Consider the following 72,089-nt stretch of genomic DNA (forward strand, 5'->3'; position numbering starts at 1 on the left):
ATCGGATAAAGATATATATGAGAGCTATATCTTAATCTGAACCAATTCGATAAAATTTGTCAGAGGTATTTTCGAGCAGTATCTGATGTTCGGTACCAAATATCATCCTTGTGGAATGCATATTACGCACATGAGGGACTTAAAACCTCAATTCGGATGATACATGTACATGGGAGCTACAGCTATATCTGAACCGATTTTTCTAAATTGTATGTCTTTGCTTTTAAATTGCATTTGGTTGGATGTGCCAAAATATGGATCATTTGAACTGGTTTTGGCCATTTGGTGCAAAATTAACCCGACGTCGGTTGAAGATATCTAAATTTGAACCGATTATCACCAATTTCAATAGGGTTCGTCCTTGGGCCAAACAAATACTGTTTCATCTCAATCGGATAATAAATGCGACCCGCATTTTGTTCACAAGAATATATGGACAGACGACGGATGGACATCCATTAATCGACTTAGAGTGTGATTTTATGAAGATCCTCAAAAGTATTTATAGGTCTATTTCGCTTCCTTCTCCATGTCACACACAAATGTTCAAAGACATAATACCCCTACCACTATGTGGTGTAGGGTATAAAAACTTATAAAAAGGATCCTGCCTTTCATAATATAGTGGAGAGCATGAAAATTATATACCACCATTGGCTCATGACCAATTGCATGACAAGGATGATCAATGCTGAGCAAATGTATTACACATGCGCCCATGCTGCTGCCTCAATCATACAGTTATGCTGATGACAATTGAGATTTTTCCTCCTCTGGTTTAGTCCACTGAGATTTCGTAAGGCCAACATTAAGCGTTAGGTAAATATGTGAATAGCATTGTGCGTGTCACTATGCGTTTTTTTTTTTTTTTTCGTATTGTCCAATATTTATTTATTTTTATTTTAGATTGAAAAATAAAAATTATCGATTTAGCTTCATGTCTATTTTGGTAATAAAGACACGCAATTTGGTGTACATCGATGTCTGGTCATGTGTTTGGTTGGTTTGCTAGCTGGAGGTATCTATCAGCTGCCCATTACTGACAAACTTTGATGACTGAATGAATGAAATCCAAGTTATTTTTTATTTTCTTTTTCCATAAGATGTTTGTACGAATACAACAAAAACGGCTAATAAAACGATTTAAAAAAAGGAAAAAAAAACACTACAAGATTTACTGTATATGTTGCCAATGTGTTTGTCGACATGATGTTATAACATGACAGTTAAAAATTGTTAATAAATAATTATTTATTTATACGAAATTCATTACTTTGTGCAAACAAAATTTTAGAATAAAGACATGTTTTTTATGTTCGTACAAAGCATATGTGTTATGTTAAATGATATATTTGATTGATAAAAGGTCACAAAAAAATGGAGTATTTATAAGGAAGTTTGCAAAGAGATACGCGTATGATACATTACTCTAAGATAAAACTAGAATGGAAAGCAAAAATTTATGATACTCTATACTATTGTGCATATTTGGTAGAAATTCCAGTGACCTTTCACACCAAACATCATTGCTATAAAATCGATTAAATAATTGAATGAAATCTATATCTATATGCAAATTAATCTGGTCCAAACTTGACAAAAATTAGAACTTTATCGTATAATCCAAAATTACGCAAACCATCAATCGAAACCACAGACCAATCTTTTCTAGTTTTTCTTTTATAAATAAAAGCATTCCTCCATAGTGAGGTGTATCGTATAATATCGTATATAGGCCGGGCCGAACTTTTAATACCTTCCACCATTTTGAAGGAACTTTAAAAGTTTCTAAATAATTATATGGGAGCTACACGAAGACATGGTTTTGCATAATTAATTTTTTGTCGTCGGATGTACTACCCATTACGAACTTTAAATAGGAAATTTGAAACAATTGCCGTGAATAATGTCCCTAAAAACATCAAAATAACGAATAAAGGGAGATACCGTTGTATGGGGGATATACGATATCGTGGACCCATATAAACAGAAAATTACTCAAAAGGAATTCCATGAGTTAATTTTCAGACAATTATGGCTAAAATCAACAAACTATGGGATATCCGGAGGTTTCTTTTCAATGGTGGCAATACGAAAGCTCGGACCGAGAAACCCCTTTTTCGATCCCATCCAAATTTCGGACACAGCATGCCCATCGATGTCGATGCCATTTTTAACATAGATAGAAAGAAATATGTATAATCTGTCACTGTTTCTGACAGTCCATATCAGTTCAAGCAAGGGGCAAGGAATAATTTGGGAGTATATATATATATATATATATATATATATATATATATATGTATGTATTTATACATATATATATAAATATATATATATATATATATATATATATATATATATATATATATATATATATATATATATATATATATATATATATATATATATATATATATATATTTAAATTTGGCACTTGAAGTTCCTACAGCCCCTGTATAACGGTACAAGCCGATATTCGGTATTTTGATGATTTTAGCGACATTATTTAACGGAATCGTTCCAAATTTGGTATTTGAAGTTCGTAATAGATACTGCAGCATAAAACAGAAAATGGGCCATGTAGGTCTACGTCTTCGTATAGCCCCCATATACCATACCCCCGATATTCGGTATTTTGGTGATTTTAGCGACATTATTTACCGGAATCGTTTCAAATTTGGCATTTGAAGTTCTTAATAGATACCACAGCCTAAAACAGAAAATTGTCTGTGCAGGTCCACGTCTTCGTATAGCCCCCATATAATGGTACCTCCCTATATTCGGTATTTTAGTTATTTTAGCGACATTATTTACCGGGATTATTTCAAATTTCGCATGTGAAGTTCGTAATGGATACTTCAGCCCATGCCAGAAAATTGTCTGTGCAGGTCCACGTCGTCGTATTTAATTTTTAACAGATTTTATTTTTTTATATATTTTTTTTTTTTTGGAAATTGCCAAATTTGTACTAAATGGTGGAGGGTATTTAAAGTTCGGCCCGGCCGAACTTAGCTGCTTTTTTACTTGTTGTAAGTAGCAAAGTTGCAGTTCTTTAAAGAAAATGTCTTAGTCAATCATATCGTTCATAACAGTTTTTATTATACAAGGCATTTGAGATCACACAAATGATGTCGGTAAAACTGACACTTCCTTCTTGAAGTTTGAAAACTGTTGCATGCTTTTGTCAGTCAGTCATAGATTTTGAGAACTTAATTTGTCGAAGTATTTTATTTATTACTGTAATTCTGATGACTATGATACGTTATGCAGTTCCAGCTTAAAATACGGGCTAGCTTATTAAACAAACATGGAATAACACATTTGGTTATGGTACAGATTTTTCATACCATAATATTGTTAGACTTATATCAGATGGGAAAACGGAACATATCTGTCAACTCCCTTTCGTAGCATCCGATAATGGCTTAACATTTTTAACTGATTTTTAAAATATTTATATACTTACATCCCACTTGGACTTCAGTGAACTTTCTAAAGCAAATCAAAAATGAATATGACCACGTGGACCTGCATAGGTAACTTTCGTTCTAAGCCATTACAAGACAAATAGCTAAAATCATCAAAATACCGAATAGAGGGAGGTACCATTATACGGAGGCTATTTAAAAACCTGGACCTGCACAGACAATTTTTTGTCATAGACTATATTTGAAATAATTCCGGTGAATAATACCGCTAAAATCATCAAAAAAAAATACCGTTATATGGCAGCAAAGAAAATTTTGTGTCGTAGGCTGTAGTATCCATTTCGAACTTCAAATACCAAATTTGAAACAATTCTGATGAATAATGTCGCTAAAATCATCAAAGTACCGAATATCGGGAGGTACAATTACTTGGGGGTTGTACCAAAACGTGTATACATGGCACATTTTCAATACCAAAATCCCTGCAGATAACATACATTTGAATAAAATCTTATCAACCTACTTCATTTTTATTTATACCAAATCGTGGACCTACACATGCAATGTTTCGCCAAAGGAGCTAGAAATGTGGCAAAAATAATCAATCATAATATGGGGGCTATACCAAAACGTGGACCTATACATGTCATGTTTTGCCACACGTAGAGGGACGCGTTATGACCTACAAATACAAATTTTCAAACAAATCAGTGAAAAAATGTGGCATAAATCATCAAAATACCGAATATCGGGAGGTACCGTTATATGGGGACTATACCAGAACGTGGACCGATATATCTCATTTTCAATACCTACCATCCTAGACACAATGCAAATTGCTCTGCTAAATTTTGGCGCTCTACGTCAAATAATGTGAGCTGTATCGTGATTTCAACAGACAGACGGACATCGTTAAATCGACTAAGAATTTTATGCTGATTATGAATATATATACTTTATGGAGTCCTCGACGAATATTTAAGGATGTTACAAACGGAATGACAAAGTTAATATACCCTCCTTTCCAAGGTGGAGGGTGTTAATATATATAACAAGTAAAAAAGCTGTAAGTTCGGCCGGGCCGAACTTTTAATACCCTCCACCAATCCCGATAAATAATGTCGCTAAATTCATCAAAATACAGAATATCGAGGGGTACGGTATATGGGGCTATATGAAGACGTGGACCTGCAAAGAAAATTTTCTGTCTTAGGCCGTAGTATCCATTACGAACTTCAAATACCAAATTTGGAACGATTTCGCTAAATAATGTCGCTTAAATCATGAAAATACCGAATATCGGGGGGTACCCTTATATGGGGCCTATATGAAGACGTCGACCTACATGGCTCATTTTTTGACTTAGGATGTAGTACCGTTATATGGGTACCGTTATATGGGGGCTACACGAAGACGTGGACCTGCACAGATAATTTTCTGTCTTAGGCTGTAGTAGTCATTGCGAACTTCAAATGCCAAATTTGAAACAATACCGGTGAATAATGTCGCTAAAATCATCAAAATACTGAATATCGGGAGGTACAGTTATATGGGGGCTATATGATAACTTGGACCTACATGGCCCATCTACGAACTTAACCTGCCTACTGGCAAAATATACATGTGTGCAAAATTTTAGCCTTCTATCTCAATTTGTTCGAAAGATAGCGAGATTACAACAGACATGGCTAAATCGTCTTAGAATTTTACGCTGATCAAGAATATATATACTTTGTTGGGTCTGACATCAGTATTTCGAGGAGTTACAAACGGAATGACAAAATTAATATACCCCCCATAGTATGGTGGAGGGTATAAAAATTATGGCGTTTGACTTTGCTGCAGTTATCCCTGTATATCCTGGTTTTTGGTATTTTTTGTGGATTTTTAACATAATTTCACAAGGTCTATAATTTGTGGCAATGAATATGAGTGAGGGGATATATATCGAAGACATAGACACGACAGAGTCAAAATATTGTCACCAGATAAAAATAGTTGTGTTGTTATTATATCATAACAACATAGTTTCCAATGTTAGGTTATTTAAACCTTTATGGAATACAATTTCGGAACCAAATTTCTTGGATTATTCAAACTTTTATTTGTCATTCTTTTCTATAATCGAGTTTTTATATTAACATACTTCTGTCATGAGCAAATTTCTTGGATTATTCAAACTTTTATTTGTCATTCTTTTCTATAATCGAGTTTTTATATTAACATACTTCTGTCATGAGCTGTTACTTTAAATATTTTCCCAATTATTGCCAACAATTGTCACAGTTTTAAATGTGGTATTTTGAAGATGGGCTATTTTAGGGTCTTGGTCACATGATCTGTTCGAAATGTGTAGAAAGAATTGCTCAAATGGGTGAGGTTATAAAAAGTCTGTTTCTGTCGAACTTAATGCTGCTTTTACTTGTTTACAATATTTATTCCCAAACATCACTGTGTCCACACTACAAACAGCATTACTTCTTTATTTATGACTGTCATAAGAATATTCATTGAATTCTATTTGAAGCCACGAGTTATATGGAATATTTTTGCTCAATGAAGTTATGTGAGTGGAGTGAGTATGTGCAGAAAGATCAATGAAGTGATGAATTTCAAGTATTTAACCCTTTGCATTTGTAAACAGGCGGTCATCATAAAATGCAATAACTATTTGACTTGTACAGAAATAAACAATGAAACCAGTACAACAAAAGTATTTGCCACACGTTGAAATGTAGTTACCTAGGTTTAGGAATTTGCTGGGAACATAAGTCATGTTGTAGTTGCATTAAATGCAATTGACAATATTCACAACAGCACCATCTGTTGGTGACACAAATTGTTTTCGATCATATGCTACAACAGTGCATAGACCAACAGCGCCTAAATAAACAGAGACCTCAGGCTCATTGTGACAATATTAGGAAAATCGAAAAAAGGAAGGGAAAAAGTAGTAACCCCTAAAGAGTGGGTCTTAAGATGAAAGTTTAATAGAAACGTTGGAGAGTATCCTATTTGTTTAAAGCTGTATACATTATAAAATTTATATCAAATGTAGGCAATTTTATCGAATTTAAAATATCTGCCTACTATTAATATTAAATAGCAATAGCACTGAAAGGCTGGGGCTAATTTCATTAAGAGCTGTCTTTTATACCCTGCTCAGAACCATGTGCTACCATGTGACACATCAGCCTACAAAAGGGAAAATTTAAGAGAAAAGGAGTATCCTATTTTTCTTTGTAATCCAAGATTTATTTCAATTATTTTTAAACATGAATGTTGTACAAAAAAAATAATTAAGTATATTATTAAAGAAATAAATAATATATTACCACTGATTTATATATAAATAACAAAACATTAAATTACCAAATCTCACCTTACCTATTTCCATTTTAATACCAGAGCGTTAATTCCATCAGAAATAAGAGAAAAATGAATAAGGCAGAGAGCGAAGAGAACAAGCAACGACTTTACTTTTTAAGAGAAACACGAATACAGCTAATTTGACCGAAGTAAAACAAAAGTAGGGTGCAATGCATTAATTTCGTGAAAGCTAAATACAATGTTGACAGCACTTTCAAGAACAAACATTTTAAAATTGAAATAATCTACTTGGCGAAACAAGGCACAACTTTAGACTTGACCATATTAAAACATAGATATGATATTTAAGCTTTAAATTACACTTTATACGGGAATAAACTTTATTTTACATTTCACCAAAGAGAAAGCGAGCGACAGGGACGACGACGTTAGCAATGAAGGCATTAACACGAAGCAACACGAACTAAGAAAAGAGCAATAGAATTGCTTACAAAACACTGCCATTCATGTAATTGCAAATATGATTTTCATTTTCGAATTCCCCTGTATTTATTTTCATAATAATAACACCGAAACACCACACAGACTATAAAATTATTAAATTAACTTTTCGGAAATCACGGAACACGACAAGAAAAATAAAAACTCAACTGGCACGACAAAAGCAGACAAATAAACTGACGAGCATAGCCAAGCATTGCCAGTCGCAATAAGTTGTTAACATTGCTCGTTTTGATGGCAATGCCACTCGATAAGGATCATTTACACTGTGCTATGCAATATAAAAATTAATTATAACTTATGCACCAAAGATGAGAAATGTAAAATAATTGCTACTGTTATTAAACAGAATTATCCTTCTTAAAGTCTTAGATTCTATCATAAATTTTTGCCATGACGATTTATCTAGAGATCTAGGACGTACCTTTTCAATTTGAACATGATATGTGCCTTGAAATACCATAATTGTATGGTATTTGAGGTAATCACAATAAAATTGAATATTTAAAATTTACGTTACGTAAAGATTTTGTATGTAAATGTACTATAAAGCACAGAACTGAACTTGATAGATGCATCAATGCTCGGGAACAGTCAATTCTAAAATTGACTTTTTTTATTGGGTATTATTCTACCATGGAGATCAGTAATATTTGATTTAATCCAATTATTTTTAATGGTATAATATGAGGGCAGTTCGGAAACTTCTTAGCCTAGTACAAAAAGCGCGGTACAAACAATAAATAGTTAAGTGTTTTGGAAACTTCCATCTCTATTATGAACACATGTAACATTTGTTTCGATCTGGCAAATCATTCATATAGAAACAGGTGTCCAAAAATGACGCATCCGCAATTTATTACATAAAAAGGTTTATTTGGACAAGAAATTCATAATGTTATGGTGAATGTGTTAGGTGAAAGTGCTCCTTCATATGCAACAGTTAAAAATTGGGTTGCTGAATTTAAACGTGGTCGTCCAAGCATTGAAGATGAGCCATGTAGTGGACGTTCAACAGCAACAACAATAGAAATTGTAGCCAAAATGCATGATATGGTATTAAATATTCGACGAATAAAAGTGCGTGAAATTTCTAATATCATGTGCATCTCAAATGATCGAGTCCATTTAATTTTGCATGAAGAACTGCAGATGAAGAAGCTTTCTGCAAGATGGGTGCCGCATTTGTTAACAGTCGTTCAAAAACGCCTAAGAGTGAACATTTCTCAAGCCTGTTTGGATCGTTTTAAGCGAAATAAAATGGATTTTAACTGCTGATGAGACATGGATCCACCACTATACTCCAGAGACAAAAGAACAAACCAAACAATGGACTGAAGTTGGAGGAAGTGCCCTAAAGAAGGCAAAAACAATTCAATCGGCTGGTAAGGTTATGGCAACGGTTTTTTGAGACTTCAAAGTTATTTTATTGATTGACTATCTGCAAAAGGGTAAAACAATAAATTCAGAGTACTATTGCAAACTTTTGGATCAATTAAATGTAAAAATTCGAGAAAAGAAACAAAAAATAATTTTCATCAAGACAACCCACCAGCGCATAAAAGTGTTTTAACAATGGCGAAAATTAAGGAATTAAAGTACGAGTTGTTTGACCACCCACCTTATTCTCCTGATTAAGTCCCAGTGACTTTTATTTGTTCCCAAATCTAAAAAATATTCGTTGCTGGCAAGCGTTTGACCTCAAATGAAGATGCAATTACAGTTGTGAACCACTATTTTGAAGACCTTGTGGAAAACTATTTTAATCAAGGGATAGAATTGCTAGAAAAGCGTTGGACTATGTGTTTTGAAATTTCAGGAAATTATATTGAAAAATAAAAATAGTTTTGAAAAACTAACTATTATTTTTTATTGGTAGGCTAAGAAGTTTCCGAACCGCCTTCGTATAACATTTTTTAATCTTGGCTCGAATGAGAAATTAACAAATAAATACCATCGTTCTCCACTAATATACAAACATTGTTTTTATAACCACAACAATAATGGGATTAAGCCTAACCATTTTGCAACAACTAAATTCTTAATTATGAGATTTTCGCCCTAGTAAGGCAAAAATAAAGAATTTCATTTTATTTTTTTACCTTAAACCAAAGTAAAAAATGTTTTTATACCAAATTCTTTTGCCCGAATCTTTATAAAATTGTGGTGTGTACCCCTCCGGAATGGCAACTTTTGTCATTTTTATATTTATTACTTGGAAAACTTATATTTTACAATTCGAGTCCTGCTGACCCACCAAATTTGTCCAAATATGATCTGGTAAGCCGTACCTCCAATATATATTTTATCCCATATAATCTATAGATACATGTACACAATTTGTATAAATCTCAACAGCTTCGACTTATTAAATGAAATGGGGCAAAAATCATTTCACGTTTGTCCAATATCTTGAAATTTTGAATTATAGAACGAAGTTTTATTTACCTGTTTTGAATAGATTGAGCTTTACTGTCAAACTCTGAATATATATGCACATACAGGGTGAGAAGAAAAAAACTGCAACCAACTTCAGGCTACTGTCTTTTCCAAGCCACTCGTCCGACAACTGTTAAAATTATTCCAGTGACAGCTCATTATATTGTTTACAAGCGTACAAAAACATTTTGGTGAGAATTTTCCAGAAAAGAAAATTATTTGTGATGTAATTTAAGCGTAATTGTGTAATTTCTTTATATTTGCCTTGCAAACCACAAGTGACTATCGTTAGAGCACTCCAGCATTTAAATGTGAATAAATCTTTTGTGTTTCGTACTATCACTCGTCACCGTGATACTGTTGATTTTCTACGATGAGAAAACATTGACCAATTCGAACAAATCTAAACTTATTCTAAATTTGCTATTTCCGATATTTTTCGCTTTCATTTAATAAAATTTACAAAAAATGTAAAAAGATGACGTTTGCCTTTGTTTCACTTTTTTATCTCAGCCTGTACATATATTTGTTACGGGTCTCTCCACAATATACGAAGTGGTGGTTACATAACAACAAGTTTGAGCAAAAAAAACTATTTTAAATATGAAAGAGATAATTTGTTTAAATTTAAAATTTATAACTCGATAAGAGGATTCCAATGTTTATTTTAACATACAATTATTATTATTATTTAATAATTATATTAAGTTTTATATCGCTCAGAACGGCTAGAAAATGCGGTGTAAATGATCCTTATCGAATGGCATTGCCATCAAAGGGAACAATGTTAATAAGTAATTGTGACTGGCAATGTTTGGCTATGCTCGTCAGTTTATTTCTCCACTTTTGCCGTGCCGGTTGAGTTTTACTCGCTTGTTTCTTGTTCCGTGTTTTTGTTAATGTTAATGTAATTATTTTAAAATCGTTTGGAGTTTCGGTACTAATTAATACAAGGAAATATAAAAATGATATTTGCAATAAAAATGAATTAAAGTGTTTTGTTGACAAATCTATTATCCGTTTGTAGTTCTTCAATGTGTTCGTTTCTACGTGTGTAATGTCGTCGCCGTGCTCGTTTTCTTGGGTGTTTTTTATTCCTGTTTAAAATGTAATTTAAAGAGCTAATGTGTGTTGTGAAATGTTGATGGTGATTTAATAAATCATTTATATATCAGCACTACTCAAAATAGTGTGTTAGCACATGAGTACGCGAAAAATAATATTTAAGAGAAAATTAATTTTAAATATGAAGTTGGTCCAAAAGAATTAAAGAAGCTAATAGCAGCGGTGCTCAAAACCGTGTTCTAGAAAATGAAAAGAAAAAAGAGATAATTTAGGAGAAAATTAAAATTCTGTTTTTCTTTATATTTTACGATTCTATTTAATTGTTTTTAAACACGAATGTTTGCCAAAATAATTTATAAAGCAAATGGGTAAAAAATATTTGTATAAATAATGACTTAACACTGTTTTGTTCTTGATTTAAATAAGCAAAGAGAAATTTGACTGAAAAGAGTTATTTCTTCTTGAGCACCCCTGCTAATAGTAAACAATAAAGAAATTAATAATGTTTTGACACTGATTTGTTAATGATTTCCAAAGAGAAATTGACTGGCGAGCGGGCTTTTGTTCTTGAACAGCGCTGATACATGAATATGTCCTATTCAATAGCACTATTTAGGGTTTAATCACTATTTATAAGTTTTTCTGTAATAATTCACTCTATAAATAATTTTGGACAACATTCATTTTTTAAATAATTATAATAATAATTTTTTATCTCTTAGATGATCTCTTTTAATAAATAATATTGATTTTACTGAGGAGTTACAAAACATTGAACTATTATTGTGCATTACTTAATACAGATAGATTAAATGAAACCTTTTGCAATTGAAATGAAACTTTTTGCGGCGGAAATTAAACCTTTTGCAGTGGAAATGAAACCTTTTGCGGTGGAATTGAAACCTTTTGCAGCGAAAATGAAACCTTTTGCAACCGAAATGAAACTTTTTGCAAATCAAATAAATAATTATAACCCTTATAATAAGTATAACAGATTTTCAATATTTATAACTCTTATAATTCGCGAAACAAGTCCGCAATTCCTTTAAAACTTGGGAACCTAAGATCTGATAGAAATATAATATTCATCGGCTCACTCCTTCTGTTACTTCCACTACAAAAGGTTTAACGTTTGATTAATTATTAACATAAACTTGGAAATAAATGTTAGATGGTCGTCATAATTTTTTCAGTTTTAGATGAAGTGGAATTCATATATTTGATACCTCGCGCACTTTTCCTAATTTTCCAAAAATTACTACATTTATCATGTAAAGGTGAATGAATGAGATATAGGAGATCAGATACGAAATTGACAACATTGGCCCACACCTATGGAATCTCCTCCAATAGAGGGTCAATAGTTTGAATAATCTTAACGCAAGTCAAAATATATTCAAGTATACTAGGAGTGTCTGAGGGTATGCATCAGTCGCCAAAACCATAGTCTGAATTTGACACTTAAATGAACACACTAGTTATTCCCTCAGCCAATAGCTAGAGAGGGTATATATCATTTGATACAATCAAAACGTGTCTAGTCGAAATAACGGTTTTAGACCCTATGTCTCTTGGGACCAAATCCGTTTTAGGACATTTGGAGTCGATCTAGCCATGTCCGTCCGTCTGTCTGGCTGGCTAGTGCGCACGATAACTCTCGAAGGGAGTATCCGATTTGGTCCAAACTTGGTACATCGTAATATTTTTGTCAAACTTAGATCATGTTCGGAGATGGGCAATATCGGCCCACTCCTTCTAATACCTCCTCCTCAAAAGGACGAAATTGTAAAAAAATATATTTTTTGCACAGAAAGAGAAACGATAATCCGATTATGCTCCAACTTTGCAAATCCTAATAATTGCGTCAGTGCGAAAATGGACAATATCTGTCCACTGCATCAAGTACCTCCCCCACAAAGGGTCAAAATTTTGAATAATTAAAACTCTTATAAAATGTGAAGTGATAGTCTGATAGGTCAAGTGCGAAAATGGTCAATATCAGTCCACTCCATCAACTACCTCTCTCACAAAGGTTCAAAATTTTGAATAATTTCAACTCTTATAAAATGTGATGTAAGAGTCCGATTTTCTTCAAACTTCAGACATCCCAATATTTTCTGGTACCTTCCCCACAAAAGGTCGAAATTTGGAATATCCATTAAGCTCATAAAATTAGCATTCGATTCCATTTAGACTTGGCACATCTAGATATTTCTATCAATCTGTTATAAAAACGGTAGACTTCGGAGCATTCCTTCAGGTAACTACCCCACAAAGGGTCAACGTTTTGAAGAAACAAAACGTTTATAAAATCCGAAATAAGCATCAGGTTCTCTTTATGTTTCTCACATCCCATTATTTCCACTAACAAAATATATGTTGTGAAGATATACCGATATACCGATCCACTCATTCTCTTACATCCCCCACAAAGGCTCAAAATTGTGAGCATACATGAAGCTAATAAAAAGCGAAATTAACATCCGATTCCATTCAAGACTTGGTACATCTCAATATTTCCATCAACACAAGACCTGTTATGAATATGGTAGAGATCAGATCATGTCTTTTGCTATCTGCATAGAGTTCAAGATTTTGAAAAACAAAATGCTCAAATAAGGTGAAATAAGCATTTACCACTCTTCAAATTTCACACATACAAATATTTTTGCTCATATAAGATCTGTCGTGAAGATGATACATATCTGCGAACCCCTTCTGGTATCTCACTCACAACGGGTCACAATTTTCAAAAATTTTATCTGTTATAATTTGCGAAACAAATCAGCGATTTTCTACAACTTACTATATCTAAATATATCTCTCTTTGCAGAAACCTGATATGAATATGGAATTTATGATTTTCCATAAATTGGTTAAAAATGTTCGTTTTTCTTGTACTATTGCCCATACCAATATTTTTATATGTATTAGATGAAGCATGAAAATGGAATAATTCGGTCGACTTTATCTGGTACCTCACGCACATGTTGGTGAAATTTGTATATTTACAAAATAACTGAATACAGCTGATGTTACTGGATAATTCGTAAAACTTGTAAATAAGTTTTATGCAAAATCGATTTTTTCAGATTATCTTAAATGGAGGATGTGAATATGATAAATATAACAATAGCACATAAAACAGCAACCAATATGTGTGTGATATTAAAATTATTTTTTACTAAACGTTTGACGTCTATTTTCTTGAAGATCCGACAACTGACATCGTATCTATATGTGCAAATCTTTGATCACCACATGACATCTAATAATAAAAATATTGGTCAACGAAATGCAATGAATTTGCAATAAATGTCGTTGTAAACGAATTGAAACGCCAACGCTGATCTTGTAGCTGTGACACAATTATGTTTACACCAAATAAAACATTTCTAAATCGCTCTTTTAAAGCGAATGCGCCAAACTAAACAATCAACCAAAGAAAAAAAGTTGGCCGAAATACATACCTTCGAGCAATCAAATTTTACTATTTTAAGTTGCACTTGTCACGAAATAAGCACGGTGATCCGTATTAGGCACCATCCACCAGCGCGGAGCTTGTAATGTTTGTATGTTTGTGCCCATAAGCATCTGAATGTTGTCCAACTACGAACCAATTGGCTCTCAATGTACTAACGCCCACTTCCTCTATATTCCATCTAGTCTATATCGAATTGATATAATGGCAAGATTTCCCGTGGATTTTTTACGACTAGCTTGCTGCGCGGTTCCGCGATTGCTGCGTCTCAGCTGCTTGTGCCCAGGATTAGTTTAGTCTATTGACATTATTGTATGATTGTATTTATATTACTTGAATTTCAATTGACAACTCTGTTCATTTTTGTTGTTTCCGAACACAAAATAAATTAAAATTAAACAGTTGATTTTCTTGGGAAAATAACCACATCTAATTGTGACATTTATCGCATATCATGTTATGACCAATATGTACGGGCGATAGTGTTAGGATAATTAGATGTAATCATACATAAATTTGAATATATATCTTTCAATAATCTGTATTTAAATAGTGCGATGGAGATTGCCAATAATAATTATTTATGTCTTAAAAAAGGTGGACGATTCGTGATTGATTTTAGCTTAAGGTAACTTTTTCCTGGAAGTTTACCACATTTTGGAATATCTGTAATATAACGACACCTCTCGATTTCAGCTACCGAAGATTTAGACAACATTTTACAATAAGAGTAGGTAAAATTTGGAATTTGTGATTTTAGCCCAAAAATAAGTTTGTTGTAGCCCTCAGGTAGAGCTAGAGTCCGATTTAATATATTTTAAAGATTTGGCCTAAGTTTCCAACGGGATTGCTGAATTTATTTTTGTATTTATATGAAGCTCTGTCAGCGCTTCGAAAATGCGTTCCCAAATACCTTGAAATGGGTGGTAATGTTTTAAGGGGGCAATATCCAAACGTTGACATATATCCATCTATTTAACATGAGTAATCCTTAACGTCAGCCGGCTCTGTTTGAAAATTGGATTTATCGTTTAATTTCTATGTCGATGCACATTGGCTTGTCCGTCAGTGAAAATCACTTAATCTGCCAAACGAAATGAGGAATGTTAATAAGGTATGTTAGAGAACCGTAGAACTGTTGGTATTGAAAATGGGCCACCAATTGAAAATGGACCACTGTACGAGCGATTACCGGTGTTATTGTCAAATATTTGGAATTCGTAATGGATACCACATCCTATGACACAAAATTGCTTACACAGGTACACGTCTTTGTATAGCTCTCACATGAAGGTATCTTCCAATATTTGGAATCCTGATGATTTAAACGACATTCTTCAACGGAATTATTTCAAAGTTGGTATTTGGTGTCCTCCTTTGAAAGAAAATTATCTACGTAGGTCCACATTTTCGAGTGGAGCCCATACAACTTTACCGAACAATATTCGGCATTTTAATCATTTATGTCACATTTTTCGATGGCATTGTTTCAACTTTGGTTCTGATGGGTACCACTTCCACTTTTTTATATTTTATACTTTCGAAATTTGCCAGAACAATGTATTGTGTCTAGAATGGTTGGTATTGAAAATGAGATATATCGGTGCACGTTTTGGAATTGTCGCCATATAACGGTACCTCCCGTTATTCGGTATTTGGATAATTTTCGCGAGATTTTTTCACGGATTTGTCTAAAAATTGGTATTTGTTGTTCATAATGAGTTCTAGCTCAGATGGCGAAACATTGCATGTCCACCTTTTCGTATATCCCCCTCATAACGCCAATCTGCGGTGTTTTATGATTTTTGCCACATTTTTTGCACGGATTTAGCTAACAATTTGTATTTGTTGGCTATAATGGGTTCTAGCTCCGGTGGCGAAACATTATATGTATAGTTCCGCGTTTTTGTATGGCTCCCACATAAAAGTACCTCCCGATATTCAGTATGATTTTTGACACATTTTTGAACGGATTTGTCTAAATATTGGTATTTGTAGTTCATAATGGGTTCTAGGTCCGGCGGCAGAGCATTGAAAATTTAGGTCCACATTTTCCTATGGCGCACATATAACGATACCCACCGATACTCAGTATTTTGATAATCCTAGTCACATTTACCCATGAAAATGTCTCAAATTTGGTATTTAACAAGATTTGGTAGATAACAATCCTTGAAGCATAAATTTTTTTAAAAATCTTCCTGTTTTAGTATGGCTCCAATGCAACGGAGCCATAACGATACTCATTCTTGACTTATTTCAATAGAAAAACCAGTAAAGAACGTCTTAAAGTCGGGCGGGCCAACTTTATGATACCCTACACCACTTTGCTAATTTAGTAGAGCTCCACATAACAATTAAAAGTTTTTATGTGAGAATTCAATCATACACGCTATGATTATAATTATAATTTAAAGTTCAACAGACTAAATATTCCCAAGCATTTGTATTTTTTAAATTCGGACTTGTATTGCCCATTTGGTGCAAAATTAATTTGAAAATAGATAAAGATATATATATCCAAATCTGAACCCATCCCGATAAAATTTGACAAAGATATTTCTGAGCTGTATTTGTTATATTTCCCTGAATATCGTTGTTACGGAGTGCATATTACGGCTGTGGGTAACAAATACAAAAAATCGGATCAACAGTATATATGAGAGTTAAAGCTATATCTGAACCGATCTTCACCAAATTTGGCGTACTACCTTCCATACTCAATTCAGTCGTAAGTGCCAAATTCCATCCCATTTAGGCAAATATCAGACTTTTGGTGCACAATAAAAAAGTAGATCGGACGAATGTATATATGGGAGCTATATCCAAATCTGAACCGATCTCGATAAAATTTAGCAGAGGTATTTCTGAGCTGTATTTGATATATTTCCCTGAAAATCGTTGTTACGGAGTGCATATTGCGGTCAAATTCATCCCATTTGTGCAAATATTAGACGTTTGGTGCACAATCAAAGGTAAATCGGACGAAGTTATACATGAGAGCTATACCCAAATCTGAACCGATCTCGATAAAATTTAGCAAAGGTATTTCTGACTTGCATTTGATATATTTCCCCAAATATTGTTGTACAGAGTGCATATTACGGCTGCGGAGGACAAAAATAACATATCGGATGAACAATATATATGGGAGCTATAGCTATATCTGAACTTTATTTAGATCAAATTTGGCATACTTATTTTCAGGCATAATTTGGTTGTATGTGCAAAATTCCATACTATTCGGCTGATATTACACGTTTGGTGCACAATAAAAGGCAAATCGGACGAAAATATATATGGCAGCTATATCTAAATTTTTACCGATTATCTCCAATTTCAATAGGGTTCGCCCTTGGCCGAACAAATGTTGTTTGGAAAATTTCATCCCAATCGGATAATAAATGCGACCTGCATTTTGTTCACAAGAATACATGGATAGACGGACGGACTGACATGCATAAATCAACTCAGAAAGTGATTCTATGCAGATCATCAAAAGGAACTCTAGATCTATCTCGTTTACTTTTGACTGTTACAAACAAATGCACAAAGACATAATACCCTGACCACCTTGTGGTGTAGGGTACAAAAAACAAAACAGCTTCAATAAGCATTCATCTAAAGAAAAACCAACAATCTTTATAGAACTTAAGACATTGAAAAAGAATTTCAAAATGTGGCATATTCTTCATTTCTCTCATTCTTTCTTTATAGATTGTTACATGAGTTGCTACTTCAGTAGCTATGTTTTTCTTGCCGCCAAGCTATCAAATAGAATTAGATAGTACCCTGTGGCATTATGCTTCACATATGATTAGTGGAAAATTCTTATGAAGCAAACAGTAAGGATTGAAAAATTACGAGGTATGGACATTAAATTGAGTTATTAAAAATATAAGATATCGGTATTTTGAATGTTGATATCATAGGGCAGCCCAAAAAGAGGGTAGAATTTGCCACCTTTTCCATAATTTTTGAATTTAAGATTATTTGGAATAGTTGCTTTTTAGTGCCATCAGTAATATAACTTATTAGTTATAAGGGTCACCAAAGGGGTCTATTTTCAAAATATGGCTAAAACTCCTCTTTAACGTGGTAGGAAGGCATAAATGTAAAAAAAAAAACTCATTTTAAGATTAAAGTCGTTCTATATGTGCGTTTCTGCAAAATTCTTTTACAAAACATCATTTTTGAAGGATGTTTTTAAAGAGAAATATATTCTTCATCAAATTTTATTATTAGCCACCAAGGAAAATAAATTAATTGTTGAACTTTCCACCATGAAAAGGAGGGTATATTAACTTTGCCATATAACAATGTCAGCCTGTCTGTCTATTAAAATAACAATACATAATCCGACGCAGAACTTAAAAATTTGCACATCAGTTTGTATTCTCTCTAGGATGCTTGGTATTGAAAATGAGATGTATCGGTTCACGTTTTAGTATAGCCGCCATATAACGACAAACACCGATATTCGGTATGTTGAGGATTTCTGCCACATTTTTCCACGAACTTTTCCAAAAATTGGTATTTGTAGGTCATATTAGTACAGGGTGAGATAAGAAAATTGCAACAAAGTCAAACGCCATAATTATTAATTTTTTTTTTAATTTTATTGAATGAAAGCAAAAAATGTCGGAAATAGCATCGAATTTTAGAATAGTTTAGATTTGTTCGAATTGGTCACCTTTGGAACGAATTATGGCCTTCAAATGGCCAATGAAACTGTCACACGCTGCCCATTCCGGCGAAGCGCTTGCTTGAGGTGATCGACACTTTTGTATTTTTTAGTGCCAACCTTGCTTGATTTTAGTGGCCACTGTGCGCTGAGAATAAAGCGAGGAACCCCATTTTGTAACCAATCTTGGGTGGCGCGAGCTGAGTGCGATTGTGCTGAGTCCTATTGGAATGTCCAAGGTCTGCGATCAAAATGTTTGCGTGCCCAAAGCTTTAATACACCCTCCAGAATATTTTCGCCATAATATTCGGCATTTACTCGATGCCATGGTCGATTGATATGAGCGTAGAGCGACCATCGGTTGTTGTGGCGGCCCATACCATCACCATGGCCGGCGCTTGAGTTCTGGTGGCCAACCGAAAGTGCACATTTTCAGCTGACCTCTTTGGCCAGTAAACATGATCATTTTGTTTTTTTACTAACTGCTGGACAACGAATGTTTTCTCATCGGAGAAAACCAAATTCGGCAGTTCACCACTTTCGGCCAAGCAAAGCAACTCTTTAGTTCTTTTGAGTCTATTTTCTTTCAATTGTGGTATAAGTTCTTGCACTTTTTGGAATTTTAATGGCTTTACACTGAACTCATTTTTCAATATTTGCGGAATAGCAATGTTGCTGTTTTCTTCCGTCCACTTCCTTGACGTCGGGTTACGCTACCAGTACCACGGTAACGAGCGATGGTACGAGACACAAAAGATTTATTCACATTTAAATGCTGGAGTGGTCTAGCGATAGCCACTTGTGGTTTTCCAGCCAAATATAAATCATACTATCACGCTTGAATTCCATCACGAATAACTGTTTTTCTGGAAAATTCGGGAAATTTATTTTTGTAACAAATTCCTTCATATATTCCAAATTTGAGGGTTTTATCTGTAAGCACACAAAACCTAAATTTTTGGAGCTACCTCTGATTGTGGAATTTTAAAAATGTATTGGAATTTCAAAATTTGGAAATGTTTAAGAAAATCCGTTCAGCGGTTTTTGTGTCTATAAATACAAACGCACAAACATTTTCCTCTTTTATAGATATAGATAGATATATAAAATTATATGACCAACCATATCATACCCCACTCCAATTATCATCGTCTAATATCAATCATCTAGTCGATTCAATACGCCATGGTACAGTTCAATTAATTTCAAACATGAAGCCATAATATATAAATAGAACAATTTTGACATCGACGTTGTAATAATATTCTACGCTTACAACTATTAAAAAAAGATTCCGTTGTCTTTGCATTCATATTTTTTTACGCTTGTACTTTTTCCGAATATTGCAACTTTAGCCATTCCAAAACGATAATCAAACTTTAAGAGATTAAACTCTTGGACTCTGATGTTGTAGAACATAGCACCAGCTCGGCCCCGTCCATGTTGCGGTCTCTTTGCAACAAGTAGCAAGACATTGAAAACCAACCAACAGGCACTAGTGGTGTTTAATTTAATGATGTTGAAAGTAGTTGAAAATCTTGACCTTTTTATACTGTCAAAAAGAGTGGAAAAAACTTAACCCGAATGTGGTTAAAAAGACGTTATGTCTTTAACAAGAGAAAGGTGTTTAACGGTTTTCAGCACTTTTTCGGCGCTTAGCTATCAGTTCTTTTTTGGTAGCCGAAAGAAAGTTCAATAAAGTCCAAATAACTCCTGCTAACAACAAGTGGACATCATTAAGAATGAGGAAACAACATGACTTAGTCGCAACTCATTTCTTTATGAAGTCAACGAGAATTAAAAATTGTTAATCGTGCCAAAGATCTTGTTATAATTGTTAGGTGTCAAAAAAGCTAACGTAACATTGTGAAAATAGAAAAGGTTTTGTGAAAAAAGCTAATAAAACATTGACAGCAACGAATGTGGTGAACGGCTATTTACAATAAATTAAACCAAATAAATATTTTTAAAATATCATTTACTACAATTAAATAAAATATATAATGATAAGTTGTAAAGTGTTAGTTTTTAAAGAAATATTATATTGAACTATTTCGAGTTTTAGATTTAAGATCAATTCAAAAATGTGTACAGGGTGAGATAACTAACACTACAACAAAGTCAAACGCAATAAATTTTACATTTTTTTTTAATTTTATTGAATGAAAGCAAAAAATGTCGGAAATAGCATCAAATTTAAGAATAAGTTTAGATTTGTTCGAATTGGTCGCCTTTGGCACGAATTATGGCATTCAAACGGCCAATGAAACCGTCACACGCTGCCCAAATGTTGTTCTGCGGTATTTTGGACCATTCTCGGCGAAGCGCTTGCTTGAAGTGACACTTGGTATTTTTTCGTGCCAACCTTGCGTCCAAAATACTCCAACGGATTTTGGTGTCATTGTGAGCTGGAAAAAAAAGTGAGGAACCTCATTCCGTAACCATTCTTGGGTGGCGCGTGCTGAGTGCGATGGTGTTGAGTCCTGTTGCAATGTCCAAAGTCTACGGTCAAAATGTTTGCGTGCCCAAGACTTTAATACACCCCCAGAATATTTTCGCGATAATATGCTGCATTTATTCTGATGCTATGGTCGATTAATACGAGCGGAGAGCGTCCATCGTCTGTTATGGCGGCCCACGCCATCACCGTGGCCGGCGCTTGTGTTCTGGTGGCCAACCGAAGGTGCACATTTTTAGCTGGTCTCTTTGGCCAGTAAACACGATCATTTTGTTTATTTACAAACTGCTGGACAACGAATGTTTTCTCATCGGAGAAAACAAAATTCGGCAGTTCACATCTTTCGGCCAAGCGAAGCAACTCTTTAGCTCTTTTGTGTCTATTGTTGCACTTTTTGAAATTTCAATGGCTTTACCCCGGGCTCATTTTTATACCCTACAACACTATGTGTAATACCACGAAATATTGGTTTCCCACATAGGAAAGTATATATGGATCTTCCTATCTCGCCGAGCTGATTCGATCTAGCTATGTATGTCCGTCCGTCCGTCTGTCCATGTTAATTTGTAATCACTCTACAGGTAGCAATTATGGCCCGATTTTCTCGAAATTTAGAATGGAGGTGGGGCTAGGGTCAGAATAGAACAATATTTCTTTTGAAGATGATTGCATAATATTTAATGGTTGAAATGGACAAAAAACTGAAAAAATTCCTGATTTTGCAGTTGCTCTACAGGCCGCAATTATTGACCAATCAACGCGGAAATTAGCATGGGGCTAGAGCTTAGGGCTGGGCAGAAGAATAGAATAGCTGGACCGATTTCGACAAATTGCGTAAATTCAGAATGTCCTCTTGGCATAAAAGTATAAAATCTGAAAAGATCACATAAAAAGATGCCAATAATGATGTTAATATGGAATTTGTAGTATTTTGTGACATTTTTATTTTTTCATATTTTTTATCGCATGGGATTTTTTCATTTTGACTCATAATATTGAAGTGTATATTTTTTAATATTTTTTCACCTTACAACACAGGTTGGGATTATTATATTCATATTGCAGTTATCGTACAATCCTCATGAAAATTTTCATAGGGGTAGGGTTAGGCTTAGAAGGGTTAGGCCATTTCTTTTTAAATATGTACGTCATATATTTAAAGGTTGAAATGGACCTACATCTAAACATGTTCCAGATTTTTCAGCCGTTATAAAGGTCACAAATAGAAATCAAAGGACACGAAATCTCGCATGAGGTTAGCGTTCACGACGAAAAAATACACATTGCTTACAGATGATATCCGAAATACACAAAAGGGGAACTTCTGGCTTTTTATGCTGATTTCGTTGACGAATGTAGCCAAACATGGTTGACAAGCAAATCATATAGATGAGTCAAAATTTGTAGATACAGAGGGGCCTCTTGCACTTGGAGATGGTCGCAAAGTATTAAGGAGTTAAAATGAACCAAAAACCGAAAAAAGGCCTGATCACACAATTGAAGCCAATCGACACACCTGAGAAGAGAGTTAAGGACAGGGGAGAATTCTAGCATTTTGGATGACTATTGGATTATATTTAGCTGTAAAATGAACCACAACAACTTACAGCACGACGGAGTGCGTGAATATTGGGCAAATGTTCCTGTTAAAAAAGCTAAGGGTAATATCTGGGCAGTGTTCCGTGACATAATTTCAAAAGCGAAATCTTCCAAAATGGATTTGGACATAAAGGCGCTTCTAACATATTGTAGTGTTGTAGGGTATCACATTGTCGGCCCCGCACGACTATAGCCTTTGCTTACTTGTTTTTTTTTTTAATTTTATTGAATGAAAGCAAAAAATTTCGGAAAAAGCATCAAATTTAAGAATAAGTTTAGATTTGTTCGAATTTGTCACTTTTGGCACGAATTATGGCCTTCAAACGGCCATTGAAACCGTCACATACTGTCCAAATGTTGCTCTGCGGTATTTTGGACCATTCGCGGCGAAGCGCTTGCTTGAGGTGACTCCAACGGATTGGTATCCTGAGATTTTGGTGGTCATTGTGCGCAGGAAATGAAGCGAGGAACCTCATTCCGTAACCATTCTTGGAATGTCCAAGGTCTGCGGCCAAAATATTTTTTTTTAATATTTGCCGAATGGAATACTGGGATATGGATTGTACGAGACACAAAAGATTTATTCACATTTAAATGCTGGAGTGCTCTAACGATTGCCACTTAATGTTATCCAGCCAAATATAAAGAAATCACTTTATCACGCTTGAATTTCATCACGATAAATTTTTTTTCTGGAAAATTCTCACCAAAATTCTTTTGTACGTTTGTAAACTATATAATGAGCTGTCACTGGAATAATTTTAACAGGTGTCGGACGAATGACAACACTCTGAAGATGGTTGCAGTTTTTTCATCTTACCCTGTAGATATATCCTCTGATATACATTTTCTATGATATCTACTCTTGTTTTACCTTTTAGTGATGCACGCTCTGAAAATGTTTTATAGAATATTATATCGTATTTCTTTTTTTCCACAGTGTTAGCTTCCATCCGAACAGCTTCAAAAGCTTTACAAAAATACATTTTATAAAAAATTCTTTGTAAATATGTTTCTCATAACATGTGATGCTTAGATATGGTTATTTTTGATTGGCTTCAAATCAGATTTGTAACTTCTAAAAAAGACAAAACAGTTAAATTTTAACAACTGTCTTGCAAACTTCATTCATGTTTCAAAGCTATGTTTGCACTTGTGAATAAGTTACAATGCAAATGTATAAATCTGTATTCAGATTGTACGTTGTTATAGTTTATGTTAAATATACAGGTGTTAAATAAGCCCATATAGCAGATTATTTTTTATAATTACAGGATATCGGTATACATTTGAATTAGTATTGTAGTGGATAAATCGTAATATCACATGTGTGGATTTTGAATGAACTCTATCCAATAATAATCACATAAAAATAACATATTTAGTGCAATAACAAAACCCAAAACAAGATCAAATGTTTGACTCTTTGTTATTATTCAAATTTTTGCTAGTTTTTTTTTTTTTTTGTTTCAGAATGAAGTCATGATATCTCAGCATGATATGCATTTTTGGTGAGAAACAAATGTCTTTGCTAATATCTCCAAGCAGGTAATGTCAAACATTTTATATCGCTTATTGGTTGGTTTATAATGTGAGATTAAATGTAACAGTTGGTGTTTTGTGAAACTTTAAATTGTATTGAATTGTTGTTGCAGAAAGCCAAGTACGTTCAGAGACAACCAGTTTGAGAGAGAGGAAGACTTCATTTAAACGATAATCAAACAAAGTTATTTTTGCGCGGACAATTTTAGGTCAATTGACAATTGTCTGATGAAGATAGAAGTCATTGCATTTAAGTAATTCAGATTTAGTTCAATGTGTCCAGCACCGGATCAAATGAAATGCAACATTGTAGTGACATATGTTGAAAATTAACTGATGACTTAACAAGAGTCCTCAATTGTGAAGAGAGGAAAATGTTTGTATGTTTGTTTGTTTGTAATTTATGGACTCGAAAACCGCTGGGCAGATTTTATTGAAAATTTCCAAGTATACTACAACATCGCCTGAAAGTAACATAGGCTATATAAATTATTGAAATTCCACTTGGAACTGGAGATATAGCACCAGAATAGGAGATACCTTCCAAAACTTTAGATGATTGATCGATTACAGATACAGTCTCTAAATTTTAGAATGCGTAACGGAATTTGAAACAGAAATTAATTTTGCCATTTTATATACATTTTCGCCCGATTTCATGTATTTGATGCACCGAACACGCTATGTATCTCTAATTTCAATGAAAGTTGGAATGTGTAACAAAATTTAAAGCGAACGTACATTTGTCAAATTATATTGAAATCGGTTCAGATTTGGATATAGCTCCCCTATATATTTTCGACCGATTTCGTTTATTTGATGCACCAAACACGATATGTATGTTCGATTCCAATGAATATTAGAATGCGTGACGGGATTTTAATCAGAAAATAAATTAGTCAAATTATATTTAAATCGGATCAGATTTGAATATAGCCCCCTATATATTTTCGACTGATTTCGTTTATTTGAGGCACCAAACATGATATGTATTTTCAATTCCAATGAAATGTGTGACAGGATTTTGATCAGAAAATAAATTAGTCAAATTGTAATGAAATCGGTTCAGATTTGGATATATATCCCATATTTATTTTCGGCCGATTTCATAGGCATGAGTGACTGAAATTGGTACAAAAATAAATATTTGATGAGCCCAACGCGATATGTATATCCGATTCCAATGAAATTCGGAGAGATAGACGAAATCTGGTACCAAAAAATTTGCCAAATCATATTGAAGTCGGTTGAAGTTTGCGTATAGTCTATAAAAGGTAAAAAAATTATATAAAACGTCATGAACTTTTAAAATATTTTCATTCCTAGTTGTTTGATAAAAGTATAGATCGTTCACTGATCATAATAATGAAAATTTCCTTGCACAGATTTTCCAAATCTAGACAGAGATTTTAAAATTTGAAATTTCTTTATCAAATATTTGATTTGACATTTGTCGTCTTTAATAAAGTTTTCATTTCAGACGAACACACTAGTCGAGTTCCTATTAATTTTTATATTTTCATTCCAAAAGTACTGTAATCTAGTCCAAAGCTACATAACAAACCAGTAAGGAAAAATTAAAAGTCAAGCGGGGCCGACTATATGATACCCAACACCACTTTGCATATCTAGTAGAGCTACCGTAACAAAAGAATTTATTTGAAGTAGATCATTCCACCTGTCAACATTTGGCTTTAGAGAAGTTATAGTTGGTCTCAGAGGGAACTAATATATGAGAGGCATATCCAATTCTGAATCGAATTTAACTAAATTTGACGGAGAATTTAAAGATATTTTTGAGCTCTATAAGATATCTTGTACCAAATATCATTGTTGTTGAATGCATATTACGAATGTGAGGGACTTAAACACCAAATCAGATGAGACATATATATGGAATCAATAGCTATATCTGAACCGATTTTCTCCGAATTTAATGTACTTGCTTCTTGACTGAATTCATTGGGACATACCAAAATACAGGCCATTTTTCACGTATGTGTAACTATGCTACAGAAAATTGTCTGTCATTACGTCTTCGTATAGCCCCCATATTATGGTACCTCCCTATATTCGGTATTTTGATGATTTTAGCGACATTATTCACCGAAATTGTTTCAAATTTGGTATTTGAAGTTCGTAATGGATACTACAGCCTATGACAGAAAATTGTCTGTGCAGTTCACGTCTTCATATAGCTCCCATATAACAGTACCTCCCAATATTCGGTATTTTGATGATTTTAGCGTCATTATTCACTGGAGTAGTTTCAAATTACGTCCAGGTCTTCGTATAGGCCCCATATGTCAGTTCCTCCCTATATTCGGTATTTGGACGATTTTAGATACAATACTCACCGAAATTGTTTGAGATATCGTATTTGAAGTTCCTAATGGATGCTACAGCCTGTGACAAAAAATTGTCTATGCTGGTCTAGGTCTTCGTACAGCCCACCTATAACGGTACCACCCAATATTCCGTGCTACAATATTTTGAGCTATATTATTTTTTTTAGCTACATTATTCACCTTTTTTTAAAGTTTCCAATTTGAATATAGTAATTGCTTATGACAAACAAAGCCTATGTAGGTTCACGTCGTAGAGAACCCGATGTAACGGCTATATTCGGTATTTTTAAGATTTTAACATAATTTTTAATTTTATTGTTTGTTTATCTGATTTCATATATTGTTTATTTTTGTGCACCAAATGGCTAATATCAGCCCAAATGGGCTGAACTGTGGAACATCCGACAGAATTCAGCCTAAAAGCAAGTGGGAGCTACATCCCGATCTGAATGAAAACGTTTTAAAAGTCTCGAAATTACAAAAAAAAATCTAATAACAATTATTTTTTCAGAATCTTTTTTTTTTCGCCAGGAAATCTTAAAACTATACCTTAATATCCAACAATTGACTGGGACTTCATTCCTTTTTCAAAAATATATTTCCGGAAATCAAGACTATTTTTTATACGATTTTGGGAAATTTTCTTTTTAAAAATAACCTCCTTTCTTCGAGGTTCAAGTTGGCTTTTCCCGCCTTCAAGGAATTTCATAACTTGTGGTCCATTAAAAAACAAATGCAATTTAATAAATTCCCATGACACATTTTCTCAACACGCGATCGAAATACACCTTCACTTTTTTCCGCCACAAACGCTAAGTGGTATAATAAATACGTCATTATTGCATTTAATCGGCTTAATTATGGTACGCTAGTTTCTGTCGTCATCGTCGTCCTATCACCGCGTATAACTCCATGATCAGTGTTATCAGCACAACGATATCAAAGTTGTTAGTTTTTTCTCGTCTCCTTTTTGCGTTTGCGCGACAGCTCAAAGTGGCTTTTTTAACTCGAAACGTATCACTTTGGCCTGGAATTTGTTTCATTTCATTTCAATTTGCGATAAAATATTTTTTTCTTATGAATCGATACATTTTTTTTGTTGTGGTTGTTTGGACTTCTTGTTGTCATCGTTTGAAATGGCTGTACTGTCTTTTGGTCGAACTGTTAAACCAGAAAGAAAAAAACAAATCAAACACTGGAAGAAATATAGACTTATTCATTGCGTTTTTGGTTTATTTTTTCTTATGAAAGCACCTCACTCAGGTAGTTAGGCGCCCATATTGATGGGAGTGATTAGATAAACATTTAAAGAAAAAACGAAAACTTCAGTTAACGCCATAACATACAAACGAATGTTTGCCAAAACGGACAAAAATGCGAAACGATGTATTTGTATTAAATAAACCAAACTTGTAAAACTCCACTAAAGTCCTCCTTTTGATTTTATGTTTTTTTTTTCTTCTCGCTAGTCGCTTTCGTCAAACGAAACAAAAAAATCGGCGATAAAAAGATGTGGACATTCGTACGAGCAGTAAGCATGATATGCCACAGTGGTGCTGTACATTTTCAATCGATTTGAGGTGGATGCACGCACCAAACTTCAGGAGGTCTCAATAAACTTGTGTATTCAATAAATGATTCACATATTATAGGGAGATACTGCAAAGAGGCGGATTACTGAGTTGGTAAACATTTTGGCTTATTTTCATTATTCGTGAGCAGTTAAACAATTAGCTAATAATAAGGCAATTTTGCTTTTCGAAATATAATTAGGTGGCGAATAAATTAAGAAAAGCTAAGGACATTCTTCAAATGTTTTGACTTTTGAATCATGGTGTGATTTAACATATGGTGGAGGTTTCAAAAATCTTATATCCTATATGTATGTCATATTTACCTTTATAAAACCAGTAAAGAAAGTCCTAAAGTCGGGCGGGGCCGATTTTATGATACCCTGCACCACTTTGCTAATTTAGTTGAGCTCCACTTAATAATTAAAAGTTTTTTATGGGAGAATTCCATCATACACGCTATGATTATAATTATAATTTAAAATTCAAAGGACTAAATACGCCGAAGCATTTGTATCTTTTAAATTCGGACTTGTATTGCCCATTTGGTGCGAAATTAATTTGAAATCGGATAAAAATATATATTTCCCCAAATATTGTTGTTACAAAGTGCATATTACGGCTGCGGAGGACAAAAATAACAAATCGGATGAACAATATATATGGAAGCTATAGCTATATCTGAACCGATTTCGATAAAATTTGGCATACTTATTTTCAGGCCTAATTTGGTTGTATGTGCAAAATTCCATACTATTCGGGCTGATATTACACGTTTGGTGCACAATAAAAGCAAATCGGACGAAGATATATATGGGAGGTATATCGAAATTTTGACCCATTATCTCCAATTTCAATAGGGTTCGTCCTTAGGCCAAACAAATGTTGTTTGCAAAATTTCATCTCAATCGGATAATAAATGCGACCTGCATTTTGTTCACAAGAACACATGGACAGACGGACTGACATGCGTAAATCAACTTAGAAAATGATTCTATGCAGATCATCAAAAGGAACTATGGGTCTATCTCGTTTCCTTTTGCCTGTTACAAACAAATGCACAAAGACATAATACCCTGACCACCTTGTGGTGTAGGGTATAATCAATTTTCGAAGTGACCCAGAAAAACCAAAGGCATATTCGTCATCTGTGGGCACTCACAAACCAGAATTGGATCATTAGAAGAAGTGTGTATTTTTTATACCCTACATTTGTTTGTAACAGGGAGAAAGAACAGAGATAGACCCATAGTTACTTTTGAGGATCTTCATAGAATCACTTTTTGAGTCGACTTATGCATATTAGTCTGTCCATACATCTTATAGAGGTAGGAAATACCTTTGCCAAATTTTATCGAGAACGACTAAGATTTGGATATAGCTCCCATGGTACAATGATATCAAGGTAGGGCTATGATACCATATGATTTCAATTTTTTTATTTTCTTGGCTTAATATGTCATCTTTATTTGCTTATGTATGTGTTTTCTTTTCAATAACAAAAAAATTGTTCAGAAAACATTCAAATTCGGATGTTTTCAAAATGTTTATTTCATCCTATGCATCGACAAAATCTAGAGTTTTTGTAGCGAAATAATCCTTTAGAGATATATAGAACCTGGTTTTGAAAAGAAGTGTTGACCTTTCATTGAGTTTTCGCGGTTTTCAATTATTTGTTCAAAATAAATGCAACAAGTTGTTTGATTTTTTTATTATTTTGATACTAATTCTGACATTACAAGCCAAACAGGTAGACCTCTATACTTTGCAATTTTTTCAAAGTTGACCTACCTTCTCTTCATTCTACCATAGATTTCATCCTTCTTTGACAAAAGACCATTCCGAATTGATAGGAATTGTGAAAATCGGCCCAGCGGTTCTTGATTATAAGCATAATAAATAAGATCAATTCTTTTACATATATATTGTACCTATTTTGCTATATATCCGATTTCTTAGCTATTAGCATCATTGTAATGGTCAGAAGTGATTTCTATGTATTTGTGATTTGGCTCGGATTAAAAATATTCGCGGTTTAGTGGTAATTTTCCTATTTTCTTATTCTATTTTTACCCGCTAAATATTGCCCGATGGCCGCCCAAATTGGTAGGCTTCGCCCTGCCATAAAATCTAACACCAAAATTTCAAGCGTCGATTGGTTCATAATTGTGGCCTATAGAGCAACTTCAAAATCAGAAAAATTTGCAATAGGGTTCTATTCTGACCCCAACCCCACCTCCATTTTCAATTTCGTGATGATCGGGCCATAATTGCGACCTGTAGTGTGATTACAAATTAAAATGGACAGACGGACGGACATACATAGCTAGATCGACTCAGCTCGGCGAGATAGGAAGATCCATATATACTTTCCTATATGGAAACCAATATTTCGAGGTGTTACACAATTAAAATATAATTTTAAAAAGTTTATGATTCTGAGCCAAAATGTTTGCGTGCCCAAGGCTTTAATACACCCTCCAGAATATTTTCGCGATAATATTCGGCTGGACAACAAATGTTTTCTCTTCGGGAAAAACCAAATTCGGCAGTTCACCACTTTCAGCCAAGCGAAACAACTCCTTAGCTTTTTGAGTCTATTTTCTTTCTGTTGCGGTGCTAATTTTCCAATATTTGCTGAATGGAATACAGGGTTGCCCATGTCGACGGACCTTTGGGCCCATTCCAATCGACCAGGCTTGTCCGCAGGCAACATTCTTTGCGTCAATTGAATTTTGTACGGGAACGTATGCAAATCAATGCGAATAATCCGTTGTAAAGTGGACCGAGCCATGCCCAACTGCTGAGAACGGCGTTTTTGGGATGTTCTTGGGGACCTCTCAACACTGGCTTGTACGGCAGCGATATTCTCGGCCGATCGCCTTGGTCGACTTTTATTTATTTATTTTATATGGCCTCTTCGGATTAGAAAGAGCCTTACCAGTCGAAAATTTTTCGTATAAACGCTTAATGGTGTTCTTAGAAGGCGCACTTCTCACATTTTTTAATGTTTTAAAAGCAAGTTGAGTTTTCACAATTGATTTCTTCTGTTGAATGTAAATTTTAACTATTTCAGAGCGCTCGCGTGCCGTGTATTGGTTCATGGTAAAAATCTGCTTGGACTGACGCTTCAAACGCGGTATGTCGTTAAGCGATGTGACATCTCTGTCAAAAGTTATGGCGTTGCCAGATGGGTCCGTCGAATATGGGCAACCCTGTATAGCGATATGTTCAGCTCACGAGCCATTTTTCGGCCACTGCGACGCTGGTTTCGATCAAATCGCTTCTATACATTTCAAACCATTTCTGCTAATGTTGCTGTTCGGTTCGGTCCACTTCCTTCACGTCGGACTACGCTGCCAGTATCACGGTAATGATCGATGGTACGAGACACAAAAGATTTATTCACATTTAAATGCTGGAGTGCTCTAACGATAGCCACTTGTATTTTTCCAGCCAAATATAAAGAAATAACACTATCACGCTTGAATTCCACCACGAATAACTTTTTTTCTGGAAAATTCTCACCAAAATGCTTTTTTATGCTTGTAAACAATATAATGAGCTGTTGGAATCCCGAATGTTTTTACACAGGTCTCTCCGAAAATTATAGACCGTTTATGCGGTCCTCTAATTTCGGTAGGAATATTAGGATATACAAAGTTTATTGTTCTTTCTAATATGTTGACCATTTTTATGGTAGGGGCAAATATAAATCTGCACATAAAGCCAAATATGTGAAAATGGATATAATGGTCCCAAATTTTGGTATGTTAGGATTGCTTGTAAAACTAGTATTTTATAATATTAACATCTTGATCGTGCAAACTAAACGAAAGACTTAAGACACAAACGTTATATGCTGAAATTCAGTTCTTCTTATAAACATTTCTTTCACCTTTCAAACCAGACCGCAGAGCAAGATTTAAGATTTATTTTGTAGTATAAAGGTATTTGCCTCTTTGTATGCTCGCTAATCCGCCAGTGGTCATAACAGTAGTTTTATGCGTTCATTTGTTGAGTATCTTTTTGTACATTTGTCTCCTGGCCAGACGATGGCGACAATTGTGTTTGTAGTTGAGACAGTTTTTTTTCTCCTCAGACTTTTTCAATGAATTTTATTTCTTTTCTCGCGTGCTGTTACCAGTTTTCTCATTTTGTCGCAAAGCTAATGCAATTGAAAAAAGGGGGACACAAAGGAAAAAGTAAAATGCAATAACAACTTCTTTTTTCACTTTCCACATATGTATGAATATATGTGACAAATGACAAATGTCGCCGCGTCTGTGTTTGTCGCCACCGTAACAAGTGAAATTAGAGCAAAATATTCGCTGGACTGCATAGTGACCGTTGTTGGTTTTGTCGCACCAAAATCTGGCAACAGTAGCAACTAAAGCAGACATGCGGTGCTCAACCAACCGGTTGGTCCACAACTCGTTAAAACATACCCGCTGACTTCGTAAAGCTAATCTGAGCTGAGATAAACTGCAGCAAAGGAGAAATGGCGAAAAGTGCCAATGAAAGTCAATTATTTAAATTAAAAATGAAATTGAAAGTTTTCCAATGAAATGAACGAACGAATGAATGAATATCTCCAATTAAGTTTTATTTCCGAGATACTGCAGTTGTGTGCTGTCTATAAATGACCAATTCGTTGGAAGATTTATTTTGATTGTGAAGCAAACTTTTTTATATAGTTAAGACAAACTTAGGGAACGCGATGCGAAATGATGTGTCTTTGATATTTTTAATCAAGTTTTATCTGTCGGATAGTTTTATTTGACGTCTTAATTTAAAATTGATGTTTTGGTTTTAAAAATGTTTTTATACAGGGAGAGATAAAAAAAAACTGCAACAAAGTCAAACGTCATAATTTTTATATTTTTTGTTAAATTTTATTGAATGAAAGCAAAAAATGTCGGAAATAGCATTAAATTTTACAATAAGTTTAGATTTGTTCGAATTGGTCACCTTTGGCACGAATTATGGCCTTCAAACTGCCAAACCGTCACACGCTGCCCGAATTTTGCTCTACGGTATTTTGGCCCATTCCCGGCGAAACGTTTGCTTGAGGTAATCGACACTTTGGTATTTTTTAGTGCCAACCTTGCTTTCCAAAATACTCCAGACACAATAGTCCAACTTTTTGGAATTTCAATGACTTTACCGAGAGCTCATTTTTTAATATTTGCCGAATGGAATATTGCGATATGTTTAGTTCATGAGCCATTTTTCGGCCACTGCGAGGCAGGTTTCCATCAAGTCGCTTCTATACCTTCAGAACCATTTCTGCTGATGTTGCTGTTTTCTTTTGTCTACTTTCTAGACGTCGGGCTATGCTACCAGTATCAAGGTAACGAGAGATGGTACGAGACACAAATGATTTATTCACACTTAAATACTGGAGTGCTCTAACGATAGCCACTTGTAGTTTTCCAGCTAAATGTAAAGAAATTACACAATCACGCTTGAATTCCGAACCACTTCTGCTGGTCCCCACAATACGTCATGGTTTTTTATATTTAAACCAGGTTCACATTTCCTTTATACTTTGCATACTCCAATATTTTTCTAAACTTTTGTGTCAACGGTCAACGAATTTTAGCAACAAACCCACCAAGTTCAAAACTGAAAAAAAGTCAAACTTAGCATAGTATGCTTAGCATATGATTTTCGCTGAGGGTGCATATCTGAGCTGCATCCAAGCTTGGGTCTTATTTGCTAATGTGATTAATCATCCATAAGAAAATCCTACATACCAACTTATAGCCAGTTTGACTTTTTTGACTTAATGTTCACTATTTCTTTTAAGGACGTCGTCATTAATTGTAAAATGATTTAATTTCCACAGGAAAGCCTACCCAATTTAATCAATTCCTATAGGAAAAAAACATAATTTGGTAGATTTTTTTCAAAATTTAACGTCGGTGCTACTTAAAAACGCAAGAAAGAAAATGTGGATAGAACAATTAAAGGTTCGGTAGCTCTAGCATATTTTTTTATTTTTTCCAGTATCTTCTTAGAAATTCCGAAAGAAATGTTACATCTAGATATCCAACAATTTTTGGGGCAGTGGCAGAAGTTTACAAATATTTTAATTCCATAATGATTTCATAAATCACCTTGAAAAGTGTTTTTAAAAGTAATCTCAGAATCATCCTCATTCTCTTTTTTCGATCAAACAAGATCATTGCAATGCCCTGTCATTGCCACACTTTGAAAAATGTTCAAGTGACAAAGTCTTTTAGATGTTAAGTCAACAATGGAATTTGCATTGTTTTGCAGCCAAACATAGCTTGGCCATGCAAAAAACCAGAAACTAAAGTTAATACTCAACTTTTTGCAAAATCTGTTGTTATGCTACAGAAAAAAAAAACATTCAAGTTACTATCATTGTTGCCGTTGCGAATTGACAGTGTAAACCCTGCTAAAATATGCGCTGGGGATTGAAATGATCTGAAATGCCTCCAGGGTATTTAGATCGGGCAAAACCACGATCATCGCAAACTCCAGCCGCTGACAAAACAATTGCAGAGAAATATTTTAACAAAGACTATTTTTAGACTTATTTAAATGTGCCATTGTGTAAAATACATGGAATGTAAAGCTGGCCGAGAAGAATAGCAGATTGACTAGATGTCTGTCTTTCTGTTGATTGTATGGTAGTGTTACACTTTAGTGAAAATCAAAGTTTCACCCATTCCGAGGAATTTTGGGAGTAACAGATACAAAGCTGATGGTTCCGCAAAATATTGTATACCCACAATGTAAATGGATGACTGACTATAAGCCTTGTCTACTTAAACCATTTTTGGAGAAATATTAATTTTGAAAAATTGTGATTTAACATTTCCCTACTGTGGGTGGTCCATGTTGAATAGTTATCTAAATTACTTTAATTAGTTTATATTGCAACAATTTAAGCAAATATCTCTGCCGTCACCCACTATGAAAGTAAACCACATCAAGTGGCAAAATAACATAGAGTCGCATGACAGCCATGAATGTGAATAACTATTTCGTGATTCATATCAATTTTTTTCAAAAAAAAAATTGTCCGTTTTAAAAGCAAGTGTATAAATTTATACATTTTTTTAGTTTGAAAATTTCAAATAAAGGTCTGTCTTGCTAACTTAAAATTCATTTTTATTCGAAGAATAACCCTTTAAAGAAATCGAAATGTGGAAGAGGCGCACATTTTAACAGCAATGTTGAAAATAAAATATCAACTAACTGCAATTTCGATCGAATTAAATCTAATCCATTGGAGAAATTGGACAAACTTCATTGGGTTATAATAAATAAGTTTCCCTACGGCCATTTGATGTCGAGAATTAAAGTGATTTGGTGAGAGTCAAAGTAAGTGCAAGTTATATAGCTTTCTTTTCATTTAAAAGATTTCCTCCATTCAACTTCATCGATAAAGTCTTCATATTTCATCAAGCAAGACATTAAAATAAATTTGTCTATGACATCCGTAGATTTTAGTACGCCGAAGCAAATGTGTGTTTAAATTGATATTCTGTGCTTGCAATTGTCAAAAAAGTATTTGTCATAGGAATTAACTTTAATAAGTTTTTAACAGGGATGGGCAAAGAAATTCAAAATAATTTTGTGATTGTATGTGTTTTGAAATAAAAAAAAAATGGAAGTACCCCAACATACCAAAAATACAATACAGCTTGAGAATAATATTATGAAAATAGTTTATCATAAGAATTTTTCAACAATGCTTGAGAAACACTTTTTTGCACAAACTTTTCTCAAATCTGTCCTTTGTTGACAAATTTGTTTTAATTTTTTTGTGAAAATTGTCAACAAAAAATTATTTTCTTTGGTTAAAATCAAAATCACGCGAATTTAGGACCCATTTCCGGACGAAACTCTAAGGTAATGATGAATAATAAATCTGGGAATCTATAGTATAAATTATTTCAATCTCATTTCAGAATGGATGCGTCAAAAAGTTGCAGGAATTCAACAGAAGTGAAGAATAAGTGGAGGAGATACAGAAGCTCAAATAAGGGGAAAGAAAGCATCTAGGTATCAAGGCAACAGGATGCAGTGACAGCTGGGATAGCAATCAATGAATGAAATGTGTAAAATAATTAAAAAATGAATAAATAAATATTTTTTACCATTGAAAAAATAAGCTTTATAAAATATTACTTTCGTAAGCTTATTCTGCAATTACAAGAATAAGCTTATGAATAAGGGTTCCTTTTCGATTATTCTATAATTGTTAAACAAACATTTCTCAATACATTCTCAAGATGTTCTCAAGCTTTAGGCTTATGTTTGTAAGCTTATTAAAATATTATTCTCAAGTCAATTTGGTATGTTGGGACATACCAAAATGGCTTGAGAATAATATTACAATAAGCTTATGAACATAAGCCTTAAGCTTGAGAAAATCTTGAGAAAACATTGAAAAATGTTTGTGTAACAAGTATAGAATAATCGAAACGGAACCCTTATTTATAAGCTTATACTTGAAATTGTAGAATAAGCTTACAAAAATAATATTATAATAAGCTTATTTTTGTAATAATATATAATATTATTTTTTTTTTAATTTTTAATCATTTTTCACATTTTTTTTCTTGATGGACATCCCAGTAGTCACTGCCTCATGTGGCATTGATACCCTGACGTTTTCTTCTCCCTTATTTGAACTTCTGCATCTCTTGTATCTCATGTATTGAATTCCTTCAACTTTTTTGATGATCCCAATCTGAAATGGGATTGGAATAATTTATGTGAAATATTCCCGTATTTATTATTCATCCATACCTTAAGGGTTCGGTCCAGAAATGGGTCCTAAATTCGCATGATTTTGTTTTTTGCCAAAGAAAATAATTTCTTGCTGACAATTTTCACAAAAAATCAAAACTAATTTGTCAACAAGGGACAGATTTGAGAAATGTTTGTGGAACATAAGTGTTTCTCAAGCATTGTTGAAAAACTATATTTTTATAATATTGTTCTCAAGCTGTATTGTATTTTTGGTATGTTGGGGTGTTTTTATTCCCAACATACCAAATTGACTTGAGAATAATATTTTAATAAGCTTTCAAAAATAAGCCTTAAGCTTGAGAAAATCTTGAGAATGTATTGAGAAATGCTTGTTTAACAATTATAGAATAATCGAAAGGGAACCCTTATTCATAAGCTTATTCTTGTAATTGCAGAATAAGCTTACGAAAGTAATATTATATCAAGCTTATTTTTTCAATGGTATAAAATATTTATTTTTTAATTATTTTACACATTTCATTCATTGATCGCCATCCCAGCTGTCGCTGCCTCCTGTTGCATTGATACCTAGATGATTTCTTTCCCCTTATTTGAGCTTCCGCATCTCCTCCACTAATTCTTCACTTCTCTTGAATTCTTGCTACTTTTTGACGCCTCTATTCTGAAATGAGATTGAAATAATATACACTACAGATTCCCAAATTTATTATTCATCATTACCTTAGAGTTTCGTCCAGAAATGGGTCTTAAATTCGCGTGATTTTGATTTTAACCAAAGAAAATATTTTTTTTGTCGACAATTTTAACAAAAAAAAATCAAAACAAATTTGTCAACAAAGGACAGATTTGAGAAAAGTTTGTGCAAAAAAGTTTTTCTCTAGCATTGTTGAGGAATTCTTACGATAAACTATTTTCATAATATTATTCTCAAGCTGTATTGTATTTTTGGTATTTTGTCTCTCTATAAACAGAGAGAAATAATTTTTTAGCATTAATTCTTCAATTCCAAATTTTCTTTTTTCAAAACAACGTCGTGGGTAAAAATTAATGTTTTGCTATGACAATTCGGAGCTATAGCTTAAGGCTGGAAATACATAAAGCGCATATTTGGCTGGCTTAAGTCATCGGCTGGCTTCTTCGTAAATGAACAAAGGAGTTTTAGGTTGACCTAGTTCGATTTTGGCCCTAGGCTCCTTTGTTCATTTCCGAAGAAGCCAGCCGATGACTTAAGCCAGCCAAATAAGCGCTTTATGTATTCCCAGCTTTAGGCTGGGCAGAAGTCTTCCAATTTTGATGGTAATCGGGTAATATTTAGTGGGTGAAAAGGGCATGACACTTGTGTTAAATAAAATCAAATTTTTCATTAAAACGCGAATATTTTTGATCCCGGCTAAATCACAAAAAGACGAACAGGTCAATACTGACCGTTACGTAGATGCCGATAGTAAATACATCGGATATAAATAGCGAAATATGTACAATACATATATACAAAGAAAGGGGATGTTAGCTGGAATGCTTATATCTCAAGAATGGCTGGACCGATTTTGACAAATTTTTTCAATTCAGAATCCCCTCTTGGCATAAGAGAGTAAATCTAAAAAAGTCGCATAAAAATGTGCCAATAATGGTGTTATTATAGTTTTTGTAGCATTTTGTGACATTTTTTTATTTTTTCATATTTTTTATCGCATGCGATTTTTTCAATTTGACTTATAATATTGAAATGTATATTTTGTAAAATTTTTTCACCTTACAACACGAGTTGGGGTTATTATATACAGATTGCAATTATCGTCCGATCTTCACGAAAATTTTCTCAAAGGTAGGGTTAGGCTCAGAAGAGCTATTGTGTTCAAAGATGACCGCAATATATTTAGGGGTTGAAATGGCCCAACCACTAAAATGTTCCTAATTTTGCAGCCGTTATAAGGTCGCAAATAGAAACCAAAGGACAGCGGGTAGAATGGACCTCTACTTTTGTGTGAAAAAAATACCAACATTACTTACAGGCGATATCCGAAAAACACAAAAGGCGAACTTCTTGTTTTTTTTATGCTGATTTCGTTGATGAATATAGCCAAATATCGTAGACAAGCAAATCATATAGATGGGTCCAAATATGTAGATGCAGAACGGCTTCTTGCTTTTGGAGGTGATCGCAAAATATTAAGGGGCTCAAAAAGAATAGGGAAGAATTCTAGCTATTTAGATGAACATTGGATTATATTTAGCTGTAAAATGGACCACAACAGCTAACAGCACGACGGAATGCATAAATGTCCCTGGTCAAAATGGTAAGGGTAATATCTGGGCAGTGCTCCATGACAAAATTTAAAAAGCGAATTCTTCCAAAATGGACTTGGACATAAGGGTGCTTCTAACATATTGTAGTGTTGTAGGGTATCACATGGTCGGCCCCGCAGGTTTATAGCCTTTGCTTACTTGTTTTTTTTTTAATTGTAGTAAGATGTATTTATGTGCTCCAATATTTCTTACGGTGTATTCATAAAAATATACGACAGCACCTTCCTCATCGACTGCTCGAACAAAACTAAATATTCTCCCAAAACCAGTTAGAAAATTCAAAACAATTTATTTTTACAATTGTGTTGATGAACACACAGATATCCCATAGGATACTCGATGAGAAAGGTGCTGTCGGATATTTTTATGAATACACCGTAAGAAATATTGGTGCACTTAAATATATCTTACTACATATTTTAAACAAATATTTCCGAAATTGTAAAAATTAAAACTGTTTAGATTTATCTTTTTGATTGATTTCTGTTTGACAGAATTTGTATAAGAATTCACATTTTAGGACCCAACACAGGATATGAGTTTTTGATCAGAGTAAAATTTTACGACTATTTGCGTGTGCCTGTATATCAGCCTGTAGTAATCTGTATTATATTTTAAAGCGGCAACTTGGATGGTTAGCATGTTATGTCCGAAATTACTAAATACAAATTTCATCAAAATTATTTAAAATTTCTGAAAATATCAACTTATATATATGTTCGGAGGACATTTATATCATCTTTTTTTAAATGAATCATAATTGAAATAATTGTGTAAATATAGCTCCGAATTTCTACCAACGAATTCCGTTAAGAAATTGTAGCCAATTTTTTCAATGGAATTGTTCAAAACATACACAAGGAGTTCATTGTGAGTACTTAAGCACCTGGAAGGGAATTGTGTATATAGGTCCAACATATCGTATAGCCCCCATACAGCGGTACACCCCGATATTCGCTATTTAGATGATTATAGCCACATTTTCAATGTAGTTGTCACAAATTGGTACTACAGCCTATGACGTAAAATTGTCTATGTAGGTCCACTTCTTCATATAGCCCACATATAACCGCATCTACCTATATTTGTTATTAGAACAGTGTTGGCTTGTTTGTTCGGGATACCGTAGTATTTTGTTGTTGCAAAATGGTCAGGCTTTATCCCTTTATTGTTGTTTTTATGGAAACAACGTTTGTTTATTAGTGGAGAACGATGGTAATTTTGATTATATTAGAGACATATTTTTACCGGAATTGTTTCAAATTTCGTATTTGAAGTTCGTAACTAGTACGGTACGTTCAGTACTATGGCCTAAGAGAAAAAAATACCTATGGAGTACCACGTCTGCGTATATCCCCCATATAACGGTTTTACGTTGAGCGATATTTTTCGACAGAATTTTTTCGAATTTTGGCCTGGCAGAATTTAGCTGCTTTTTACTTGCCAGTTTTGAACTCGTAATATTTAGTACACATCCTTACAAAATATCTAGATTGTAAGTGCAGGATCCCTCATTTAAGATATTTAGAAATTTACAGGACTAAGGAACTCTGATCGAAAGACTATGTTAATATACCTTCCAATCGATTGAATATATTATTATTTTAACGGATTGTTCGTTGGATTTTGTTATTAAACTCATGCTGAGTTGACGCCAGAGTCGGATCAAAAATGGCCGAACTCTGCAGCCCTGGTAATATTTTCCAGACCATCATATGAAAGTTATGTTTATTGTAAATGTTGTCTGTTGTTGCAAAGGTATCATAAGTAGTCAACCGAAAAATCATATTTTCATACAAGGTCCATTGCGGTCATAGTTTAATACAAAATTTTATTATAATGTATATTTTTCTTGAATTATTTGCAAGCTACAAACAATTCGACTCAACCAAACCAAAAGTCATTTTTTAAAGTTAAGTCTGAAATGACTACATATTTGGCTTCATATCTTCAATAACTTTATAAATTTTGCAGCCATTACAGTTAAATGTTAGCCTTACAGATGTAGAAATTAAAACCAAAAATTCATGTTCCTAAAATGTGCGTGTCGATACAACATTACGAAATTTTCTATGAAATCTCTTCATTGAAATAAAATGAAAAATTGTGTGTTGAAATCCTTAGACATTTGAATGGCCATAAGCAAAATATTATTTTCTTTTTTTACTGACAAAAAAACACAGGTCATAACACACGAAACGTCAATGTTTATTTACAAAATTCTTCTGAAAAACCAAATAATATTTTTTTATTTTTGTTATTAGTGAATTTGTGTTGTTTCTACAGATTATGAGTCACATAACATTCCTATTTGAATCCACACGCAATTGCAATTAAGGCCATAAAATACTTTTTTTGAGAGTATTTGTCGTCTTTCTGTGATTAGTAACTCCAACAACAGCATTCACATATGTTTTAGTTTTACGACAAACATACATATGTTATGGTAATTTGTCTACCATAATATCAACAAAATTTTGCATTTGATTTGTTTGCTTAAAAGAACCTGAGCCTGAATTTAAGAAAAGTTTTCTTCAGGATTTTAAAAAACTCACTAAAATAGTGATTTATTTATGAACTCCACCATACATAGTATGGAGGGTGTATTATGTTAGTCATTCCGTTTGTAATTCATAGAAATAATAATTTTAGACCCAACAAAGTATATATACAGGGTGAGATAAAAAAAACTGCAACAAAGTCAAATGTCATATTTTTTACATTTTTTAAATTTTAATGAATGAAAGCAAAAAATGTCGGAAATAGCATCAAATTTTAGAATAAGTTTAGATTTGTTCGAATTGGTCAGCTTTGTCACGAATTATGGCTAATGAAACCATCACACGCTGCCCGAATGTTGCTCTGCGGCATTTTGGTCCATTCCCGGCGAAGCACTTGCTTGATGTGATCGACACCTCGGTATTTTTTAGTGCCAACCTTGCATTCCAAATTACTCCACACACAATAGTCCAACCCCATTTTGTAACCATTCTTGGGTGGCGCGTGATGAGTGCGATGGCTGAGTCCTATTGGAATGTCCACGGTCTGCGGCCAAAACGTTTGCGTGCCTAAGGCTTTAATACACCTTTTCAAGATAATATTTGGCATTTATTCTGATGCCACAGATTAATACGAGCGGAGAGCGACCATCGACTATTATGGCGGGCCACACCATCACCATGGCCGACGCTTGAGTTCTGGTGGCCAACCGGTGCCAACCGAAGGTGCGCATTTTCAGCTGACCTCTTTGGGTAACGAATGTTTTCTCATCGGAGAAAACCAAATTCGGCAGTTCACCACTTTCGGCCAAATGAAGCAACTCTTTAGCTCTATCGAGAATATTTAAGTTCTTGCTCTTTTTGGATAGAGGTCAGCTGAAAATGTCCAGTAGCTCTCCGCTCGTATTAATCCACAGTGGCATCAGAATATTATCGCGAAAATATTCTGGAGGGTGTATTAAAACCTTGGATAAGCAAATATTTTGGCCGCAGACCTTGGACATTCCAACAGGACTCAGCACCCTGGCCACCAAAATCTCCAGATACTGATCCGTTGGATTATTGTGTGTGGAGTATTATTGACACTAAAAAATACCAAAGTATCGAATCGAATCGAAAGTATCTCACCCTGTTTATCTTCGACCCATTTGCCTTTTATTGTGTACCGAATATGTAATATTCCAAATTTCATCCTCTTTAGGTTACATAATCATTTATAGCTATAGCTCCCATATGTATTCCTTATCCGATTTGTTAAATTTATCCTCCAAAGCCGTAAGATGCAATCCCTAACAACGACACTCGGAGAAACATGTCGAATACGTCTCAGAAATACTTTTGCCAAATTTTTGTCGATATCGGTTCAGATTTTAATATAGCTCCCATATATGTCTTTATTCCATTTCAAGTTTATTGTACACCAAATGGTGAATATAGAATGAATTGAATGGATTTTGGCTCATACGAATTTGGTCTGGAAGAAAGTGTATTAAATTTGATGAAAATTGCTTAAAATAAAGCTATAGGTCCCATGTATATGTTTCGTCAGATTTTATATTTTACCCGCAAAATACTCTCCACAACCTCTACATTTGGTGCCAACTACCTGATACAGGAAATAAATACCTCTGCTAAATTTTATTGAGATCGGTTTAGATTTATGTTCTTTTCGCTTTAAATCTATAATACGCACTCAAAAAACGAACATAGTTGGTGTGTTTTAATTCCTATTAAATTCCCCATAAAACCGTTTATTTGTTATCTGCATCTACTATGTATGCAGAGTGGTGTAGTGTATTCTAAAATCGACCCAGCCCGACTTTGATCTTTCTTTACTGGTTTAAAGTCGTAATTTTCAGGATTTTTATACAAGGAGTTTTTAAATATATTTTGAAGGACTATACGCATAGATATTTAGAAACGTGTGTTTTCAAGGACCAATCCTGATTTTCTAATAAAGATACAATTTTTATACCCACAACACTATGCGTTGGGGGTATTATAAGTTTGATTGGGCCAAAAATTATGTAACACCACGAAATATTGGTTCCCCACATAGGTAACTATGTATGGATCTTCCTATCTCGCCGAGCTGAGTCGATCTAGCTATGTATGTCCGTCCGTCTGTCCATGTTAATTTGTAATCACTCTACAGGTCGCAATTATGGCACGATCTTCACGAAATTTAGAATGGAAGTGGGGCTAGGGTCAGAATATAACCCTATTTCTTTTGGAGATGATCGCATAATATTTAGATGTTGAAATGGACCAAAAACTGAAAAAATTCCTGAATTTACAGTTGCTCTACAGGTCGCAATTATAGTCCAATCGACGCGGAAGTTAGTATGGGGCTAGATCATAAGGCTGGGCAGAAGCCTTCCAATTTTGATGGTCATCTGGTAATAATTAGTGGGTGAAATAGGCCACAATATTTGTGTTAAATAAAAGTCAAATTTTCCATTAAACCGCGAATATTTTTAATCCCGGCGAAATCACAAATTGACGAAAAGGTCATTACGTAGATGCCAATAATAAATATATCGGATATAAATAGTGAAATATATACAATGTGTGTATACAAAGGGAGGGGATGTTAGCTAGAATGCTTATATCTCAAGAATGGCTGGACTGATTTTGACAAATTTTGTCAATTCAGAATGCCTTCTTGGCATAAAAGTATAAAATCTAAAAAATCGCATAAAAATATGTCAATAATGATGTTAATACAGTTTTTGTAAAATTCTGTGACATTTTTTTTTTTACTTTTTCATATTTTTTATCGCATGCGATTTTTTCAATTTGACTTGTAATATTGAAGTGTATATTTTTTGTAATATTTTTTCACCTTACAACACAGGTTGGGGTTATATACAGATTATTTTTATTTTATTATTATCCGATCCTCAAGAAACTTTTCACAAGGGTAGGGTAAATCTCAGAAGGGATTGGCCGATTGGTTTTAATGATGTCCGCAATATATTTGGAGGTTGAAATGGACCAACAACTAAAAATGTTCCTGATTTTGAAGCCGTTATAAAGGTCACAAATTGAAACCAAAGGACACAAAATCTCGCATGAAGTTCGAGATTAGGACTGCGAGTAGAATGGATTACTACTTTTGTGTGAAGAAATACCAACATTATTTACAGGCGATATCCGAAATACACAAAAGGCGAACTTCTGGCTTTTTTATGCTGATTTCGTTATTGGGCAAATATCCCTGGTCAGGTCAGTGCTCCGTGACATAATTTCAAAAAAGAAATCTTCCAATATCGATCTGAATATAAGGGGGCTTCTAACATATTGTAGTGTTGTAGGGTGTCACATGGTCGGCCCCGCACGACTATAGCCTTTGCTTACTTGTATAATATATTTTGAAGGACTATACGCATAGATATTTAGAAACGTGTGTTTTCAAGGACCAATCCTGATTTTCTAATAAAGATACAATTTTTTTAAAATAATATTTCAAAGACATATTTTTTTAAAAAAAATTAGGTATAAATTCTTTCATCTTCTTTCCATGCTATCGAACTTGCTTTCTTGACTTAACAAAAATTCATTAAATGCTACATTGTTGCAAACTAAATGTATACGCTAACAACTTCATTGTAGCCACTTCAAATTTCAGTTAATTTTTAATTGCAAATTGTTTGATACCATATCTTGATGAACAATTCGTGTATGGCGAATTGCAACATTTTGCTTTGCATGTATTGCACAACCCCGGCTGAGATGCACCCGCATGTCTTGCCTATTAAAATTTGAAAATGTTTAACATTCGAGTCGCCGTCAGTGTAATTTTGGCTTAATATTATGGTGACAACATACTTATAAAAATGTTGCAATTATATGAGTAATTAGTGTGGACATAATTTTGTTAATAAAAAGCAACATTTTTGGCTTACAGATAATCAGTGGGTGTATAGCATAGACAGGTGTCTTCCTAAAATTAAGGTCAGTAACTCTTAGAATTCAGTGAGCGTTCGTTAAATCAAGTTTCTTTTCATATTCTGAATATGATTTCTACACATCCTTCTTTACCATATAATTCTCCATTGCAAAAATCATTTTATTACATTTTTAACAAATATCATCAAATTGGCAAAAATCCCCAAACACGTTCAAGCACTGTTCAAAATTCGGATACATGTTAAAGTAAGCCATCCACACACACTAATATCATTTTCACACAGCCTGTTTCAATCCGACTCTTCGTGTTTCAACTCATTATATTGATTTATTGCTTTTACGCATATTCTCAGTGCTACAGTGCTAAATGTTTCACTTTTGTTTAAATCCTGATATTTGAGACTCTACAAACCTGCATTACAACTTGACGCACTCATTTCGAACACCTTTGATCATTCCGATCGAAACAAGCGACAGAAATGCCAATTGCAACAGCGCCGAATACACTTGTGCCTATACTCTGATTAGATCGATAAGCAAAAGTTAAAATATTATCAGACCACAAAAAAATGAAAAAAAAAAAAAAAAAACAAAGCAGGATTGCGAAAAAAAAAACTAAAACAGAGCATTTTAATACGATATTTATCCCACGGTTTTGGATGTCATTTGCAAGTGTAAGGCATTAAATTATAGTACACTTTGTCACAACAAATGCCCGCACCATTTCAAATGATATTCATCTCCATGTGAGGTTTTGAACGTGGGTAGTCGTAGTTGGTCGGTCAGTAATGCCATTAGTTAGTGTTTTTTTATTTATTTATTTTTTTTTTTTTTGAAAATTTTAATTGAGGCTTGTTGTGCAGTTTTCCAAAATGAAAAAGTCTCAAAAATTCACTGTGGTTTGGAAGATGATAATATGATTATGACCAAATTAATCAGAATATATCAAGAGAGGTAATAACCGCAGTCCCTAAGTACCTTCTCTAAAATGAACAATCCGCATCAATGAAGTTTCTCCAGTGAAACACGACACTATGATATCTCATTTTAAGGGGCACATCGGCAGTATATTTCATCATACCAGTTCTGACTTACTGACTGGCTTAGGTGAAACCAGGTGAAACGTCTGAAGTCATAACCTTGAAATAGGACACGAAGGTCACTGATGGTATGAAGGCGAGCTAGATCTTTGATTTTTGGGAAGTTCACGAGGGGTGATTTAAGTAGTGATAAAATTTAACGAGCCATCAGACTGACTTTTTTATTACTTTAAAGGTACAGAAATTACTAGAATGCACAACGTTTTTATACCCTACACCACAAGGTGGTCAGGGTATTATGTCTTTGTGCATTTGTTTGTAACAGGCAAAAGGAAACAAGATAGACCCATAGTTCCTTTTGATGATCTGCATAGAATCACATTCTGAGTCGATTTATGCATGTCCGTCCGTCCGTCTGTCCGTCCGTCCATGTATTTTTGTAAACAAAGTACAGATCGCATTTATTGCCCTATCCAGATGAAATTTGGCACAAATCATTTGTTTGGCCCAAGGACGAACCCTATTGAAATTGGAGATAATCGGTCAAAATTTGGATATAGCTCCCATATATATCCTCGTCCGATTTGCCTTTTATTGTGAACCAAACGTGTAATATCAGCCCGAACAGTATGGAATTTTGCACATACACCAAATTAAGCCTGAAAATAAGTATGCCAAATTTGATCGAAATCGGTTCAGATATAGCTATAGCTCCCATATATATATTTCATCCGATTTGCCATTTTTGTCGTTCGCAGCCGTAATATGCACTTTGTAACAACAATATTTGGGGAAATATATCAAATACAGCTCAGAAATACATTTGCTAAATTTTATCGAGATCGGTTCAGATTTGGATATAGCTCCCATATATAACTTCGTCCGATTTACATTTGATTGTGCACCAAACGTCTAATATTTGTCCAAATTGGATGAAATTTGGCACTTACGACCGAACTGAGTCTAGAAGCTAGTATGTCAAATTTGGTGAAGATCGGTTCAGATATAGCTATAGCTCCCATATATACTGTTCATCCGATTTGTCACATTTGTTACCCACAGCCGTAATATGCACTCCGCAACAACGATATTCAGGGAAATATATGAAATACAGCTCAGAAATATCTTTGCCAAATTTTATCGAGATCGGTTTCGATTTGGATATAGCTCCCATATATATTTTTATCCGATTTCAAATTAAAAGATACAAATGCATCGGCATATTTAGTCCTTTGAACTTTAAATTATAATTATAATCATAGCGTGTATGATTGAATTCTCCTATAAATATATACTATAAAAACTTTTAATTGTTATGCGGAGCTCTACTAAATCAGCAAAGTGGTGTAGGGTATCATAAAGTCGGCCCCGCCCGACTTTAAAACTTTCTTTACTGGTTATTATATGACTTCCTGAACCCGGTGCGCTTCGCAACCCATTTTCCTTTTATATGCATACAAAATTTGATATAAAAATATTTGGTGGTTTTTTAATAAACATAAAAAATAAAGAATTTAAGAGAACAATATTTTCGTTTGTTTTCCCTTCAGGAGCGTAAACAAACATGTCGATAGGTCTGCCCTCACGTGAACATCCTAAATATAGTCCACATACACTTACTGCCATTTCTAAGCTACTCGTCCGACTGCTCCTAACATTATTCCAGTGACAGCCATTATAGCATTTTGGTGAGAATTTTTCAGAGAAAAGTGATGGTGATAGTTTGATTTCAAGTATGATAGTTTGATTTCTTTATATTTGACTGGAAAACCACAAGTGGCTATCGTTGGAACACTCCAGCATTTAAATGTGAATAAATCTTTTGTGTCTCGTACCATCGCTCGTTAACGTGATGCAGGTAGCGTACCCGACGTCAAAGAAGTGGACGGGAGAAAAACAGCAACATCAACAGAAATGATTCGAAAAGTAAAGAAGCGACTTGATCGAAACCCGCGCCGCAGTGGCCGAAAAATGGCTAGTCAACAGAAATGATTCGAAAAGTAAAGGAGCGACTTTATCGAAACCCGCGCCGCAGTGACCGAAGAATGGCTAGTCAGCTCAACATATCGCAATATTCCATTCGGCAAATATTGAAAAATGAGCTCGGGGTAAACCCATTGAAATTCCAAAAAGTGCAAGAACTTACACCGCATGGCCGAAAGTGGTGAACTGCCAAATTTGGTTTTCTCCGATGAGAAAACAATCGTTGTCCAGCAGTTTTGTAAACAAACAAAAATGTCGTGTTTACTTTCCCGAGAGGTCAGCTATAAATATGCACCTTCGGTTGGCCACCAGAACTCAAGCGCTGCCACAATTTGAAATTTGTGGGTCGTCATAAAAGCCAATGTTCGCTCTCCGCACGTATTAATCGACCGTGACATCAGAATAAATGCCGAATATTATCCCGAAAATATTCTGGAGGGTGTATGAAGGCCTTGGGCACGCAGACCTTGGACATTCCAACAGGACTCAGCATTATCGCACTCAACACGCTCCACCTAAGAATGGTTACAAAATGAGGTTCTTCGCTTTATTTCCGGCGCATTTGATGCTATTTCCGACATTTTTGCTTTCATTCAATAAAATTTCAGAAAAAATGTAAAAATTATGGAATTTGACTTTTTGCAGTTTTTTTATCTCACCTTGTAAATTTGTAGAATATTTCTATTTGCTACAATCTCGTTTAAAAATATTTTATAACCATTTATAAAAACCCTAAAACTAATTCGATTGAGAATTAAAATGTTCTACCCAAAAAAAATCGTATCGTTATTATAATATTGCTACACGCTATAAATGTAAAACAAAAGGACTTCAAGAAGCTAAAACCGAAAATTTCAAAAATATAGAAGAGGGTGATCTTTACACCACTATTTAGGTTACTTTGAGATATGGATTTCATTTTCATAATCTACTGATTTATTCCTGTAATAATTATTTTTTGTTTTGTGTTTTGTTTGCTATATTAAAGCCTTGGGCACGAAAATGAGGTTCTTCGCTTAATTTCCAGCGCAAAATGGCCACCAAAATCTCCAGATGCCAATCCGTTGGAATATTGTGTCTGGAGTAATGTGGAAAGCAAGGTTGACACTAAAAAACATCAAAGTGTTGATCACCTCAAACAAGCGCTTCGCCGGGAATGAGCCAAAATACCGCAGAGCTACATTCGGGTAGCGTGTGATGGTCTCATTTGCCGTTTGAAACCCATAATTCGTGCCAAAGGTGACCAACTCGAACAAATCTAAACCTAATCTAAAATTTGATGCTATTTCCGACATTTTTTTGCTTTCATTCAATAATATTAAAGAAAATGTCAAAATTATGGTGTTTGACTTTGTTGCAGCCTTTTTATCTCACCCTCTACATCGGATGAAACATATATATGGGATCTATAGCCGATTTTCACCAAATGTGAAGTAATTGCTTCTAGACTGAATTCGGTTGGAATTGCCAAAATGTACTCTATTTGGATTGATGTTAACCATCTGCTGCACAACAAACCTCAAACCAGTCGAAGATATATATGGGAGCTATATCAAAATTTGGACCGATTCTCACGGCCTTGGGCCAACTAAATGTTCGGAAAATGTCATCTCAATCGGATAATAAATGTGACCTGCATTTTGTTCACAAAAATACATGGACAGACGACTGACAATATGTGGTGAAGGGTATAAAAACATTTACCACCTTCTATAATTTGTTGACTGACTTTTAAGACACAGAGTTCTTAAACTGCTTTTTGCAAACCCTCCACCTTTCCAAAGACTGATGGGAAACCAAATCAACATCAAGATGTAAATAAATTTCAAGAAAACTGAAATATCTGCCATGTTTGCCACTGTACAACCAACATCTCATTGCAACTGTAAATTTCCCCTGGGGGTTGGTTTTTGGTTACTCCTTTGCGCGCATTCATTGAGTTAATGTGTTTTTTCCTTTTGTACATGGCGAAACAAATGAGACAAGCATGTGTCTATTTCACAAATCTCAGTCACCCGGCTCTAGTCATTTTCAAATTCAAACGTTTGCCACAAATTAATTTTCGTTATATTTTTTTGCATTACGAAGAAAAAAAAAACACAAATATTTCTCATATGTTGGCAAATCAGGCGGAATGTAGTATTAATATTGTGACGGCTGGGTTAAGTTTCTAAAAAAACATGTCCAACGTTTAAGCTTTGGACCTGCAACGCTCATTTGTTTCCTTAATGAGGAACATGCTTAATGAAACATTATTTTGGGATGTTTCTAAAACACAATTTGAAATTTGTTCACAGGTTTGTAAAGGAAATTTGCATTTTTGTGTTGTAGATTAGTAAATAATCAGTAGTTGGGACATGTTTAGCTTTGTGTGATATATTGGCAAATTTATGCATTTTGTTATTGATATTAATCGTGGCAAGTAATTGCCGATTGATTGATATACTTTTTTCTAAATGTAATAATGTTTTCTTCTGATAGAGAATGTATTTTTAATAAACAAGTAAGCAAAGGCTATAGTCGTGCTAAGCCGACTATGTTATACCCTATAACACTACAATATGTTAGAAGCCCCCTTAAGTCCAAATTCATATTTTAAGATTTCGCATTTGAAATTAGAATTTTTTTTTTAATTTGGAATTTGGAATGTCCCGAATCATTTGCCCAATATTTATGTACTCCGTCGTGCGGTTAGTTGTTGTAGTCGATTTTACAGTTAAATATAATCCAAAGGTCATCCAAAATGTTAGAATTCTTCCCAGTCCTTAAGTCTTTCCACAGACGTGTCGATTGGCTTCAATTGTGTGATCGGAAAAACATTTCTGTTTTTCGTAATTTGAAACCCTAAATATTTTGCAATCATCTCGAAAAGCAAGAAGCCCCTCTGTATCTCCAATTTAGACTCATCTATATGATTTGCTTGTCTACGATATTTGGCTAAATTCGTCAACGAAATCAGCATAAAAAAGCCAGAAGTTCGCCTTTTGTGTATTTCGGATATCGCCTGTAAGTAATGCTAGTATTTTTTAGTGATCCATTATACCCGCTGTCAAAGGATTTCGTGTCCTTTGGTTTCTATTTGTGACTTCTATAACGGCTGAAAAATCAGAAAAATTTTTAGTTGTTGGTCCATTTCAACCCCTAATATATTGCGAACATCTTTGAAAACAATAGGAACATTTCCGTGAGGATTGGACGATATTTGCAATACTTATATAATATCCCCAACCTGTGTTGTAAGGTGAAAAAATATTACAAAATATACACTTCAATATTATAAGTCAAATTGAAAAAATCGCATGCGATAAAAAAAATGAAAATATAAAAAAAATGTCACACAATACTACAAAATCTAAATTAACATCATTATTGGCATATTTTTCTGCGATTTTTTTAGATTTTGTACTTTAATGACAGGTGGGCATTCTGAATTGACAAAATTTTTCAAAATCGGTCCAGCCATTCTTGAGATATAAGTATTCTAACTAACATCCCTTTCCTTTGTATATACACATTGTATATATTTCGCTATATATAACCGATATATTTACTCTCGGCATCTACGCAACGGTCAGAATTGACCTGTTCGTCTATTTGTGATTTCGCCGGGATTAAAAATATTAGCGGTTTAATGAAAAATTTGACTATTATTTAACACAAATATTGTGGCCTATTTCACCCACTAAATATTACCCGATGACCATCAAAATTTGAAGGCTTCTCCCAGCCCTAACATCTAGCCCCATGCTAACTTCCGCTTTGATTGGTCGATAATTGCGACCTGTAGAGCAACTGCAAAATTAGGATTTTTTTCAGTTTTTGGTCCATTTCAACCCCTAAATATTACGCGATCATCTCCAAAAGAAATAGAGTTCTATTCTGACCATAGCCCCAACTCCATTCTAAATTTCGGGCCATAATTGCGACCTGTAGAGTGATTACAAATTAACATGGACAGACGGACAGACGGACGGACGGACATACATAGCTAGATCGACTCAGCTCGGCGAGATAGGAAGATCCATATATACTTTCCTATGTGGGAAACCAATATTTCGTGGTGTTACATAATTTTTGGCCCAATCAAACTTATAATACCCCCAACACATAGTGTTGTAGGGTATAATAATACTTTTAATTTATAATATAATCTCTGAATTTCCTACTAACGGCATTGCCCACTAACTTTTCTCTACCTCTATACTAAGGGAAACCTCCATATATATTTATTATAAAATCAAAAAAAAGCATCCGGTTCTCTTCATATTTCACACATCCTATTATTTATACTAACACTCTATTTGATGTGAATACGAGATATATCGCTCAGCTCCTCTTGGTACCTCCCTCACAACGGGTCAAAATTTTGAATATCCATGAAGTTCATAAAACGCGAAATTAACATTCGATGCCATTCAGACTTGGCACATCTATATATTTCCATTAACACAAGATCCGTTATAAAGATGGTAGAGATCGGACCATTTCTTCTCGACCCTCCCCCACATAAGGTTCAAGGTTTCGAAAAACAAAACGCTCAAGGAAGGCGATATAAGCATCCAACTCTTTTCAAATTTCACACATACAAAAATGTTTGGTAACATATGATCTGTTGTGAAGACGATATATATCTGCGAACCCCTCTCACCAGAGGGTCAAACGATCACAATTTTCAATACTTTTACCTGTCATAACATGCACAACAAGTCATCGATTCTTTACAACTTGCTATATGTAAATAATTATGAATTGGATATAAATGTTGGATTTTCTTGTAATTTTGCCCGCGCCAATATTTTTATCTGTATAATATGAAATATGAAAATGGAATACTTCGATCGAGTATATTTGATTCCTCACGCGCATTTTAACATTTTCGAAAAATTATCACACGCTTCATATAAAGTGAAGGTGCAGTCGATATATTCCAAACCTGGCACGTCGCAATATTTATATCGTATGTACTTAGGTCCGATACGAAATGGGCAAAAATCAAAAGACATCACATAAAAAGATGCCAATAATAATGTTAATATAGATTTTGTGGTATTTTGTGATATATTTTTTGCATAATTTTATCGCATGGGATTTTTTCAATTTGACTTATAATATTGAAGTGTAAATTTTGCAATATTTTTTCACCTTGCAACACAGGTTGGGGTTAGTATATGCAGATTGCAATTATTTTCCGATCCTCACGATAATTTTCCTAAGGGAAGGGTTTGGCTCGGAAGGGTTAGGGCTATTGTTTTTAAAGATGTTTGCAATATATTTAGGGGTTGAAATGGACCAAAATCGTACCTGCAGCCGTTTTAAAGGTCACAAATATAAAGCGACATTCTGAATTGAAAAAATTTGTCAAAATCGGTCCAGCCATTCTTGAAATATAAGCAGTCTATCTAATATCCCCTTTCTACCAAAACGTGGACCTACACAGACAATTTTCTATCATAGGCTGTAGTATCCAAATACCAAATTTGAAACAATGCTGGTGTATAATGTTGCTAAAATCATCAAAGTACGGAATATCGGGAGGTACCGTTATATGGGGGTAATACGAAGATGTGGACCTGCAAGGACAATTTTCTGTCATAGGCTGTAATATCCATTACAAACTTCAAATACCATTACAAACTTCAAATGTCGCTTAAATCACAAAAATATCGAAAATATGGCGGTGCTATTATATAAGAACTTCACCAAAACCCCGACCTACATGGCCCATTTTCAATACCAAAAGTCTTGCAGACATATACTTTTGAGTAGAATTTTATCAACCTACTTCATTTCGTTCGGAAGCTAGAGTGATTTCCACAGACGAGCAGACGAATAGACTGACGGATATAGCTAAATCGAAATATAATTTTATGCTCATCAAAAATATATATACTTTGTGGGGCCTGAAATGTATGTTTCGAGGTGTTACAATCGGAATGACCAACTTAGTATACTCTCCATACTATGGTGGAGGAATAAATGGTTGTGATACACATTAGGCTTGTTATTCCTTTCCTTTAAAGAAGAGAAGATAATTATGCTGATATTCCAATATATACTTTTCCCAAAAGCCCTGTCAATTCGCTCTTTTTGGTTCACAGCTCAAGTATTTTTATCTATGATTAAAAATCTATAATGTGTTCATTGGCTTCATAGCGTTGCCTGTTTTTGAGTGTTAACATGCTTCTAGGCTAAAAACCTTCAGTAAATAAAATAGACAAATAAAAATGTAATAAATAATAAACAAATTTACTTCTGCACCTCACAGCGAGCGTACCATGCTTAGAGCGAGTGTAACTGCCACCACTGATGTGGCTGCAATGCATTAAATTGTCTTGTAAGGAATTCATGCCATTGCTGCCAGTACAAAATCGTGCAGTGGGTGTCAACTCTGAAGCTATGAACATAAATACAGAGTTATATGTTTGTTAAAGTCGAGAGCACGAAAAACATTGAGAAACCGCCAAAAATTGTTGTAGACAACAAACTGGAGGATCAAGTTTTTCACTAACATGCAACGAAGCAAAAACAAAAATTGTTCACAGGAAAGTTATTTAGGTTAAATTTATTATCTATCAGCTAAAATGAGGAGAGACAAAATAGAATAAACAAATACAACACCTTTCCTACACTGCACTTGTTGTCGAGAACGTTTAACCAAAATTGGCCATCATTGCAGAATTCGAGACAAGATATGGCCAATTGTTGCTAACATTTTAATTTATTTGCTTTTGTTGTGGATTTTTGGGGCACCACAACACGTATGAATAAATTTGTATGAAAGTTATTCAATTGTCCAGCTATCATTGCTAGACAGCATGACGTTCTCGCTGACGAGCAGATTATGCTCTGATTTATTTTGATACCAAAGACAATATTATATTTTGATTGTTTGCTTACATTTTATGGCGTGCGACAACCTGCCATTTAATCAGCATAAAAAAGCCAGAAGTTCGCCTTTTGTGTATTTCGGATATCGCCTGTAAGTAATGCTAGTATTTTTTAGTGATCCATTATACCCGCTGTCAAAGGATTTCGTGTCCTTTGGTTTCTATTTGTGACTTCTATAACGGCTGAAAAATCAGAAAAATTTTTAGTTGTTGGTCCATTTCAACCCCTAATATATTGCGAACATCTTTGAAAACAATAGGAACATTTCCGTGAGGATTGGACGATATTTGCAATACTTATATAATATCCCCAACCTGTGTTGTAAGGTGAAAAAATATTACAAAATATACACTTCAATATTATAAGTCAAATTGAAAAAATCGCATGCGATAAAAAAAAATGAAAATATAAAAAAAATGTCACACAATACTACAAAATCTAAATTAACATCATTATTGGCATATTTTTCTGCGATTTTTTTAGATTTTGTACTTTAATGACAGGTGGGCATTCTGAATTGACAAAATTTTTCAAAATCGGTCCAGCCATTCTTGAGATATAAGTATTCTAACTAACATCCCTTTCCTTTGTATATACACATTGTATATATTTCGCTATATATAACCGATATATTTACTCTCGGCATCTACGCAACGGTCAGAATTGACCTGTTCGTCTATTTGTGATTTCGCCGGGATTAAAAATATTAGCGGTTTAATGAAAAATTTGACTATTATTTAACACAAATATTGTGGCCTATTTCACCCACTAAATATTACCCGATGACCATCAAAATTTGAAGGCTTCTCCCAGCCCTAACATCTAGCCCCATGCTAACTTCCGCTTTGATTGGTCGATAATTGCGACCTGTAGAGCAACTGCAAAATTAGGATTTTTTTCAGTTTTTGGTCCATTTCAACCCCTAAATATTACGCGATCATCTCCAAAAGAAATAGAGTTCTATTCTGACCATAGCCCCAACTCCATTCTAAATTTCGGGCCATAATTGCGACCTGTAGAGTGATTACAAATTAACATGGACAGACGGACAGACGGACGGACGGACATACATAGCTAGATCGACTCAGCTCGGCGAGATAGGAAGATCCATATATACTTTCCTATGTGGGAAACCAATATTTCGTGGTGTTACATAATTTTTGGCCCAATCAAACTTATAATACCCCCAACACATAGTGTTGTAGGGTATAATAATACTTTTAATTTATAATATAATCTCTGAATTTCCTACTAACGGCATTGCCCACTAACTTTTCTCTACCTCTATACTAAGGGAAACCTCCATATATATTTATTATAAAATCAAAAAAAAGCATCCGGTTCTCTTCATATTTCACACATCCTATTATTTATACTAACACTCTATTTGATGTGAATACGAGATATATCGCTCAGCTCCTCTTGGTACCTCCCTCACAACGGGTCAAAATTTTGAATATCCATGAAGTTCATAAAACGCGAAATTAACATTCGATGCCATTCAGACTTGGCACATCTATATATTTCCATTAACACAAGATCCGTTATAAAGATGGTAGAGATCGGACCATTTCTTCTCGACCCTCCCCCACATAAGGTTCAAGGTTTCGAAAAACAAAACGCTCAAGGAAGGCGATATAAGCATCCAACTCTTTTCAAATTTCACACATACAAAAATGTTTGGTAACATATGATCTGTTGTGAAGACGATATATATCTGCGAACCCCTCTCACCAGAGGGTCAAACGATCACAATTTTCAATACTTTTACCTGTCATAACATGCACAACAAGTCATCGATTCTTTACAACTTGCTATATGTAAATAATTATGAATTGGATATAAATGTTGGATTTTCTTGTAATTTTGCCCGCGCCAATATTTTTATCTGTATAATATGAAATATGAAAATGGAATACTTCGATCGAGTATATTTGATTCCTCACGCGCATTTTAACATTTTCGAAAAATTATCACACGCTTCATATAAAGTGAAGGTGCAGTCGATATATTCCAAACCTGGCACGTCGCAATATTTATATCGTATGTACTTAGGTCCGATACGAAATGGGCAAAAATCAAAAGACATCACATAAAAAGATGCCAATAATAATGTTAATATAGATTTTGTGGTATTTTGTGATATATTTTTTGCATAATTTTATCGCATGGGATTTTTTCAATTTGACTTATAATATTGAAGTGTAAATTTTGCAATATTTTTTCACCTTGCAACACAGGTTGGGGTTAGTATATGCAGATTGCAATTATTTTCCGATCCTCACGATAATTTTCCTAAGGGAAGGGTTTGGCTCGGAAGGGTTAGGGCTATTGTTTTTAAAGATGTTTGCAATATATTTAGGGGTTGAAATGGACCAAAATCGTACCTGCAGCCGTTTTAAAGGTCACAAATATAAAGCGACATTCTGAATTGAAAAAATTTGTCAAAATCGGTCCAGCCATTCTTGAAATATAAGCAGTCTATCTAATATCCCCTTTCTACCAAAACGTGGACCTACACAGACAATTTTCTATCATAGGCTGTAGTATCCAAATACCAAATTTGAAACAATGCTGGTGTATAATGTTGCTAAAATCATCAAAGTACGGAATATCGGGAGGTACCGTTATATGGGGGTAATACGAAGATGTGGACCTGCAAGGACAATTTTCTGTCATAGGCTGTAATATCCATTACAAACTTCAAATACCATTACAAACTTCAAATGTCGCTTAAATCACAAAAATATCGAAAATATGGCGGTGCTATTATATAAGAACTTCACCAAAACCCCGACCTACATGGCCCATTTTCAATACCAAAAGTCTTGCAGACATATACTTTTGAGTAGAATTTTATCAACCTACTTCATTTCGTTCGGAAGCTAGAGTGATTTCCACAGACGAGCAGACGAATAGACTGACGGATATAGCTAAATCGAAATATAATTTTATGCTCATCAAAAATATATATACTTTGTGGGGCCTGAAATGTATGTTTCGAGGTGTTACAATCGGAATGACCAACTTAGTATACTCTCCATACTATGGTGGAGGAATAAATGGTTGTGATACACATTAGGCTTGTTATTCCTTTCCTTTAAAGAAGAGAAGATAATTATGCTGATATTCCAATATATACTTTTCCCAAAAGCCCTGTCAATTCGCTCTTTTTGGTTCACAGCTCAAGTATTTTTATCTATGATTAAAAATCTATAATGTGTTCATTGGCTTCATAGCGTTGCCTGTTTTTGAGTGTTAACATGCTTCTAGGCTAAAAACCTTCAGTAAATAAAATAGACAAATAAAAATGTAATAAATAATAAACAAATTTACTTCTGCACCTCACAGCGAGCGTACCATGCTTAGAGCGAGTGTAACTGCCACCACTGATGTGGCTGCAATGCATTAAATTGTCTTGTAAGGAATTCATGCCATTGCTGCCAGTACAAAATCGTGCAGTGGGTGTCAACTCTGAAGCTATGAACATAAATACAGAGTTATATGTTTGTTAAAGTCGAGAGCACGAAAAACATTGAGAAACCGCCAAAAATTGTTGTAGACAACAAACTGGAGGATCAAGTTTTTCACTAACATGCAACGAAGCAAAAACAAAAATTGTTCACAGGAAAGTTATTTAGGTTAAATTTATTATCTATCAGCTAAAATGAGGAGAGACAAAATAGAATAAACAAATACAACACCTTTCCTACACTGCACTTGTTGTCGAGAACGTTTAACCAAAATTGGCCATCATTGCAGAATTCGAGACAAGATATGGCCAATTGTTGCTAACATTTTAATTTATTTGCTTTTGTTGTGGATTTTTGGGGCACCACAACACGTATGAATAAATTTGTATGAAAGTTATTCAATTGTCCAGCTATCATTGCTAGACAGCATGACGTTCTCGCTGACGAGCAGATTATGCTCTGATTTATTTTGATACCAAAGACAATATTATATTTTGATTGTTTGCTTACATTTTATGGCGTGCGACAACCTGCCATTTAAACATCAGTTTTTGTACGGTTTTTGTAAATGGTATTTAATGATTGTTGAGTATGTTTTAGAATCAATTGATTTTTTTATACGACAATTAAAAAAATGCAAGCGCCAGGACTTTGCTCGAGTCCATTAAATGTCCGATAAGAAATATATACACCCTGTAATAATGGGAAACTTCAAATTACTTTACAATCCTTGAAACTGAGTTTCATAAGTCCACATTTCATTAACGTTTAAAATATTCCTATTCAAATTAATATATTTTGTAAAAAGAATATTTTAATCTAGATCGCATAATATGGAACATAAAAAATATATAAAATATAAATCGTATGTTATTGCGTTCATAATTAGACAGAATGTATGTTGTAAACTATACCATTCCGCTTGTTACTCCTCGAAATACTTATATAAGATCCCACAAAATAAATATATATTTGTGATCAGCGTATCTAGCTGTTTTAATCAAGCTATATTTCGAACGAATTTCGGTCGGGCCGAACTTTTAATACACTCCACCATTTGGAACGAACCTGAAAAATTTCCAAAATAATCCGAAAACTACCACTTAAATGAAAACCGTTACATGGGGGCTATACGAAGACTTGGACCACACAAACATTTTTGCCATAGACTGTAGTACCCATTACGAACTTCAAATACGAAATTTGAAACGATTCCAATGAATAATGTAGCTGAAGTCATCAAAATACCGACTATCGGGAGGTACCGTTATATGGGGGCTAAACAACGTCGTGGACCTACATACGAAATTTGTTTCCATAGGTTGTAGTAACCATTAAGATCTCATAATAGGAAATTTGAAACGACTCCCGTGAATTATGTTGCTGAAGTCACCAAAATACCGAATTTTGGGAGCTACTGTTATATTGGGGCCATACGAAGACGTGGACAACAATTTTTGTCATAGGCTGTAGTACCCATTAAGATCTTCCAATATGGTACCGATATATAGGCATTGTTATGAAAATACCGAATATCTGGAGGTACCGTTATATGGGGACTGTACGTGGACCGACATGGCTCATTTACGAACTTAACCTGGCTACCGGTAAACAATGCATATATGCAAACTGTTTGCCTTTTATCTCAATTCGTTCGATAGCGTGATTACAACGGACAGACGAGTTGACGGAAATTCCTAGATCATCTTAGAATTTTACGCTGATCTAGAATTTATATACCTTCTGGGGTCCATTATGAATATTTCGAGGAGTTACAAACGGAACGACAAAGTAAATATAACCTTCATAGAATGGTGGAGAGTACAACAAGTAAAAAAAAAACAGCTAAGGGACGAACTTTTTATACCCTCCACCATTTGGAAGAAACCTGAAATTTTTCAAAAAAAAAAAAAAAACCTTCGGAAAATACCGCTCAAATGAAAACCGTTATATGGGGGGCTATACGAAGACGTGGTCCTACATAAGTAATTTTTGTCATAGGATGTGGTAACTGCACCGAACATTATGTACGAAATTTGAAATAATTCCGGTGAATAACGGTGCAAAAATCATCAAAATACTGAATATCTGGATAAAAACCGCTATGTAGGGGATATATGATATCGTGGACCTATATAGACAATTCTCTTCCAGGTGGTAATGTACTCACAAGGAACTCCTTTTTTGGATTTTAAGACAATTCCATTGAAAAATTTGGCTGAAATCATCAAATTATTGGGGGTACCTTTATAAGGGGTCTGTACGATATTGTGCACCTATATAGATAATTCTCTTCCAGGGGATGAAGTATTCACAAGGAACTACTTGTGTTATTCTCTTACAGGGGGTAAGTACTCACAAAGATCTCCTAATGTTGAAATTCAGACAATTCCATTGAAAAATGTGGCTAAAATCTTCAAAATACGGCATATCAGGGGGGTTACCGTTATATGGGGTTTATACGATATCGATAATTCTCATCCAGAGGATAAAGTACGCACAAGGAGCCCCTTTCCTCGAGAAGCCGCTCTAGTCTTCTACAATAAGTCTCTCTGGTCTTGTGTGAGAAGCTTGTATGGTTTGCGATGGGAAGCACCTGTGGTCCTCCACGGAAGTCCATCTGGTTTTCTGTGAGAAGCCCCTACGTCCTCCACGGATGACCCCCTGGTCTTCTACGAAAAGTACATTTGAACTTTAACCAGAAGTTCTGTGGTGTATTATGCGATCATCCTCATCTATGGCAGTTTAGTACAGCTAAAGATTTGTGTCATCGATATAAGGGTTTTATAATATGGATCTCTTTGGACAAAATCTAATTCAGGGCGTTTAGAGTCGATCTAGAGATGTCTGTAACCCCTGCAGGGAGTATTCAATTTCGTCCAAATTTCTATCAAACTTAGATCACCTTTGTAGTTTCAAAGAAAAGTAATTTGAAAAAAAAAAGTTTACCTTTTAATAAGTAAAGGGGGTATCCAATGTTTCAATATTTCAATAAACCATCTTATGTGAATATGGGACTTATCAACCCATTCTTTATTTATCCTTCCACAGATGTCACAAAATGCACATTCAAAAACTTTTATGTACATCTACTCTGAATATGGGACTCTTCGGCAAACCCATTCACAAACTATCAATTTTTGAATATTGAATAAATATAGCTCTTATAACATACAACAAGTAAAAAAGCTGTAAGTTCGGCCGGGCCGAACTTTTAATATCCTCCACCATTTGGTACAAATTTGGCAATTTCGTTAAAAATTCTGCTAAAATCTTAAAATTACCGAATGCTTATACGACGACGTGGGCCTGCATAGGCAACTTTTGTCATAAATTATTACAATATTTAAATGCGAAACTTGAAGAAAAATCTGTTTATAATGTAGCTAAAATATAGTCTAAAATATATATACTATATACTAAAATATAGTATAATGTAGTCAAATACCGAATATGGGGGATACCGTTATATGGGGGCTATACGAAGACGTGGACCTGCACAGACAATTTTCTTGCATGGGCTGAAGTATCCATTACGAACTTCGCATGCGAAATTTGAAACAATTCCTGTAAATAATGTCGCTAAAATCATTACAATACCGAATATCGGGGGTACCGTTATATGGGGGCTATATGAAGACGTGGACCTACATGGCTCATTTTTTGACTTTGGATGAAGTATCCATTACGAACTTCAAATACCAAATTTGAAACGATTCCGGTAAACAATGTCGCTAAAATCATCAAAATACCGAATATCGGGGGGTACCGTTATATGGGGGCTATACGAAGACGTGGACCTGCAACGATAATTTTCTGTCTTAATCTGTAGTATCCATTACGAACTTCAAATACGAAAATTGAAATAATTCCGGTGAATAATGTCGCTAAAATCATCAAAATACCGAATATCGGGAGGTACCGTTATATGGGGGCTGTATGATAACTTGGACCTACATGGCCCATTTACGAACTTAACCTGCCTATTGGAAAAATATACATGTGTGCAAAATTGTTGCCTTCTATCTCAATTTGTTCGAAAGATAGCGTGATTACAACAGACAGACAGACGAACAGACAGACAGACGGACATGGCTAAATCGTCTTAGAATTTTACGCTGATCAAGAATATATATACTTTGTTGGGTCTGACATGAATATTTCGAGGAGTTACAAACGAAATGACAAAATTAATATACCCTCCATAGTATGGTGGAGGGTATAAAAAGATCAGCTATGAATATTTTTACCAACCACATATCTAATTTAAATATGGGATGTGTCGGTCTGCTCCTTTTGGTATCTAACACAAAAATGTCAACGTTTAATTAAGAATTGATCACAAAATATAAAAAATAAGTGTACATTTTCATTTAACTTGGTACCTCTATAAAAACTGGACATGGTCTGGGGGGAACCAACTGATACTGAGGTTGAGGTTGTTATTTTATTGATTGTGTCCTTTAAACATTCATTGGATTTAACAGATGTTTAAGCCCCTCTCAAAAAATTTCTTCAGGACAATTTAAGTTGTATGTATTAAAAAAACCAACAAAGCCTTAGTTTAAACCAAATAAATAATATACATTTTGTTGCAGCACATTTCTTTTCTATGAATATTAAAATGTCAATTATTAGTCATTAGAATTTCTATCGCCTCCTTCCGTGGTTAAAACAACATGTAAAGCACCGATGGTCTAGAACAAAAAAAGAAAAATCTAAAATAAAACACCTGGCCAGCAACGCCCCAACAACGTTGTGGTGGTGTGCCTCCTGAGCCTCCAATTGAAGTCTTAAATGTAGTTTTGCCCCTGAAGTGATGTGCTCTTCATTATATTTTATGAGTTCTTAGTACAAGCTTTTCGTCACTTTTAATGAGTGATTCTGGTAGTTACGGCTGTAAACGCTGTAGCATGTACTTTCGTGCAAAGTCTTCTTAGCATGCCTTATTCTACACCATAATAATAACCAGAGGCAATTATTACGATACTGTCATCATTAGTCTTGCTTATATTATCTATTTTTATATACATATTTCATAGATTCCGTCTGAGCATGTATTTTTTGTTTTTATTTTTATTTCTTAACAGTAGACAATGGACGCAGGCTGGCAGGCAGACATGCCTGCTTTTAAATTGAAACGTTATTATTTAGTGACTTCCCTTACATGATATTATTTGATCTTCTTGCTCTGCATGATAAAGAGCTTTATAATCTGAAATAATTTATTGTTAGATTTCCCATATAGAACGATAATTACATTATTTATGGCATATTTTATTACTGAAATTTTAGCAATTAAGGATATTACCTTACACCAAAGTTGGAGTAAAACGCATCTTTTTTAGATAATTCACATTGAATGAATAAAAAGTCTAGAAGGTCTTCTTATAGAACACAAAAAGATATTCGCATCGAAGTTCTGAATGTCTTCCCTTGGAAGAGTAAATAATTAAATTTAGAACACAACAAATTATAGCCCACTCTAGTAGAGAATTCTCGCAGAAGAACGGACAGACAAGAGATTGAGTGGAAGTAAAAATTGGTTTTATGAAAATATGAAATAAAACCAAATGCTTTAACAAATGCTCTTATTTTCATAGAACAAATAATTACCCCAAGCAGTTATGATATTGAACGTCCAGAACGTGTTCTCCTAAAAAAATGCAAGGTCCTCTAAAGAGAGACCAAAAAGTTTTCCACACTTATAGGTCTGTAGGTCCTTCAATAAAATATTTAAAATCCACTCTATGGGTCCATAAAAAACAATACAGAAAGTATGTAGGCACATAATAAAATGTTTAAAAAATCCACTCTTCGAGGTCTGTGGATCCATGAAAATCATGTTTAAAAAATCCCAGCTTAAAAAAAATCAAAAAATTCCATATACAAGTCCGAAGATCTTTGAAAAAAAAAACACTTTTAAAGGTACGTAGGTTAATGAAACAAGTGTTTTAAAAATCAACGTTTAGAGGTCCGATGTTCATTGAAAAAACTATTCTAAAAATGCAGTTTATATATCTGTAGGTCCTTGAAAAAAATCCATTTTTGTAGATCCTTTAAAAAAATATTCTCTTATAAGTCTGTATGTCCTAAAATTATAGTATGTATAAAAACCCCACTCCTAAAGGAAAAACATGTTTCAAAAATCCAGTCTTATAGGTCCTTGAAAATATCAACTCTTAGAGGTCTGCGGGACTATGAAAAACATGTTTAAAAAATCTGCTCTTGTAGGTCACTAGGTCCTTGAAAAAATCTAATTGTAGAGGTCTGTGGGTCGATTAAAAACCTGTTTAAAAAATCCGCTCTTATAGGTCTGCAGGACCTTGAAAAAATCCATTAATTTAGGCCTGTAGGACCTTAAGGACCGAATGTTCTTAAAAATGATAAAAAAATCTCAGCTTAGAGGTCCGAAGGTACTTTTGAAAAAGTGTTTGAAAATCCCAGCTTTGAGGTGCAAAGGTCCTATGAAAAAAAATGTTTAAAAATCCAAGTTTAGATGTACGAAAGCCCTTGAAAAATGTTTAAAAACGCTTAGAGGTCTGAGGGTCCTTAAAAAGTTAAAAATGCACGTTTACAGATCTGAAGGTCCATGAAGCAAATGTTCAAAAAATCCACGTTTAAAAGTTCGAAAGTTCATAAAAAATGTTTTAAAAATCCATCCATAAAAATGTTTTAAAAATCCATCCATAAAAAAAACGTTTTAAAAATCCACGCTTGGAGGTCTGTGGGTCCATGAAATAAAATTGTTTCAAAAAATATGGTTAGAGGTCTGAAGGTCCTTGAAAAATCCATGATTATGGGTCCATCAAAAAAAGTTTTAAAAATGCATCCGGAAAAAAAAACATTTTAATCCATAAAAAATGTTGTAAAATCGACGATTGTTGGTCCATGAAAAAAATTAAAAATTCATGCTTAGAGATCCATGAAAAAAATTAAAATTCCCCGCTTAGAGATCCATGGAAATCGACGCATAGAGGTGTGGATCCATGAAATAAAATTGCTTAAAAATATACGGTTGGAGGTCTGAAGGTCCATGAAAAAAAAATAAAAAATCGACACATAGATTGGATCCCTGAAATAAAATTGTTTAAAAAATCCCGTATGAGCTGTCTTCTTAACAAGCAAGAAGGTCTTCTTAGGGGGAAGCAGAAAATCTTCGTAAAGAACTTCGTTCATAAGACCAGCATTTAATTTTTACTGTCAGCATTTAATTTTTTGCATAAGTATCAGAATTTCAAAAAGACGTAGATGACTAATATGTCTTCTGCCCAGATAGAATTCTCGTAGAATAAAATAATGTTTTTCTCACAGAACTGACCTCTTTATGGAATACTAGAAGGTCTTCTCATAAGAATCCAGATGAAGATCTGAATGTGTCTTCTCAAACTTGTACAGAAGTCCTTTTCATAGAATAGTAAAAGGTCTACTGATAGAAGTCCAAATGTCCTTCTAGAAGACAAAGATATTGTCACTAAGGAATAGGAATGACCGTCTCGTACAAAACTTGAAAATCTTCTCCTAGAAGGCATTGTATCAGAAGAAGATCAGAACATATTCTCATAGAAGATAGAAGATCTTCTTCTAGGAGATCAGAAGGAAAATCTTCTCATAGAAGACCAAATTTTTTAGATAACAAACCGATCACATCCTTAACTAAAGACTAAAGTGGGTTCCTCAGAATATGTTCTGTTTAAATACCACAAGGTCTTCTCATTAAAGACCAGAACATCTCATTATAGCAAAACAAAAAGAAATTCAAATATTTCTTTCTTACCTTAGAATGTACTTATTTTACATTTAAAATATAAATGTGTACCTTTATCCTCGCTACGCTATGTATATACTTAATTTAGGCATTTCTTTGTGCTCTTTTATTGTACATAATTTCCCTTGAATGCGCTCATTATTTTCAACAAAGCGTCTGCTGTCAGCATTTAATTTTTATGGTAGCCAATAGCGGAATTGCCATTCAGTGCCTTTTATGACTCAGCTTTTATTTTATGCCGAAGTCCCACAACAACTAACACAAACAGCAGTAGCCAGCAATGGTCCAGTTGCGCCCCTTTAGTGACTAACAGCATCATCAGACGGCAGTGGTCATCGGTACGAAAGAGAGAAATTGTTTCATTGATTAGTTGTGGCGGCAAACCTTTTGTATTCATCTTGGCATGTCTTCCTTTATTGAGACTCGTTACTACTTCCACTTGAATAAATCGGATTGCGGCTACTTAAGAAAGAATACCGCCGCCTACGTCACGTTTAGTTCATTTAAAATAGAAGTTATTAACATTATTCTGGTTAATGGCATCATCGAAAAAAATGTTAATGAAAAATAAACAATCATTATGAGATAGTAATTAAAATTTATTTTTAACATAAGTATTATGAATGAGATTGGAAAATTATTAGATTACCTAAGAAAAAGTACATCAGTGAGTTAATTTTTTACAGTTCAATAAGCTGGAAATTTAATTTTTTTTTCAATTAAATTCAAGCTGTCTTAACTTCCAACCGTTGTTTCAAAATAACAGGATTTTTCGATATTCATAAAATCATAAATTGAGTAGTTCGGCTGAATATCAATTTGATCTAAATCTATAAATTATGGCAGATGAAGAAACCGAATTTTTATGCAAAATCAAAGTAGACAATCAAGCCAGGGCTTAATCCTTCTTCAAGGAACAACAAATTGCGTAATTTAAATAAACACAGAGATTTAACGGAATACAGGTGAAAAATGCCATTTGAAACAAACAAAAGTTAAAAAGTATCATTTGGTTTTGCCGACACATGTATACCCTCAGCCAATGTTCGATTTTTTAAATATATTTTGACTTCTGTTATGATTATTCAAATGTTCGACCCTTTATGGAGTGTGTTCCGAAGGAAAAGGCTAATATTGTCTATTTCGTATTAGACCTAAATAAATTTGAAATAAATATTGCGACGTCTGAGGTTTGTACTATATTGGTGACTTCCTCCACTTTATATGAGATATGTGATCATTTCTAGAAAATGTTAAAATTTGCGTGAAGTTCCAAATATAGCCGACCGAAGTATTCCATTTTCATAATTCATCTAATACAGATATAAATATTGATATTTGCAAAAATACAAGAAAATCAAACACTTATATCCAATTTTATGCGCAATCAAAAATTCCATGTTCATCTCAGGTTTCTGGTTGAGAAAAATATTTAGCTATGGCAAGTTGTTAAGAATCGCTGATTTGTTTCGCATGTTATGACAGACAAAAGTATTGTAAATTGTAACCCTTTTGGATGTGGTACCAGAAGGGGTTCACAGATATCTTTTAGCTTCACAACACATCTTGTGTTAGGAAAAATGTTTGTATGTGTGAAACTTGAAGAGAGTGGGATTCTTAATTCGCTTTCTTTGAGCGTTTTCTTTTTCAAAATCTTGAACCCTATATGGGGCAGGAACCAGAAGAAATGGTCCGATCTCTACCATCTTTATAACAGAACTTATGTTGAAGAAAATATTGAGATATACCAAGTGTAAATGGTATCAAATGTTGATTTCGCGTTTTATGAGCTTCATGGGTATTCGAAATGTTGAGCCTTTGTGGGGGAGGTACCATAAGGAGTGGACCAATATATCTCTTTTTCACAGAAGATATTGTGTTAATAGAAATAATGGGATGTGTGAAATTTGATGCTTATTTCACATTTTATAAGAATTACAATTATTCAAAATTTTGACCCTTTGTATCCATCTTTTTCTACCATCTTTATAAAAGATATTGTGTTGAAAGAAATATTAAGATATGCCAAGACTGGAATGGGATCGGATGTTAATTTCGTGTTTTATGAGCTTCATGAATATGCAATATTTCATCAGGTCTTGAGCTAGTAAAAATACTGGAATGTGTGAAATATGAAGATAACCGGATGCTTATTACGGATTTTATAATCGGTTATTCAAAATTGTAACCCTTTGTGTGGGAGGTACCCGAAGAAATGGTCCGATCTCAACTATCTTTATGACAGATCTTATGCTGATGGAAATATTGAGATGTATCAAGTCTAATTTTAGTCGAATGTTAATTTCGCGTTTTATGAGCATCATGAATATTCAAAATGTTGACCCTTTGTGGGGAAGGTACTTAATAGAGTGGACCGATATCGCACCTGTCCTAGCACTGATGCAAATATTAGAATATGCAAAGTTGGAGCAAAATCGGATTATCCTTTTTCTTTCTGTGTAGTAAATTGTTTTCTTTGAAAATGTTCACATTTTGTATGAGGGGGGGTATTTGAAGGACTGGACTGATATTGCCCATCTCCGAACTCGATCTAAGTTTAACAATAATATTACAGTATACCAAGTTTGGATCAAATCGGATAATCCCTTCAAGAGTTATCGTGCGCAACAGTAAGCCAGACGGACATCGCTAGATCGACTCCGAATGTCCTAAAACGGATTTTATACAAAGACATTTAGTTTCTAAAACCGTTATTTCGATGAGGTATGTTTTGGCCATATCAAATGATATATACCCTCTGCCCATATGACTTAGGGTATAATTATATGAAATATTTAAGGGGGTACGTGGTTTTCTGGGAAATATTATTTTATAGATCTATGAGGATTGCTTAAATGAAGAAACATAATAATGACAACAAAGGATTTTTTATTTTATTGCCCCTGTTCACCACAAAATTCCCTGTTTTCAGGACTCAAGTCAACAGTGAAAAAGTAACACTTCAAACGATTTTTGTACCCCCCACCTAGAAAAGGAGGGTATATTAACTTTTTCATTCCGTTTGTAAAATTCCTAAATATTCGTCGTGGACCCCACAAAGTATATACATTCATGATCACCATAAAATTCTTAGTCGATTTTACAATGTCCGTCTGTCTGTCCGCCTGTCTGTTCACACAGCCCAAATTATTTAACGTAGAGCTTCAAAATTTGGCAGAACAATATGTATTGTATCTAGGATAATTGGTATTGAAAAAACGATATTCATTATTTTGAACATTTTCCCACGCATTGGCACACAGTGGCAGAACATTGAATATCTAGGTCCATGTTTCCTATAGCCGCCATATAATGATACCCACGGATATTCGGTATTTTGATAAACACCGCCACATTTATCTATGGAATTTTTTAAAATTTGGCATTTAAAACTTGCAATAGATAACAATACTTGTTGTATAAAGTTGTCTAAATGGGTACCCTTTTTAGTATGGCCGCCATATAACGGACTCACTCACTTTACGTTTTTTTTTTTTTTTTGATATTTCTAACTACATCATCCAAACGGTCTTACTGATCTTTGTAGTTTAAAGTGGAACACGGTTGAATTTAGATACTTCTATATAACAATGTTTTCTTTACCCAATGGTGGAGGGTATTAAAAGTTCGGACTTAACTTAACCTTTTTTTTACTTGTTCCAAAAAGTTATGAATTTAGTTTTTGAGTTTCAGTTACAATTTTAAAAATATAAAATTTTACATTTCCTAAATTTACATTTCCTACATGGCTACAAGTTACCCTAAAATATGCTGGGGTACCCTTTTGATAAAACTCTATAATTCTGTACAGATCAACTTTGGGATGTTTCGTGGTCTGTAGCCACATTTAACCACCAAATAAGTTATAAATTTAAAATTGTTAATGCTGTCAAGCTTGGAACCTTTCTGCTTGTTTTCCGTATTTGAAATTTACTGCTAGTTTTTTTTTTCAGAGGGAGTGCCCCATTTGCTCACTTCGGCAGTCTGTAATTTCATTTCACTATATTGTATATAAATCCAGCAACGTTTTAAATTTTCAAACCCTAATATTTGTCATTTAGGGTATTTGGTTATGATTTTTTATGTGTAAAAAAAATGTCACATTCAAACTCCCATAACAAATAAAACCATTTCATTTAATTCTGAAATCCCTTAGAAAATAATTTATATCCCTTATCTCTCGAAAAAATTCGTGTTGAACATGAAAACATTTAAAAATTACCATAAAATATTTAGTTTATACGCCATTCAACCGAATTGACAGTCTCAGCAATGTTTCTGCCTGAATGATAAAAAAAAACTTGCTGACACGGTTCACATATTTCTGATCCTTTTAGAGGCGTTAATGTGTTCAGAGTGGCTCTCCTTAAGCTAGAAAGATAAGACATACCAAAGTGTGTTATGCGTACACAAAAAATGAATATTTGTTTTATTATTTTTCTCTTTTTCATATTGCACCTAAAGAGGCACACAAAAAGAACAAAATTCATTTAAAAGTGATACTCAGTAAGCCGTGGCGAAGAGACCTCGAAAATTGCCACTTTAATATGCCAGCGACAAAAAAAAAACTACCTGAATCAGAACCAAAAAAGACAATGGCAATGACTTTGAACGGAAAGGAAAATCACTACCATTAAACGACAAAATTCACCAAAATTATGGACAGCTTTTTTGAATGTGTTGGAGTCACAATGGGTTATGTTGTAAGTTTTAAACTCGTGTTTAACAATATATTTACCCTATACATATGAATTGAAAATATTGGTAGCACATTTAAATTTTTATAAAAAAAATAAATTTGAAAAATTAATTGTAACCAATTGTCTTCATTAAGAAGATATAAGAATGTCCTTGCTATTTTTTCAGAATTTTCCCATTGTGCATACCTAAGCGTATGGTGGGGATACCCTTTTAAGTTGACACTTTCTGTTGACCATATTTAGCGAGTCATTGAAGTCGGGTTGGTATCGGACCATAAACAAATGTTAACAACCTGGTGTACAATAAAACGACC

The 72,089-nt window shown here is 34.1% G+C and overlaps 1 long non-coding RNA gene across 1 annotated transcript; it reads right to left on the reverse strand.

Annotated features, from left to right (window-relative positions):
* Positions 1-37,541: 37,541 nt before the first annotated feature.
* LOC131803790 (uncharacterized) lies at positions 37,542-38,149 on the reverse strand. The gene is made up of 2 exons (XR_009342773.1): positions 37,927-38,149; positions 37,542-37,867 (listed from the first exon to the last, which is right to left on the reverse strand). It is a non-coding gene; the product is annotated as an uncharacterized LOC131803790 (long non-coding RNA).
* Positions 38,150-72,089: the final 33,940 nt, after the last annotated feature.

This window comes from Musca domestica, unplaced genomic scaffold (genome assembly GCF_030504385.1).
Source record: "Musca domestica strain aabys unplaced genomic scaffold, Musca_domestica.polishedcontigs.V.1.1 1, whole genome shotgun sequence".
Classification (NCBI taxonomy): Eukaryota; Metazoa; Arthropoda; class Insecta; order Diptera; family Muscidae; genus Musca; species Musca domestica.